This window comes from Macrobrachium rosenbergii, chromosome 56, assembly GCF_040412425.1.
Source record: "Macrobrachium rosenbergii isolate ZJJX-2024 chromosome 56, ASM4041242v1, whole genome shotgun sequence".
Lineage (NCBI taxonomy): Eukaryota > Metazoa > Arthropoda > Malacostraca > Decapoda > Palaemonidae > Macrobrachium > Macrobrachium rosenbergii.
Window position 1 is genome coordinate 12,334,306 of NC_089796.1, and position 72,089 is coordinate 12,406,394.

Genomic DNA, 72,089 nt, shown 5'->3' on the forward strand with positions numbered 1-72,089 from the left:
CATCTACGGCCTAATTACAGTTTTACTAACTGAAAATTACAGTCTATCTCAGCCCGATTTTAAGCTGTTATACATCGAACCCAGAAAGAAAATGAGTTCCTAAACACCCAGTCCTTGTTGCTGCAAAGTTATCAATTGTTGTCAACAAAACAGGCACTGAGAACATTGGCCATTGAGGCTAAGGTCGAACTCCCACAGAAGCACCTGTGGTACCCCTGACTGGGAATAAACCTCGTCCAGTCCCAGCCAAGAGGGAACAAACATTTTTTTTTTTTTAAACTGAATAAAGAAGCAAATTATAGTTACATTCATAAAGAACCTCAGAATGCACTGGGACCTGTTGGTCATTCAGCCACTCAAGTCAAAGAAAACGGCGACATGATGTTGCCTGTTGCAAAAGGTTTAACATTTTGAAAATTCCATTGCAACCATGAAACCATTGTTAGAGACTTCAGAAAGTCACACTGGAAGAATAAGATACTTATTATGTTCCAAGTAAAAGGAATGAAAGTGTGTTCACCAGGGGCCGAAGGGATCTTAACGAGACCTGATGTCAGTGCAATGGGGATGACAATGCACCTTGTGAGGGTGCACTCCTGGTTTCATGAATGGGGTGTTTAACTGATAAAGGCCTGGTTTTCCAAAACAAACAAGGACTTTAGATGAAAAATCTGAGATTTCCAAGGTCCAAGTACAATACCAGATAAGAAGGCTGTTATATCATCCAGTTCCACAGTCCATTAAATGAAATTTACTTAAGGCTGAGAGACCCCTCTCAGTCAAAGGTACATTGTACAGGTCAGATGGTCCAGTTCCTGGTTGGACTGGTGGACTACAGCAAACTTGCAGGGGGGAGACTGAATTCTGGCCGGTAAGAAGAACAAGAAACCACTTGGATGGAACCATTACCTATAAAATGGTTCGATTCCACATGGCTGTAGGTCCCATTGCTAGGAACAATTAGTGTCTAGGAAACGTAAATAGGCATTTAAATGTCCAAGGGTAGTAGGAGATATGTTAATCGATTCTAGTGGTCCGGAACTTAAACTTAGGTGCAGACTTAACTTACATATTAAAATCAATGGCAACAGCAAGTTAGTCTTGATTTTACAATAGGGAATGAAAAAGAAATTGTTATTGGTTATTAAAATGCAGCCATTTTCAATAAAAAAAGAAACAGTTACACTTTTAAAGGCATTTTATTCTACATTCTACCCAATTTACAAAAAAAAAAAAAGTGTAGAGAGAGAGAGTGCTTAACATGTGTATTCTTGATACACGCACTAAAATTGGTAAACAGCAAGCTCAACTGATGTAAAATAATGGAAATAAAAAAAATCTTAGTTTGGTTGTCAGAATGCATCCAAAATAATAAAAAAAAAATAACTTTTAAAAGCATTTCAGTACTGACTACTCTACATTTTTGTCTGCAGATGAATGAGAGCTGATATCAGACTTGTACGAGTTTTCTGGCATGTAGCGGTAAACAGTGAATTGGTTTGGCAGATAAAACAATGGAAGTAAAGGTACTTATTGAAGACCAGGTGTTAAAATATAACAGTCATTGAAAATACAATAACATTTTTAAAAAAAAAACGTCATCAGGAAAAACCAACTATTGAGCTGCTGTCCTGGAATGTTTTTAATCGAGGTTTAGAAGGTTCCATTTAGGTAGTGTTGAAGAAAACAACTGGCAGCTTTTGCCAGAGAAATGGTCGCTGACAAATCTATCATCTTTCACTTCAATTGAAAGCACTGAGTATCAGTCCCACTGCATATAGATAATTAAAGTGCTGATAATGTGGAATGTCTGAACATCCTAAATATGTATCTCTCCCTGTGGTTGACCACTTCCTAATTTGCATTTCCTTGATGGAACCAGGCAATGCACCTACTAATTCACTTAACACCTGTTCTAAAGAGGTAACTATATATATTCACTTTGCAAGAATGATAAAGGAGTCATTTTAAAAAACGTCTGAATAAATTTAAATTCATCGAGAAAAGCCAACACATTATGCTAGATGGGAGAGGTTTAAAACTTTATTTTCCTTGCAAATGGTAGCTACATCTTAATTTAAAACTGCGGGCCTAGACTGTTACTGAATAAAAAAATGGAGTATTATAAAACCAACAAACACTTAAGACCTGCACAGAAAAATTCATATATTTATGACTTAGCAAGTAAATGACATATTGATATCAAAGGGATAAAATATGAATGATAGTCATAGTCTTTAGTAAAAGTAAATACATAAGACTCTGATTCTTTAAATTACTTAACTATTTTTAACAAGCTTAATCCTTGACAGTTCCATTGTAAGAAATGAAAAATTTGATGATTTTAGTTTTGAATCAGTTAACCTGGAGCATTTTTAAGTGCAGTTTGGTGCCTTGCTCCAGCTTTTTTACCAAAATGGAGACAAGTGATTATTTAGATGGCTGGTGGGTCCATTTCAAAGGCGATGATGGTCCTGGTCTCTGCATTCAGGAATGGTGCATTAAGAAGTTGAATAACTGGTCCAACCACGGGCCTTGGCTACGGAGTCTTTGTTGGGGAAATCCTCAGGGTCAGAGCACCAGACTATGAACTGGACTATCTGCAAGAGAGGTGGAATCTTGTTATCATACGACATCTTTTAAAAAATCAGAGGTACCATACGAAGGCATAATGAAAAATGGTGTTAGGTTGAAGGTAGGAACACTCAAAGGAAGTAAAGATCATCATCGAAGAAAAAGAAAACCAAAGAGAAGTCGGAGCAATCATGGAATATCGAGACGCATATATAAATCTGGCCTCCGATGGAGATCTCGATAAGGGAGACATTCTCCTCCAGTCATTCTCAACAAAGAAAAAGGAGGAAGCAGGGTCGAATACGAGCCGACTTCCATAAAGAGGAACCAGTGAGAGAGATATAGGGGTTCTTGTCTTCAAAAGAGCAACAACCAGAAGTGGGAACTTTCCCATCGTGCAGAGGGTCATTTTACCCAAGTCCTGGAAGCGCCAACCTTTTTGGACCTTTCCTTCAACTCCACGTTTTGTCCATCCTTTTTCTCCAAAACCACATTCCTGCAGAAGGCAACGCTCCTTGATTTCTTTTCCATCCAAGTTTCACTTGCGGGAGGGCCATACAACAATGCAGACCAAAAAACATGATTCCACCGCCTTTATTTACCTGAAGTTTTCAACGGTGTTTTTGAGTTTGACTAATTTTTATTATTGTGAATGCAAACCTATATTTTATCCTGATCTTTGTTGCATTTTGCCATTATGTAACCCATTGCATCCCACAATTAAAACTATGGTTTGTTTAACGGATTTCAGCATTAATTCGACAAAATGTTTTTGGGGAAGAAGAAATCTTTGGAGAAAACGTGTCATAACTTCAGAATTATACATTTATTGACAGACCTCTTGTTTACGTTTAAAAATTGACTGGTGTAAGGTAAGTGCAAACGATTGAAGTTTATTCTAGTGATGAGTCTGCAACAAGTGGTTTGAATCAAGAGCATATCTGATATAAGTTTAATTGATAAAACATCAGTGCTCTTCCAACAACAGTCTGAGTTGTAAAAATATTATTTCACTATATTATTTGAAAAGACTTTTATTATGAGTAACACACAACCCTGTCTGACAAACACCAGAGAAGATTAATGAAACATCCAACGCAGAGAGAGGATCAATTATTTACAGCTGGCAGATTCCAGAGAGCTTTAAAAATCTATAACTGGTACAGGCTCCACAAGTCATGCCTATGAATCTGGAACATACCACAAAGTTTGTGAAACACTCAGAAATCACTGGCCCAGCCTGTGAAAATAGACCAGAAACTGTTGAGTTTTCCATTCCAAAAATCATTATGCCAGAAATTACCCTGCTAAGCCTCCAAAGGAGCAAACTGCTGAGTCATCAGTTGATCTTTATTTACATCACCAAAAAGAAACACTTTGTGAAGCCATGGGAATATTTCTTTCTTCAGTTCAAAAACTGGAAAACTATATGCCTGTTTAACATTTAATGTTTAATACTTTCTTTTGCCACACTAAATGTGGTAGGCCAGTTTTCCAAAATTTTATTCTCTATAGGCCCACATTACAATTCTATTTAAAATAAACATGGCTGATTTTTTCAAACCCCTTACAATGTATATAATCTTGCTTTTATAAAACAGATACTCTGTTCAATGTTTTTCAACACATGTGCATCACTGGGCTTGCCTTGCTAAGCCGTCCAACGGCCTAGTTAAAAAGACTGGCAGGCAGGGCATATTCGTGATGTTTCAGAAGTTAAAATAGCCATACCCTCCTCCTTGAGCGCAGTCCAGACAAAAATAATATGCTTTTAGTTTGATTTCTGACTAAATATGGCGCGTCAGCCAACAAATTGCTAACTCATACTTTGCAAGGTCATCGTGTCTAAATTGAGTTCTTCTAGTTTTATCCTCCAAGTAAGTGACGTTTCAAATATGAATTCCGAAAAACGAATAATCTTTGTAACATTTAGTTTTGTTGGCCTGCTGTTGTATGTTATTATACAAGACATGCACTTTCGTGAAATCTTGCATGCTTTTGAATGCTGATGACCTTTGCGGTATGTTCCGTAAGAATGCACTCGTAATACAGGTTCAGCTGGTATTTGTCACTTCCAACTTACGTTAAGGTTCAGAAGTTTGCGATATGGAGGCAATTTTCACAAAATCAGAACCTGAAGTTGTAATTGTTTCAATCATTATTTTAGTGTGGAGAAAATAGTAATTAGGCTGAAACTTGCAGTTGAGAGAATAACTGCAACATCTGAAAAGGATGAATATTGTCATCAATGGCTGTGTGATTGTGTTATAACACTTTGACTTCAATATCGTTAATGAATATCCATAATACTGAGGTGGAACTGTCGTAATTCTAGATCAGTGATTCTTAAACTGGGGAGCGCGCCCCTAGGGGGGCGCCAGAAGCTTCCAAGGGGGCGCAAACAGAGTTGCCAGATGGTGCCAGTTAATTTTGTAATTTGTGATGTTACTTACAAAATTGCCAAAAACGTTATCACCGCTTCCATATATTTTCTAATCATCATCTCAAAACATGCCAAAAATTCAAAATATAAGTCAATTTTAATTTCAAATCTTGTTTATGAATGGTCTTTTATTGTTATGATAAGTATAATAACATACAAATAGACAACATATTGTTTGTAGATTATAGTTGGCAAAAATTTCAGGGGTTGGGGGGCTTGGGGTCTATGCATAATGCAGAGGGGGGTGCAAGGCAAAAAAGTTTAAGAACCACTGTTCTAGATGTGCTGAGCACATGACTCAACAGCTTGCTTGACGTCACCATCAAAGAAAACGTGCGTCGTTGTGCGCTAATTGCCATGTTATTCGACACTGCAAGTTTATTGCACATGCGAATTAATGCATGATAAAACGCGAATTGTGCTTCCGTTTAACATGTGATGTATGTGAAATAATATGTTTAAAAGTTCCGAGTGAGACTAGATATCCACAAGTTGCAGAAGAGGAAAACAATTTATTTTAGACCGCGACGATTATTGCTTATCAAGCATAATGCCAAAAGTAGAGTAGTCGAATACCTCTTCTGTTTATTTCTTCACAGTCATTCATCAGTTTTGCATCTCTCAGTGCATGGGCAGTGAACGGGTTGTAACATTGGTAGGTCAATGTCCAGAACAACTCCGCGGTGAGATATAAGAAAATAGGTCACACTATAATTTTCACAATATAAAATAATAAAACTTTGTCTCTGAACACTTTTGAGGAGACTCACCATATCCGAGATATTAATGATTATCTAATCAGCATCCTCGAAATCTTACTGGAGTTAGTTCGAAAATGAGTTTTTACTGTAATGTTTCGGAAAGTGTAATGTTTCTCAGAAAAACTAGTTCCCCATCGAATGATTTTTCGATTTTTGACTTATAAGGTTAGACAATACCTGTCCCCAACCCCTCCATAGCTAATATGGCAAAATTGTGGTGTTTCCTCCTCATAAGAAGTGGTCTAAAACGCTTTAAATATGAAAAATATTACATTTTACTTTTAATTTTGGTACTTTATGCATGCGGAGTTCTTCTGGACATTCACCCATTGGTATTTATTAAGTTAAAGAAAAATTTGAGTTGGCATCCAGACGAGCGTTTTGAGTTGTTTTGATTTGAGTGCGTTGAGTGACCGTGGGTGTGGTTAAGCCCACAAAGGTAAACATTGAAGTCGGTGCTGTTGACAAGTGTCGAACCTCATTTTCGCATACCAGGATATTTTCGGCGATAAACTGACGTTTATTAATGTTCGAAGCTTATGCATACAGTTTTCTTGTTCTTGCTCGTGGATTATAATGTATTTAGATCTACCATATATATAATTAAGGTAGCTTAAGCTACAGGCTGAATCAAGGTGAGTGTCTTCTTCCACTGGCGTAGCCCCTAACTAAGGATAGCTCATGGCAAGTTTCGGTATTTGGTTAATATTCTTTAATTTCAGCCAATTTAGTGATTAACGTACCATTAAGTGGCTTTTCAGGCTGTTAACGGTAGCTCAGGCTAATCCTATCCTTGATGCAACAGTAACTTAAACTAGGCTACGGCGGGCTATTAGGCTACGCTGTAAGGTTAAGCATTGCATTGTATAAAGGCACACACACAAACAAAAACATTAGGAAAAGGCAGTAAATATAACGGTCACCAACCAGTGGGAACCAGTGGGAACCAGGCCTCAGTGGTGGTCGTCAGTTTTACCTTATTTTACTCAGCTGTTATTTGGTATATATATTGGAGTGTTTATGCCATGATCTTATGTCTCCTTAACCATTCGCTCCATCGGGGCTAGTACTGAACTTGTCTCTCATGGGAATGGTGCTGGTGATATAGAAAAGTTTAGTGAACGAAAACTGTCAGAAACTTTTAAAGCACACATTAAGGCATAGGAAAATGATATGGTAGAACTATGTAGTAGCTCCGCAGCGGCGATTTCCTTCTAACTTAACTATTTGTATAGTTTTTTGGTTGCTAATTATGAATTTACCTGGCGCTCAAGTGTAATTAACCTGTAATTAACCCCGAAAGTCCATCCAACAAGGGGTTTCCATACACGATCTTCACAAGACAGAGCACGGGTACGTCTGTTTCTAACGGTTCATATCCCGTCCGGCAAGTGCAATAACATGTTAACGTATGGGTACCCAGCCCCTCCCCCGGGCCAGTACTAAACACGGCGAAGGGACATTACATTTGGCCGACAACTAACAGATGCACCACCAGTATCAGAAACCCTAAAAGTGTAGAAAAAACCAGTTGAAAAGGTAAAAACAGGCGTGGAGCTAATATATAGAATTACCAATGATATTTTCAAGTCCAAAGTGTGATAATGGTGTAAAGTAAACTTTACCATCTTATTGACGGTCATTTGCATAAGTTCATTGGGTTACAGCTTTTTTTTTGGCATGAGTAAGTTTTACATTTCTACAGGATTAAAAAGCTTACTGTACTCAGGGCTGCGGCTTGCTACCAAGTACCTGCCCATTGAGTAGCCTATGCTTCCCTTGGTTGCCTTAACAGTGAGACCAAGAGGCTCTAGTTTGTGGCACATATTTTTATCCTTTTATTTCTGTGCATTAATTGCAGTCAACTTGAGAATTTGATGGTAAACAAAGGTCCATAAACAAAAACCCACTGATCCCTATTAGCCTGTGTAATGTATTGAATAGGCTAAATCGAGTTTTTTTTCTCCATTGAATGTCTGGCAGTTATCTGTCAACTGTTTGCAACTGCAGCAGATTTTTATTTTTTTTTAAAGTTGCACTTGTCATTCAACAGTCTCATTGTGAGTTAAAAAATAAAAAACTTGGAGTTCATATCCCTCCACTTTTCCCTTTTAACAAGGGAAGTAGGGCAAGGTAGAGCTATTCCTGAACCCACCAGTTTGCCAGAATGGTTACCTTCCGACTTGTAGACCCTGATTAGGAGTTACATGGTTCCCTGATCTACCTTACGTGAGTAAGGCTCCCTGCCGTCACTCAGGCGTGGGATCCTATGCTCTGTCATCATTATGATAGACTGAGTAGGAGATTACAAGAGTCATTGCATTCCTTGTTGGCAGTTGTCAGGACCATGGTATTTTCAAGTGGGTTGCTCAACTTCATGTCAGTCAACAGAGATGACATCCCACTCAAGGAGTGAATTTCTTTTGTGAATAACAATGGTTTGCATTTTCATTGGGACAAAAGTCAAATTTTCAACTTGATTTGTGTCTTTCCTAAGCGTAAAGCCTGAGCCTTTATTTTGCAGTTCCCACCTCAACCACACTACTTGTCCCTGAGGTTGAGGGAAAAAAACCACTTGGTGATTGGAGTTGAGTGAGGGGCATTCTCCTTACTCAGCCCCCAACCCCCACTAACCATGAGTTGGTTTTGTTTCCAAGTTTCAAAAACTAGATTCCAGCTTGTGCTGATGATTTCTACTACGTAAATGCTCCAGTGTGTATACCTAGGAAGAATGCAAATTACATTTTAAATTTTTTATTTATTTGTGATGAAAGATGTAAAAATTAAGAGATCATGCATTGTTTTGTGTTGAATTTTCCAAGAATATTAGCTTTATATTTAAACTCTCTTTCTAAAATATTCGTATTTTCATTGTCTCTTTATAAGTACTGTTGTAAATTTATTACTGTTTTGAAATATAAAATGTTTCTTGTTTTTTATATAAGTAACTTATGAAGTAATTACATTGGTATAGGTTCTATCAACCAGCAGCTAAAAATTTTGAAATTCGCAGGTTGTACTATTTTGTTTGGCTAGGTCACTAACTAACCCTGCCCACTTTCGGGGTAAGAGAGGAACAACTAGCAAAAGTATTCAGTTTGTTTCTGCCGGCTAATGGCTGTACACCAGTTTTAGCAGCGGCTCTGATTTTGGAATTCATCTTTCCCATCAATTTCTCATTGTACTTGGTGAAGTATTCTTGCTTTGATAGCCTTTTGGCATTATTAGATAGAGTTAGACTCTGTTTTTTTACCTTTATTCTGATTCTCTTTATAACGACTTTCCTTATTTACTGATTGTGACTTTAGTTGACTTGTTTTTTCCAAATGTCAGACTCACGTTTGACTAGCTTTAGGTATTGCAGCAAAGGGTGCAATACGGTACGCGTTTGACTAAGGAATCATACGATTCACATTCTGTCTGCACGGATTGTAGGGGACAAATTTTTCAGAAGACTTACAACATAGTGAACGTGTAGACTGGGACATTAAGACGTGGAAGACTTTAAGATCTCATTTAAACGAACTGGCTAGAGATAAAAAGAAAAAAAGCAACAGCCAGATGGATTAGTAAATCTTTAGCTAGTCAGGGATCTCCTGTTGATCATGATACAGTATTGATAATGCTGAATTTGAGATTGATGTTCCTGTTAATTCTGTTGATCCCTTACCCAGTTCTCCTGCTATAATGGCATTTTGTTTTCCTGCTATAATGGCATTTTGTGGATGAATCATGCCCTTTGAAAAGGTGTGCGGGTGATGCGTCTCATTCTCCTCCGGTACCGTGTAAGAAATTCAAGGAACCTGTTTGCAGTTCTCTCCCGTCTTGCAGTCATCGGGACAGTCCGGAATGTTTTCCTTCTGTTCCTCCCTTGGTAGAGAGTCAGAGAGCGGTTTCCAAGTATCCTGCTTCTCGTAAGTGCTCTTCATCTAAGATCTAAGGCTTCTTCTTCAGAGCATCCTCTTGCACCCTAGACTCCTCTGGCTCCAGAGTGCCCTGCAGTGTTGGAAGCTCCCTTAACTGCCAAATGTCCGGTTTCTTCCGAGCACCTGAAATCATCTTGGTGCTCATTGGCTCCTTCTCATGCTGCTGTGTCAGAGCGCCCGTCCTCTCTAGAGCATCACAGAGCGTCTGAGCGCCCATCTTGCCCGTCCACTCTGATTCATGGATTGCCAACTAAGATGAAGCGCCCAGTGGCGCCCGAGCTTCCTTTGGCGCCCAACCTCCCGTTGGCGCGACAGCGTCACCATGCTTCTGCTGCCGACACTTTGACTCCTTCGGCTGTTATTGTTCCCTGAGCAGTTGGGCATTCTTCTGTGTCTCAAACTTCCGTGCCTCAGGCTTTACCCTCTTCTAGCAAGCAAGCGCTCTCCTTGGTGGACCCAATTCAGAGCAAGCTCAATGTTATTTTGAGCCTGTTGAAGAAGGCTTTGTCAACTTACGGGCTTGGCTTTGTCTCCTGTATCCTCAGACAAGGGAAGAAGAAGTTATTGCTCAAGATGCTCATCCATCAGCTTATGCATTGCTGCTAAGATATCTTCTTGCTACCTTCCCCAATTGCTTTATCGCCTCGCCAACATTTCTTGGGGAATCACAGTCTTCTGAGTCTTTGAGACTACCCAAGTTAGTGCTTTTTTCTTCTGCCAAGAAAGCCTTCAGTGATATTGAGGGATGGTTAATGGAGAAGAGGGAACAGGGTAGAGCCATTTTCAGCTTCCCTCCTTCTAGATTGTCTAAGAGGAGACAGCTCTCATATGCCACAGGGGAAGCTCCTTCTTTTCCTTCTCTGGGAGTTTCTGCCTCCTCCCAGGGGGACTTCTCCAGGTTGATCGATTCCTCTCGTAGATCTACCTTTGCTTCAGCCAAGATCATGTTGAGTTCAACGGAGCTCTAAAAACTTGTTTAAGGTATTCGAAGTGTTTTCTCGATTGGACAGTGGGCTCTCTTGCCTGTAAGATTAAGGACTGCCCTACTTTTCCTGAAGATAACGCCTCTGACTTGCTGGGGGTCCTCTCGTGTATCGATAAAGGAATCGGGGACAGTTCCCAGGAATTAGCTTCCCTTTACACAAAGGGAGTTCTTAAAGAAGAGAGAACTGTGTTGTTCCTACACCTCTAGGGGAGTGACTTCCTCCCAGAAGATGGCCCTTCTGTTTTCCCTGCTGGATCATCATCACCTGTTCCTGCAGGCTGCTGTTCTGGAGAGTTCTTCGTCTTCAGAAGAAGAATACACAAGATCTTCTTGCCCAGTCCTCTAGGCAACCTAAGGAGGTGCCCGCTGATACCTCCAGGACAGTCTTCCAGCTGCAGACTCGACCCTTTTGTGGCAGCAGACAAAGATCCCTCTCTAGATCCCATTCGCCCAGCAGATTTGTCTCCAGAGCTATGAAGAGATCTTCATCCCATTCTGCCTCTCGTAAGTGAGAATTTCGTCCTCTGAACTTTTGTAGGAACCAGGCTCCTCTTCTGGGGGAAATGGGAGAGAGGGTGGGCAGAGCCCTGGATTGTCAATATGCTGAGGGAAGGCTACTTTATCTCCTTCAGAGAAAAGCCACCTTTAAGCAGCTCTTCAATAATATTGTCAGCATACTCCAAGGTTTGAACAAGTCTTTGGCCCTCTCAGAAGTAGTGTTGTCCCTTCTCAAGAAGGGGGCGATAGAATTAATAGAGAATATGGGCTCCCTGGGGTTCTACAATAGCCTTTTTGTGGTGTCCAAAGCTTCAGGGGGCTGGAGGCTTTTCCTGGATGTCAGCGCATTGAATGTCTACGTTCAGAAGACAAAGTTCAAGATGGAGACAAATCGAACCGACATGTCACCCATTCGCCAGGGAGACTGGGTGACATCTATAGACATGCAGGATGCATACTTTCACATCCCAGTACATCGGGAATCAAAGAAGTTGCTAAGGTTCATGTATAGAACAAAGTGTTCCAGTTTCGGGTTATCGACAGCAGCTCAAGTGTTTACCAGAGTGCTCGCTCCCTTAGCGAAATGGCTCCTTCTGATGGGAATCAAGATCTCCCTTTACTTGGATGATTGGCTACTTTTGGACCAAATCAAAAGGGAAATGTTTGGAGGACCTGCAAAAGACTCTTCTCCTAGCCCAGGAGTTGGGATTGATGATCAAGTTCAGAAGTCTCAGTTGATTCCATCACAACGGATGCTTTATTTAGGGATAATAATAATAATAGACTGAGTTTTCAGGTTTTCCCTCACTGAAGAGAATACAGTCTTGCCTCAAGATAGTGCACAGATTTCTTCTTCTGGACCAATGCTCCGCCAACGAATGGATGAGTCCTCTCGGGACGTTATTGTCCATAGAACAATTCGTACTCCTGGGCAGACTTCATACGAGACTGCTCCAATTCTTCTTAAGAATCAGTTGGAACAGGAAAAAATACCCAGACTTTCATGTTCCGAGTAATTCCAGAGATAAAAGAGGATCTGCACTGGTGGAGCTTAGAAGGAAGGTTGTCACAAGGGAAATCTCTCCTGCAGTTGAACCCCAACCTAGACTTCTTCTCAGATGCGTCGAACCTACGCTGGGGAGCTCTATTGGGAGACAAGGAAATTTCAGGGACCTGGCCTCCAGAACAAAGAAATTGGCACATAAATGTCAAGGAGTTGAAGGCAGTTCATCTGGGTTTACAGTTTTTCAAAGAAGTATACAACAAGACAATCGCAGTGCACTCCGACAGTGACTGCCTTGGCGTATATCAAAAACCAAGGGGGGACACACTCTTTCTCCCTTTACGAGACGGCAAGGGATCTTCTGCTTTGGGCAGAGCAATTTCAAGTCAAGCTTCTTACTCACTTCATTCAGGGGAAGCTCAACATTCTGGCGGATGAGCTAAGTCGCCGAAGACAGGTGTTACCCACGGAATGGACTCTGGATCCTCATGTTTGCTCGGATCTTTGGAAGTTGTGAGGGACTTTGGTCATAGACCTATTCACAACTTCCAGAAACCATCGTCTCCCTCTGCTTTGCTTGCCAGTTTCGGATCCTTTAGCATGGGCAACCGATGCCATGCTTCAGGACTGGTCAAACAATCACCTATATGCGTTTCCCCCCTTCAGCATGATAAGACAGGTGATCAACAAATTCCAGACTCACCAAATTCTGTCAATAATTGTAGTGGCCCCCTTTTGGCCAACGGAGTGGTTCCCGGGTCTTCTCGACCTCACAGACTTTCTGAAGCTACTACCACAAAAACCTCTTATGCTAAAATAACCCCACTTCTGACATTTTCATCAGGAATTGTTTACTCAGGCCCTGACAGGATACAGACTGTCAGGAAACTTCTTAGAAAGAAGGGGTTTTCAAGATCAGCTCCACAAGTTATTGCCAAATGCAGGTGACAGTCCTGTGATAGAGTATATCAGGCTAAGTAGACAATTTTTAGAGAATGGTGCAGGAAGCGCAGAGTGTCTTCTTCTCAGACATCTATAGCCGAAATAGCAAACTTTCTACCATATCTTAAGACCAACAGGAACCTGTCATCCTCGACGATCAAGGGTTTTAGGGAAGCGGACCTTTCGTCTAATCAGGATTTATCTGATCTAATTAGATCGTTGATACTACGAGACAGAAAGAGGTAGCAGTAGTGCCGTGGAACCTGAACGTGACCCTTAAATGGTTGTCCGGTCCCTGATTTGAGCCTATGCATTCAATTTCCCTGAGAGATCTAACTAGAAAGACCCTATTTCTAGTCACTTTAGCAACTGCAAAACAAATCAGTGAGGTCCATGCAATAGATAAAAGAGTGGGTTTTTTCCCAAGAGAATGCTGTCTATTCCTTCTCTTTGGGGTTTCTAGCCAAGAAGAGTCCAGTTCCAATCCATGGCCTCGTTCCTTTGCAATTAAAAGCTTGTCTGAGATTGTAGGCCCAAATGAGGAAGAGAGAATATTATGTCGTGTGAGAGCTCTAAAGTTTTATCTTCACAGACCAAAGAAGATTCATGGTCCTTCAAACGCCTTATGGTGTTCTGTTAAGAATCCTCCTTGGCCATTTTCAAAGAATTCCCTGGCATTCTTCCTTAGAGACCTCACCTCAGAAGCCAATTCTTCTGTTGAAGATGAGATTTTTCCATTGTGTAAAGGGAGAACTCATGAAATTATGGCTGTGGCCACTTCGTTGTTGTTCAAGCGTAATTGGTCTCTCCTCGATATTGCAAGCAACTTTTTGGAAATGTAAATCAGTCTTTGCAACTCATTATTTGAAGGAAATTGAAACAGTTTACGATAATTGCAGTAATTTGGGTCCATTTTCGGTGGCTGGGGTGGTGTTGGGAGAAGAAGCATAGGAAGCAATCCTTCCTTTCTTTCTCCACCTTGATTTGAGGTTGTTGAGTTTTTTAAGGGAGCCTGGGGGTACATTGTACCAGAGTACCCTCCAATCCTTTCATAGTTTGGCAGTGGTTTTTAACTTTTTGTGGTATTAGGTGACATTTATTTCATTGTCGTTTTTTCTGTACTGCACCCTGGGCACGGGCAACATTATTACCTTTGTCAGCAATTGGGATCATCCTTGCTACAAGGTACCCACTAATATAGTAGGCGAGCCTCGGCTATACCGCCGCGCCGCTGTACGATAAGGAGAGTGCCATTAGAGGCAGTACCTAAGGCAACTTTTAATGCTAGCAATCCTTTCTATTCTCAAATTAATTACCATTATTAATGTTTTGGGGTAGATTTATTCATGCATCACACCACCTGTCAATGTGGGAATCAGCAATATAATTGCTTGGTAAGTTACTTATATAAAAATGACATTTTTATGATAAAGTTTTATATATACTTACCAAGTAATTACATGATTGGAGCCCTCCCTCCTTCCCTTCTCATGAACATTATGGCACAAACAAATTGAACACTTATGCTAGTTCTTCTTCTCTTACCCCGAAAGTTGGGGGGTTAGTCACCTAGCCAAACACGTTAAGAGAGATCATGTTGTTGATGTGTTGAATTTTCCAAGAATATTATCTTTATATTTAAACTCTCTTTCTAAAATATTCATATTTTCATTGTTTCTCTGTAAGTACCATTGTAGATTTATTACTGTTTTGAAGTATAAAATATTTCCTGTATTTTTCTTCTGACAGGAATTGGTCATAGGCAGAACTGCTGGGTGCTCTGTATACTTATTTGATCTGGAGATTGACTAGCTACACTGAAAGAGCTGTATATAAAGTCAAACAGTCATGATGTTGCTACTGAGAGGTTCAGCATGGTGAGTAATATCAAATATTTTTTTTTTGTAAGTATGAGATTGTAATTAGATTTATTCATATTCATTTTTTAAGTGTACTCTTTAGGGATGTAATGGCATTTCTGATATAGATTGAACATTCACAATGCATCCATCATGACAGTTCAACAGTGGAGGTTGAAGTGCCTGTTAATCAAATACCCTTATCAGGGTTAAGCCTGAATAAAAAAGCAAATAGAGAAAAAGGATAGGCTTTAACCCTTTGCAGAATGTAGAAAATGGAAAACTTTTGTGCTGGAACCTTTGATTACCTGTTGTGTGTTTGATTGTGTATTGTTTTCCTAGCTAAATTTTTGGGTTCAGATATGCAGCAAATGTCAAGAAATTGCCAGTGCTGTAATTTTCAATAACACAACCTCCTGCACTTAAGTAATATTACCTGTGCAAGTGATTTTATAATGGTAACTAGTGCAGCATTTTGCAAGAGGCAAATGAAGAAAGGGGCATCCTTGTTGATCAGAATATGTGTGCTTCCTTGTTTTATTTACCTATTTTAGCTGTAAGATGCCTAAATTGCATTTAAGTACCCCTTTGATGGCTCTAATGCTTTACAATTAAGTGGCATTACCTTCACTGAATATAACTTGTCTCAGAAATTCAGTATTCAGAAATACAACTTGGAATGATTACACCATTTGCTTTCATTTCTTCATACATAAAACAACTTCATTTCACTTTGGCCTTAACTTCTTGTTTTAATAACCAAAATGTTTGTACCGGCCTTATACACAAATTTTATTCATAACGTAGCTGTGGTAACTAATATAGTTGTGGCCGTTAGTAATACTTGTTGAATGTAATACAGGTACTTACATTATGGAATAAATAATACCGATATTTATTGTTAAATGGTGATTCTCCATTGTAACAGTGTACTCTTTGATCACGCTCTCAGGCAGAGAATACTATCCGTAAGATAGTGGAAGGTCTGCTTAGAGCTGACTCCGAGAAGAAAGCTGTGTCTGAACATGACTCGGGGCTCTTGTTTGCCCATATGTATGTGAAGAAGGAATTGCATCGAAGGATGGAGCTGCTTGATAGTAAAAGACTTAAGAAGGTAAGAGAATACATGAGACTGCTTTTGAAGTTTGATGATGTTTAGTGCTGGAAGATACGAGTATAATATGGTATATATAAGGCATGGTTACTATTGTAAGAACGTGAATGTAAGTTTCCAGTAAAAGTTCAGTACTGTATGATTATGATTATTTCTGTCAGTCTGTATAGGAATTTGTCAGTATTTTTTGCAAAACAAAAAACTTTTTATTCCATATGCCCTAACATTCTGGTAGAGGTTTAACTGGGCTGTTTTAAAGAATTTGTAGGCAACTGATGCATAAAGTGATCAGTTGCCAACACATTAGGTAAAAACTCACACTATGCTAACTGATTTGATGATTGTGTAATTCCACCCCAACCCATCTTTGCATTTTTTTTTGAGTGTCTACATTATATGGCTGCTTTATCACCCTGTGATTTTCTTATATTACTCTTTGTACAACTCACCTTTGGAACTACAGAAATGCCTTTGATTCATCCTTTCAATATCAAGCTGAAGAAAGTACAATACTTTATAGTAACTCATCTTCATTGGTCTCTGTTTCTGGTCAATACTTTGAGAGGTGACCACTTGTGACTGTATGTGAACTTACTGCAGACCTTAAGAATATAGTACCTGTTGCATTGAATCACAGTGATGGCCAGAATCAAAGTGGTAGAGTAAGGAAGTTATTTGTGTACAATACTGTACTTTCATTTTATTTCTCAGAAAGTGTTGTATTACTGTACTAAATATTTATACTCTTTACCATTTCTTTGTTTTTCATTTTGCATTGGTAATACAATTTCCAGGTGGTCATGCTGCAAGTGAGAAGTTTCAATTCATACTAAGAATATGTCAACCTTTTCTGAGAATTAGGGCATTTATGAAACAAGTTTTATAGTTCAGTATATGAAAGGTTTAGAGTTTTGGATTTTATAATGACTTAAGTGTTCCTGTTGCATTACAGAAAAGAACTAGTGCAAAAAAGGAAGGGAATAAAGATGACCCACTCATGGAATCTGAGGAAAAAGGGCAGAGTCCTCTCAGCCCTCATGCCAGAGACAATAGCAAGGAAATTTCTGCACCTGTAATTCCCGGTAAGATTTGTAAGTAGAAGTTTTATCTTCAAAATACCTTAAACTAATGCCAGTAACCATGGTATTAAAACACAAGGTAATGGTTTACCTGCTTATCGACAAAGTAGTAGATATTTATAATATATTAGGGATTTTGTGCATTTTTTTCAGTAAGGGACTGGATATTTGAAAATCCATTTTGATTAGAAATAACATTACCAAGATTTGTAGAATACCATATGTTACCAAGCTTTGACAATTAAAACCTGAGAAACTTAAAATCTGGCAAAAAAAAAGTATGAATATCCTGCAAATTACAGCATAATAGATGAATTTATGCATGAAACATACAATTGAACACATAATAATGCCAGAAAAACTCAAGTGAGGCAGAAGGTAAAATTGTTGAACTAATGGGAAAAGGGAAGAGTAAATGTGCATCAATATAAGTGAACAAAAATTAGAAACATTTAAATAGTGTAGAAGGATTTTGTATACTTCATATATAAAGTGTTACCTTGGGCATAGCGTTGGGCAGTAATATGGTATGTAAAAAACTTGCCAGAAATATTAAAAATTTTTTGTAAAGTGAAGTTTAGATTATAGTCTCAGTTCCATTTATGACAGGCTCACCATTAAGAAGATAAAGTCTTTTTCTTTTGATCTTAGTGCAGTTGTAGTCTTTATTTAGCTGTTGCATGTGTTATGCAATTGATTAGGTTCACTTGCCAAATTTGGAACACTGTACGAGAGGGAAATTTTCCTCTTCTGGAACCATTTTTTAGATGCAAGAGAGCCTGCATCTATTGGCTGGGAGCAGAATGATTCATCTGGGAGAGTCTGGCTGACTGACTGGTTGGCACCAGGTCCTGGGAGTTCTGATTGAAGAGCATGCCAGGGGCGTGCCTTGCCGTTCTCCTGACAGTGGTAGGGAGAAGAAGGGTTCCAGGGTCATGTTCAGCAAAGGTTTCCATTGTAGATTGGAGAGGGGCTCTTTATGTCAGAGGCAGTGATGTGTCAGTGTCATCATCCAGGAATTTTGTGCTCCTTACGATCTGCTGGTGTTAGGAGGCACTGCTGGTAGACCACCCCTTCATGTAAGTGGATGGCAATCCTCTTGGAGAGGTTAGTCATAATCATACCAATGAAGGAATGGCAGCATCCATTCTCAGGGCACAGTATTTGGTAAACTGCTCCTCTCCTTTTCCTGGTACTAGGCAGTGTTCCAATCCTTATAGATCATAAGGTTGACTTTTCTGTGTGTATCAGTAGGTTTTGTTTGGGAGCTGATGATGCTGTTCAGGGCTGCCTCATCCTTTTTATACTTGGTGGTCATGTTCTTGGGGGAAGGTACTACATCTCCCAGTCCCAGTACATTTCATATATATTTGCCCATAAACATACTCAGGGTGTCTTGCTGGTTTTTCTACTTATCTAGTATGATGTTATGTGAGCTGTAATTGCAGTTTTGCAAAATATAGTATAAAAAACTATAAGAACTTGTACAACTTACTAAAATTAGTGTATTTTTAAGTGTCTTGGAAAAGAGGTCTCGCGCAAAGTTGGAAATATTCACCTAACATATCTTGTGGCAGGTACAGAAAATTTTTGAGAATTTTTTTTTATACCATGAGCATATGCATATCTTCCTCTTTCCTTAGAGGTTTTTTTTTTCAATTGGCCAACCTTAAAGGTCATAGGCTTTTGTTAATGTATATATAGGCTAGTCTGTAAGGGAAGAAACTATATCCGAACCCTGTTATTATTTGTTATGAAGAAATAACATTTTTTTATACTATTACTTCTCTAAATGTAATTGTATTTAGCATGTTTGAGTGGCTATATTTTAGAATAATAAAAAAATATACAGTAACCCCCCTCAATCTTTTGTCCTAATGCATCCACGGGGGTTGCAAATACATCCAAAGTGCAGGAAAACTAATATTAATTAGGCTAAGCCTTGGCTATAGTACCTTAAGGCTACCTGAAAATCCTACCATATCCCTGGCAAGTTTATGAAAATATACTGTCAACTTAAGAGATTGTGTAGAATCCAAAGAAATAAGAATTGTCTTATTGTCTTTACATGGTAAGTCTCCATAGAGGGATAGTGCCATCAGTGCACCACACATGGTGAACTTTAGGCATTACTTAAGGTTCTTTGCAGCATCCCTTCTGCCCCTAGCTGCAACCCATTTCATTCCCTTTATTGTACCTCCGTTCATATCCTCTTCCACTTTACTTTCCACCCTCTCCTAACAATTGTTTAATAGTGCAACTGCAAGGTTTTCCTCCTGTTACACCTTTAAAACCTTCTTTACTCTCAACTTCCATTTCAGAGCTGAATGACCTTTTAGGTCCCAGTGCTTGGCCTTTGGCTTAAATTTCATATTTTATTATATTGTATGGTAAGTGTATTTTAAACATAAAAGAACCAAAAAATATGACACTGGCAAGCAAAATGTATCTTTCAAAAACTTCGTCTCAGTAGCCTAGCTTACTGAAATGTTGTATTCATGGTCAAATAACTACAGTCATCAGACACAAGACAACAGTAATATTGTATGAAACATATGAAACTGTATAATGAGTGGTGTGTATATTTACAGTATATAGCATGAAACTGAAAACACAATGACCAAATTACCAGAAATGATGAACAGTAGTGCTTGTTGCATCATACTAAACATTCATTAGGCATCACACCAAACATTCACTAGACTCCCCTGTTATTCACATTTTTTATTGCTCCAGTTTTTATGCACAGTACATGGTATACAGTATAGAGTTATGTCAATACTGTAAAATTGAAATGATTGTAATGTGCAGCATGCATCTGTTTTTCTCATACTCGTACATCTTTCAGTAGGGTACACTAGGAAAGTAATTTGAACTCTTACTAAATTGGACATCTTGGTGTTCTTACTTGAAGGCAGTATTCCATGTGGCTTGTCAAGGAATTCCTCTCATTGAGGTGTGGCTCAAAGATGTTTATGCAATATTAGATAATTATTTTAATTATATTTTTGCCACTGGTTCATGTAGAAGTTCCATAATTACACTGCATTAAAGATATTAGGTGAAATATACAATATGTTTATATAAAATATATAAATATTTAATAAGTTGATATTATTGACAATATGTAGGAAATTTGTTTTTATGATGAATTATTAAACATCAATAACTTAGTAAGCTAGTTAATATAAGGTTATCAGATAAACGAAGGAGGACCTAGAGTTTCTGTTACTGCATACATGGGCACTAAAGCACAGCTCTGTGCATGGATCTTGGTTGCTGAATCCACTATCTGAACTGTCCTTGTAAGCAAAAATATTAACAACAACAAAGTTTTGAGGTTGGATGTGCTTGAGATGGAATGGCAAAATATGCAGAGAAGGCTCAGTGAACTCTTTGTTTATAATAACAATTAGATATTGGACGCTTAAGAAACTATCTGAAAGAAAGCGATGTTCCCAGAACAACTGCAATTCAACAATTAAAGCCCAAAACCAAAATATATACAAAGAAAAGAATGGGGCTTATCTCTGACATGCTATTAGTAAACTGTCTTTGCTCTACACATTCATTTAGTGAAATTTGATACATATCACAGTTGCACAGAGACAAGTGCCACAAAGTGCACAGTGTATTTAGGAAAGTGCAAATGGTTGAGGGGTTACTGTGTAAGTAAAACTTTCAGCAGATAATATATGAAGAAGTAATACTTTTTAGTCTTTACTTTCATTTTATTTTCCTTTCTTGCTGTCCAAACTGTCAAACCATTACATCTTAGTGCTTTCTACCAGTTCCACCTTTAGATCCATGTACACTACTGCTTTTATTTTCTGGATCTCTTTAGCTTGCTGTCCAACCACTCCAACTCCCTCTTTTCACTGTCTTAAGTGCTGAATGGCCAAAGTTCCCCAATTGCTGACTTGACAGCCTAAATTTCATTAAATCAAATCAATACAAGATATAGAAAGTAAAATAAGTTTAGTACTATGAGAACAGGGTAATATATACTGTACATATATTTAAGACCAAGTACTTTATTTTAAAGTTTTCTTCAACTGAGAAATGTGGTTTCTGTATTGTTTCTTGTACATTCCTTGTGTGTTCTTGAGTTTTATAATTACATTTATGAAGTACATTATTGCATTGAGTACACATTTCAAGTATACATGTTTACTAAAAGATATACATAGTATTATGAAACAGTTTGTTCTCTTTCTGTCACTTTACTGCCTATTTGTTTTCTAGTGTGCCTTATTTCAGATGTAAAACAAGTCATTATTTTTCTGATGCACCAAATTATTTATATAGACCCTTAGAGCTAACCTAAAGGATTTTCTTGTCCAAAGCCATTGTATTCAATGTAGAATAGTAGAGATTAAATTTATAAGTCCTGTATCTCTCTTTCTTATAGGTACAGTTAAAGAGGAATTGCCAGAGGATGAAGAAGTTGAAATAAATGGTTCTTCATCACCAGGAAGGAAGCGTACTGCTGAACAAGTAGATATTGAAATCAAAGAGGAGGAAATTGATGATTTTGAATTCTTCCCATGTGAGGTTTCATCCAAAGATCATGACGAGGAAGATGACGATACTGATGATGAGGATGAGGATGAGGATGAGGAGGATGAGGATTATGAACTTAAAGATGATGAGGCTCTGGTGATTGATGAGGATTATGCACCGTATGTTTACCTCCTTTGATTTTAAATGTTTTAAAATTAATTTTTCCATTACAATAGACTTGAATTTGAATATATTGTATACTGGCCTTTATTTACAAACCCATTTGTATAAGCTAAATAAGTGTAACATATTCTATTAAAAAATCTGTTGAATATACATGGTCAAAATTGTACTATTTGAAAATAGTACAGTCTTTCATAGTAAATGTTCATTTATGCAGGTAGTTAATGTAATGAGGGTTTTCAAGTTATTTGTATGTTATTCTATTCCTACACTTTTACCTTCAGGTGTTAAGTTTTTATTTCCTTAATTCCTTAACCCCTTCACCACCGGGACATACACATGTACGTCTTTTGCTGTCCAGTAATAAAAGACCGCGACGTACTCTTGTACGTCTTTCATCCCTCCTCAAAAAGCAAAGTGGTTTTCTCAAGCTTGGACGGGTTTCAGACATATTGTGTATGAGGGAGGTGCTGATGCTCCACCTGCTATTCATTCTAGCCAATGAGTGTTCGATGGATGTCGTGACGTCATTTTCATATGGGGAGATTAGGAGGGGTATTGTCCAACAGATGCCAGTGTGCCTCAGGCTATTATCTGAGAAGGATTATCACAATTTTGTGCATAAACCATGTGGATTTGAATTCTAAACGTTTTTTTCTTTTGATTGCAGTTTTTTTTTTTTTTTTTTCCAGCATCATGTCTGATGATAGTATTTCAGAGTCAGGGTCTGAGTACCTGCCAGATCTATCAGATGATGATCATAGTGATAGTCGTGATAGTTTCTTAGAGGATCACAGTGACAACAAGTGTTTGGAAGACATTGAACTTATTGGCGATGAAGGTTGGCAGTTCATAAGTAATCATTTTGTGATGTGTGCCCAGATCCACCACCTGATTTCATGGAGGTGTATTATGGCAAGGACATGAGTTTTTCTGTACCTGACCCAGCTGCTGCTAACCTATTCATATCGGAGATCATCGTAGTTCATCCAATGAGGAATTTGCTTGACAAGGGATGTCATGTAGTTACGGATAATTGGTATACCAGTTATCGCCTTGGTAATTACTTACTTACCAGGGACACGTCACTTACTGGAGTTGTACAAGCTGGCAGGGGACCCCCTAAGAAACTTATAGATGAAAAACTCTCCAAACACGAGTCAACTTTTGCAAGGAAGGGCAACACACTCGTCAAGTATATGGACAAAAAGAGGTCAGTGTACTGACAAGTCTGTATACAGCTGGCATGGTAGAATGCAAAACATACTTCAGGGGATAAAACTGTTTTTATAACAAGCCATTCCACATTGAAAAAATATAATAGTCTGATGGGCAGCATTGAGATGGCAGACCAGCTGCTCGAACCATATGCCTTGGAAAGAAATCCCTTGCCTGGTTCAAAAACTTGGTATACATTTTATCTTTGGGATATTGCTGAACTCCTACTTGGCCTACAAGAACCAAAATGTTATAAGAAGGACTTCTTGGCATACATCCTCAAGTCAATGAGGGTTTGGTATTTCACCATAGTACCGCTGGCAGGGTGCTCCTCAGGCAGAAGAGGAGGGAGAAGTCACAGAACCCACGAAGATGCCTAACATGGACGTCATACATTCCTAGGTTCAATTTCGACCCAAGAAACAGAAGAAATGTTTCCATCTGCACCTGGGACTTCAAGAAGGAAGGATACCATTTACCACTGCCCTGGGTGCCTAGGGAGCCTGGACTATGCCTCAAGGAACACTTTATAGCTTAGCACTCTCATGCACATAAAAACGAGGTTCCGAGGCCAAGGGCTGGCTTGAGGGGTACATAATCAACACTTCCAACCCAAGCACAGCAGAGGACATATTTTCGGTGTTACATACATACTGTTTTATGAAAACTACTTTCATTTTTTTTTACACTAACATGTAAAAATATTAATATTATTTTGTTGACTACTGCTAGTAGTAGTAGTAGTGGTATTGCTGTTGCTTTTATTATTATTATTATTATTATTATTATTATTATTATTATTATTATTATTATTATTGTTACCATATTATCATTATTATTATTATTACTGTATTATTTTATTATTTTATTATTATTATTATTATTATTATATTATTATTATTATTACTATTATTATTATTATTACCAATGCCATAAAACATTCATTGATGTAAACGTTGGCCGTGATGAAACCTAGTACTAATTGTTTCGTACAAGAAAACTAGTTTTCCTATTGCTACTATTATTATTTTACTAATACTTTACTACTTTTCTGCTACTTTATTTCTATTACTTTACTATTTCTAGTACTTATAACTGCCTATTTGTACAATTACTTTTCCACCAAATATTCCTCTTTTTTCTGATATCCCTTATTTATTTATTTTTTTTTGCCAGTGGTAAAAAATATTCATTGATATATACACAATGTTTTCCACATAAGAATATAAAGGAAAATATAAATAACATAAAATTTAGGGAGCAAGTGATGAATAATATACTCATGTCGACGGGTCTCATAGTATGCAAGCGTTAGGGGCAATGCAGCAGGCCGGTGGCGAAGGGGTTAATGAAGTTTCATAAACAGTCAGGTGTACATGAAAGGAAAAGTCAGCCTCAAGGTCAGGCAGTAGAGAGAGAAGATGAGTTAATAGAAATGCCTCTTAAGAGGTATTGTAGTGATGGAGAGGAAACAGGAAATTAAAATACAGATCCACCAAACCATATATACTGAAGAAGAGTTAAAAACCATAAAAGTGAATATCATTATGCTAATTGAGGAAGCATTAACAAAGCAAAACTCTTTTTAATTATTTCAAAGGTGCACAGTGTATCATATCAGCTCTACAACTTTCCCATACATGGAATATGAAATGGCAGATATTTTAAGGCTGATAAGATCAAACTAGCAGCCAACAGGAATGTAATCAAAAGACTGCAGGCAGTTGGCTTAATTGTTTATCAAATTTTTGACATAAGGAGTGGTGAGAATAACATACTGAACCGTACTGCCTTTCCAAAGGTTCTTTATAATGAATTGTTGTAGTATTTACTTAACCTCTTCACACTCATGAAGTAATTGTGTTTATGCATGTGCATTAAATTGATTGCTGACATTTTCTCTGATAAGCATGTTGACATGCTACCATTGTTCAGTGAACCACGGGCTGGTGCAAATACTGTACAGTATGCCTTTCCTTCACCTGTTAGTGTTTTTGATTACTCTTTTGATGGATAATTCATGCTCTTGAATGAATGAAAAGGCTGATAAGTATTTTCATGATAAGCTAATGAAAACGAAAGTATTTGGGCTGAAGTGGAGAAGCGTTTCAAAAGGGGAATTAATGTTTTTATTTCACTTCTAATGGTGATGTGTCTTGATAAAAACCCAGTATTCATTCATATTGGTGTCATGAAGTGCTTTTTGAAGGAAACACAATATTGTCAAAAGAAGTAATGAGCTGAAATCGTTTCCTTTCATGCTGAAATTCCTTCATTTTTCATTAGCTTCACAAGTCAACTCAAGTGACCCAGGATCAAGGATTGAGCCATAGGCTATTTGGATGTGCTTATGTCTCATTCAAAGTCTCCATATCGTTCAGCTAACATTTGGTTGTGGATGAGGCTTTGATTTTACAGTAAGGGCAACTTGGTTTTTGCCAGTTTATAAAGACTAGGAAAAATCTTGGTTTTATGCCCTTCTGATAACCTATGGGATGGATACTCATGAAATTGTAAAATTTATTATGGTAAGAGTAATTTCAAGATCAGTGACCCTGCTGCTGCAGACCTTTCTGTTCTGGCAGCTATAGTCATCAGTTTGATGGAAGATAGACCAAGGACACCATGTTACTACTGGTAATGGGTATACCAGTCTGTGCCTTTGTGAATACCTTCTGACTCGAAAAGCTGCTTACTGGAGTTGTGTGTAGTGGGAAGGGACCTCCCAAAATGGTCTTGGTCAGTGTTTGCTAGTTATAAAATACCAGGATAAAAAAGGAAGTTACACTGCTTACCACGAAATATAAAGCTAACATGGTTGAAAAAACAAAAAGATATTATGGAAATAAGATGTTTTCCCAAATGCCCCTCTGTGCTTATTGGTATAATGACAAAATGGGCAGTATTGATCTTGCAGATCAGTTGCTAGAGCCTTGTGCCTTTGGAAAAAAAAGAGTCTTGCCTAGTTCAAGATATTAGGAACATTTTTTATTCAGAGTTCTTGTGATTGCTTTTATTTTTGCCAAGAATGAGTGCAGCTACGGGGGTGATTTCCTCTCCCATATGAAATGTAAATGTAAAGAATGGCTATCCAAGAACAGTACTGATGCTAAAGCACTGATCACTAAGGACCAATCACATTAGCTGAAGAGGCCAGTAGAAGTTTGGGGGAGAGAAGTTATCCACGGATGGGTTCACCATGGAAAATCTGGTAAACAGAAATTCAGCAGAATGTGCACAAGGAAGGTTACTGTGTATTACTGCCGAGGTGAACCTGGCCTTTGTACAATTGATCATTATCAGGAGTGGTATATGACCTTGCCAGGTGATCCACAGCCTGAACCAAGCACAAGAAAGCCACCAAAATCCTTTGTAAATGTAAGTATCTGTATTTCATGCTTAAGGTTTTGATCATGGATATAACTAATAATGTAAAATGTTCAGACTTCCTTACACACATACACTTTATAATTTTTACATGTTATTAGAATAGTTTACATATTTTTGTATAAATTTTTATTGTTTTGTGTACATATGTACTCAAACTCAATTTGGAATTATTTCATTGGCTGAAGGACCAAGTTATGGAATAATGGATGGCACTGGGCTTAGATGCAAAGGTTTGGGGGTCTGAAGATGTTGTCGAGGGTACTCTGACAAAAAAGAAAACCAATTCTGCTTTGCCACCAGCTGCTGAATTTTTGAGCTTCAGCCTACTTCAAGGGCATGGCAAGTGTGGTAGTTCTCTATCAGCTTGATGAAGTCATCCGAGATCATCCTCACCTTGTAGTCTTGGGGTCACGGTGCATAAAATCATCATAGTGGTTTTCTCCTCCATCTCACCAGCAGCAAAGAGCTTTGCATGCCCAATTACTGGGTTGCAACAATGGCTGTCAGAAACATTTGCAGACAAACATTTGGAAAGCTTTCGGTCAGGTAAATTGTTTTCTTCTTCATCAGCCAAGGTGTTAGTGGATGAGGAGTAATAGAAGACCAGTTTCATCAGCATTATAGATTTAACTCAATGAGGCCTTCTTTTTTTTTTTTGCCAAGTCTTTCAACGTATGCCAAAATTCCTCTATTCCCACCTCAGAAGCATCGAAGGCTTTGCCATGAGTCTTGTTGGAAAGCCCATGTCAAACTTTGAACCAAAACAGTCAACCCTCAGATGCCTTAAAGTTCGCGACCCCGTGAAGATCCATAAACTTAATAACACAAGCCTTTAACTTGGCACCATGCACATGCACCTCGGCCAACCTCCGTTGACAAAACCAGATCAAGGTCAGCTTGTCAGTCTCCTTATGGCAGAGCTTGGCCATGACCGTGGTTTCCAGATTTTTCTGAAGTGTCATCACCTTCCTAACCCTCTTAGGAGGTGATGGGGACATGCAGATGGTATGCAACACCACACACAAATAACAACAGTGCCTGCAACACTGCAGCAACACCCACAAAAGTCACAAAATCTGCAGAATGCATTGTGATGCAGGGTACCACACAGCAGTCATTTAATATGTGACCACTGAGAAATGATGCACAACTGGACAAAGCAATGGAGCACACCTGAAGCACATGAGTGCTCTCCCAGCCAGGAAAGCATTACCATAACGTTTTCCTGCCTGCGCAGTATTGCAGACTAAACGGTTTCTTATTCATTGTATATATATCCATGTTTATTTTGTGGTGAGCTGCAGATGCATGCAGGTAGTGCAGAAGCAAGTAATTGAGGTAATACTGTATATCATGCATTGTAACTACAATAACAGACCAGCGAAAGCTGGGATATTGGTTTGGTAAGCCTTCTCACAGGCTTGGTGTGAAGGGGTTAATTTGAAGAGGCAGAATCAGTATACAGTAGTTATATTATTGTAGTATTGTAAAGAATGGGCAAGATTATCTGGGTTTACACCTCTTTATCAGTGGCTCATATTTTGAATTATATTTATGACTAGTTGGTGAACTAAGATCAATTCATGTTTGAAATTTGAAAGGCATGTTTGAAAGTTCTTCTTTTACAAGATACGGTAGTGCATACACAAACATCATATTCATACAGGTACTTAGTTACTAATTTAGTATTACTTGGACCATTAGGGTAACAGATCACAGATCACAAAGTGTTCTGGCTAGAATACACTTAACTGCCAAATAAGTGGCAATGAAATAGATAAAAAAAATTTATATATCCTATGCATTGTCCAAGATCCCATCACCCACCCCTTCACTCTTATTGAAACTATCTACATATGTACAGCTGTTTGTACAGAGGCAAATGCATTTTTATTAATTTTATAGAAAAAGGAGGCATTGAATTTTTGGTACAAATTTAAGAATTTTTTATTTTTCTTGTTTTAAGTTAGCTAATCTCACTGTTTACCCTTTTATGTATCAAGAAGTTGTATGTTTGCACCTAGCATTTATACTGCAGACATATTTTGAAATGAATCTTGCTTCTTTGTTATGATGGCTATAAATTCCATGCCAGCAGGAGGATAACAGAATATGAACACACAATTTAACCCTTAAATGGCGACTGGACGTTATTGTACGCCGACTAAAATTGTCTGTTAGGTGCGAGTGGATGTACCGCATCCGACTGCAAAAATTTCAACTTTCAGTCAACTTTGACTCTACTAAAATGGTCGAAAAACGCACAAACTAAAACTCTTACATTCTAGTAATATTCAACCATTTACCTTCATGTTGCAGTCAACAAATTGGAAGTCTCAGCACAATATTTCGATTTATGGTGAATTTTTTGAAAAAAACTTTTTCCTTACGTCCACGCGTAACTCTGCGAAAATTTCAGAAATTCTTTCGTCATTTTATCGTAATTTTTGCACCGTTTTATATTAGCCTTTACATAAAGTTTTATATATGAAAATGTGTGCAATTTCATGTAAAATACAACAAAAAACAACCCATGGTTGTAGCTTTATCAGTTTGGAAATATTTTCATATAAATCACGATATGTAAAATTTCAACCTTCGGTCACCTGTGACTCGGGACCAAAATGGTTAAAACGCAATTGTAAGCCTAAACTCTTACATTTCTAATAATATTCAATCATTTACCTCCATTTTGCAACAATTGCAACAAATTGGAAGTCTCTACACAATATTTCGATTTATGGTGAATTTTGAAAAAACTTTTTCCTTACGTCCACGCCAGAGATTTGTTCGTCACGTTGTCATAATGTTTGCACCGTTTTATATTAGTTGTTACATAAGGTTTTATATGTGAAAATATGCGCAATTTCATGTAGAATACAACAGAAAATAACTCATGGTTGTAGCTTTTATCAGTTTTGAAATATTTTCATATAAATCACGATAAGTGCCAAAATTTCAACCTTCAGTCGACTTTGCTCAACTGAAAATGGTTAAAAACGCACTGTAATTTAAACTCGTACATTCTAATAATATTCAATCATTTATCTTCATTTTGCAACAAATTGGAAGTTCGGCAATATTTCTATTTATGGTGAATTTTTTGAAAAACTTTTTTCATCTCCGCACCAGAAATTCTTTTAAATCACGCTAATCGTAATGTTTGCACCATTTTATAACTGTTACATAAGGTTTTATATGTGAAAATGCGCAATTTCATGTAGAATACAACAGAAAATTCATGGTTGTAGGTTTATCAGTTTTGAAATATTTTCATATAAATCACGATAAATTGCCAAAATTTCAACTCTTTGGTCCAACTTTAATTTCGGCCGTAATGGTCGAAAAACGCAATTATAAGCTAAAACGCTTACATTCTAGTAATATCTCAATCATGTACCTTCATTTGCAACAAACTGGAAGCCTAGCACAATATTTCGATTTATGCAGAATTTTTGAAAAAAACTTTTCCTTTCTGCTGAGCCGTAACTTCTGAACTTCAGAAATGCTTTTCGTATAACTTTGTCGTAATGTTTTGCAATTGCTTACATTAGTCGTTACATAAACTTTTATATATGAAATGTGTGCAATTTCATATAGAATACAACAGAAAAACTCATGGTTGTAGCTTTTATTAATTTTGAAATATTTTCATATAAATCATTTATAAGTGCCAAAAATTTCAACCTTCGGTCTACTTGACTCAACTGAAATGGTTAAAAACGCAATTGTAAGCTAAAACTCTTACATTCTAGTAATATTCAATCATTTACCTTCATTTTGCAGTAAATTGGAAGTCTCTAGCACAATATTTCTATTTATGGTGAATTTTTAAAAAAAACTTTTTCCTTACGTCCACACAGTAACTTGGCTGAACATCTCTGAAATTCTTTCGTCACGCTGTTGTAATGTTTACTGTTTTATATTAGTCGTTACATAAACTTTTATATATGAAAATCTGCGCAATTTCATGTAGAATACAACAAAAAATAACTCATGGTTGTAGCTTTCTTATCAGTTTTGAAATATTTTCATATAAATCATATAAATAGAAAAAATTGACTTTTCGGTCAACTTTTAACTCGACCGGAAAATGGTCGAAAACTGCAATTGTAAGCTAAAACACTTACAGTCTAGTAATAATCAATCAATTACCTTCATTTTTCAACAAACGGGAAGTCTCTAGCACAATATTTCTATTTATGGTGAATTTTTTGAAAAAACTTTTTTATGTCCGCACGTTACTTAATTCATGCATCATTTTGTGGTAATATTTTTCTCTGTGTTGCTTTGATCGTTTTATAATTTGTTATATACCAAAAAATCATCGCAATTTAGTTTACAATACAAAGAAAAAAATAACTCATTAGCTTTAACCGATTTGCTCACAGCGCGATTTGTATACAATTATATATGAAATTTTTTTGCGCTGTCATATATTTCAATATTTATATATGATAATGATATTTTTTTCATTTCTGATGGTTGCATACTAAACTTCAGGCAATGACAAAAAAGGGTAAAAATGAACTCTAATCTTGAAAACTGCGCTGCTGATTTTTTTTTGAAAACTTTTTTCCGCTTCGCGCTACTCCCAACGCCACCGCATACGACAGACACTTTTGTAAATAGAGGCTTGGCGTTAGAGGGTTAACTGGATCGTTTAATTATACTATCTATTGATTCCTCCCATTCAGAGTGAACTTTGGTTTGTGCATCTGTTGCTCTCAGTTTTGTTTTTGTCATCAGTCAGAGGACTGGTGAACAGAATACTGTTTATTTCACTTTTAAGTTGTTGAACTATTTTGGTTTGATATTGAAAGGCTTTGTTGGCAGTTCAGGATGTTGGCTAAAGAAGGCATTGATAAATCCTTTAGAGTATAAGGTAAGTGGTGTAGCACCCAAGTTTACTCATTGGTTTATAATGGTCTGGTTATGAATTTTTCATTAAGGTAAGAGCAAAGATTGTTCATTCAAAGAACAATGTAGGGAGTGTGTTAGTTGGCCAGCTAGTGCCATGAAAAGTGTACTTGAAATATAAGAAGAGGTGAGAAGCTGACAGACTCATACACTAAAATCTTTTTTCCTGAATATGCCCTGTTGAAATGAGGTGTCTTTATGCTGTCCAGCACATATGAAAAAATTTTTATTTTATGGACTTTTCCTCTGATTCATTTATTTTAGCTGAAAATAGTTCAGTTGGAAAAGAGATCTGGGTTTTAGTTTAACCAGTCCATTTATGAGAGGTAATGAACAGAAGGCAACACAACTTTTGAATTGCCCACAGTCTGCCATACAGGTGTAATTGTACTAGTTTCACTATCTCTAAAAATGCCTTTACAGTTGGTTATTTAAGGGTTTGTGTAGTTATGAAATTTCCTTATTTATTGTAAATGAGATATAAGTTCAATTTTACTGTATGGTTCTTGAAATTTCGTTTAATTTTTCTAATGAAATGAGACAGTATTCAATCTTTGAAGTACTGTACAGTATTCAATACTTGGAAAGTGAGAAAGTAGTATTTTGGTACTGTAGAATATTAGTAATCAACAGAATGAACTTGAATCATATACATTTTAAAATTTGTAGGTGTTGAGAATAATTTTTAAAATATAATTTTTTTTAACAGAACATCCTCCTCAGAAGAATCTATTATGCCTCAGCTCTTACAAAACTTGTTAGCATCACCTAGTTCTGCTTTAACTGTAGATGAAAGTAAATCAAGAGAATATTTGGCATCTCAGTTATTGATGAACATTGCACAAAGTACTACACTCTCACAAGTGTCCAGACTAGCTGCTAATCAGGCCAGTCCCCTTGATCTGCGGTTAACTTCAAAATCTGAGGACAAGGCTTTTATTCCCAGTGCTCCTAAGATTGAGCTTTTGAAATTACAACAGAATGCAAAAGCAAGTGGTCTTTGTTAGATCATGCAAAAAGCAAGTGCTCTTTTGTTAGTTGCCCATGCAAGTCCCTTTACAACAGAATACAAAGTCAGGTGCTCTTGAATTAGACAGTCCCGCAAGTCTCCTTATCAGAGTCACCACCATTAAAAAGAACCTTGCAAAGTTCAGTGATGACAGATGAGGAACTTGTTTCACTTACTGTTAGAGAACTGAATAGGAGAATTCCGTCTTCAAGCTCTGCAGAATGACCTGAAGAGAAAGAGACTTAACCTTAAAGAACTGTACATATGCACAAAAATGTCAGCATTAAAACGCACCCAGTATCAGCTACACCAAGTCAATTATCAAACACTCCGTAAAGAAAACAGTGACACTAGAGTAGAAGATGTGATCTTTAAGTCAGCAGATCATCTTATATAAGTCAGAAAATACATTGCTTAAAGACGATATCTTAAATTTAAAGATACAGCTAAGAACTACCTTGAATGAATTAGAGAGGGTTAAGCAGCAAAGTAATGGGTGCCACAAGTGTAGAAGTGCATGTCCTGATGCAGTATTAGAAAAAGTTAAACCTGAGCCAGCAAGTGAAATTTCTACAGAGCTTTCATCAGGAAATACCACTGAAGATTGAATCCTTGATACAGGTAAGATAGTTCGTTTTACAATAACGTCTCACTTACAAATACCCCGTGTTCGTGGTCTTCACAAATTCTAGACTTCATCCCATATTCAGAACAGATTTTATGCTAGCCAGTAGTACAGTATGTGCATCCTAGAGCTTCAAGTGAGCAGTCTTCTGTTTAGCACATGAGGACTGTTTCAGCTTTTCCAACTGTGTTTCACTTGGTCCAACCAGTACCTCCAGCCTACTCAGCTTGGCCCTTGTCCCAGTATTGGAAACACTCAGCTAGCAGAAGAACTTCTTTCTTGCTCTGTTGAGGATCTGATGGGACCAGACAGCCCCTTACCTCCGGAAGATCATTAAGTCGAGTTGTTGTGGCATTTTCAAGAGAATATTATGCTCGTACATAAGCGTAATAATCTTCAGGAGGCTGGTCTGATTGCTTGGCCTTTGTCCTAAATTCTATATTCAGTTCAATTCATTTTAATTCAATTCTGAGCTCCAAACCTGGCCCAGATCTTGTCAGCAGAGCTCACCCTTGGGTGCCCTCCAGAAGCAATACTTTTTCTAAGATCCCAACATTTTACTAATTATCTTTGTTGTGGCCATTAGTTATTATTATTATGCAGTAATTAATATTATTATTGTTAAGAAAAGATAATGTTACTGTTTTGTCAGTGTTGTGTACTATTATTTGACAGATAGCCATGCCATTTACATGAAGATCTGTGAATAATTTGTAGGTACTTGAATTTAGTTATAATAATTCTTGTATATCATTTAAACATACTGGCATGTTACATACCATCCATACTGGTTCAGAACAAAATAAACATCACTTACCATAATATAAGCCTTTAACTCTGGATGTTGGTCAGTCAAAACTGTGAAAATTGAAGATAATTTTTTCTCCTTCATTGGTTGCCAGAATATCTACCCATTACATTTATAGTAAAATGTTTATACGTTGCCAGATGTTCTAATAAGAACTTTTTTTTATTTTGCAGTATACTTTGAAAAACAAGAACACAAAAAAATTCATGGAGAAGAATGGAAGAACGAAATAAGGAGTGAAAACTCATTTTTGTAATCTGTGGTAATGTTACTACCATTTCAGCGGTAAGGATCATGTTGACCTGTAAAACCATTTCTGGTATTGTAATCTCCCCTTCCCACTTTTCTATTAGAGAATTTGTTGATATCTTGACTTTTCTCAGGATATGTATTGTAATAATCGAGTATTTTGTTTGTTTGTCTTACAAGAATTAGTAGAGAAAGCTTGTGCCTTTATGAAGAGTACAGAATATTTTGATATCAGAGCATAACAGAGAGCTTATTTATTTTTGTGGAAGTATCCAATACTTAGAATGAATAACTAAAGTAAATTATACAGCATTAGTCAAGACTTGCTCCAAGGCATGTTTAAAATTATATAGTTTTGTATTCTTTTATGCACATTTTACTGACTCCATGTATCAAAAACTTATAGAAACTGTTTTAAGTATCTAATAATGATTATGTATTTCTATGTATCCCAGTGCCTGCTGACAAATCACAGGTGTTTAAAATGCCACATACCATAAATAGTCATCAAAATTTGTCATCTTGATCATTCAATATAGAATGTTTGTTATCTTGTTTCCCCCATGCATCCTCTGTCAGAAATTTGGCAAATGATTACCAGTCTGACTTTATCCTGTTTCCCCCACACATCCTCTGTCAGAAATTTGGCAAGTGATTACCAGTCTGACTTTCAAGCAAAATTATGGGTATTAGCCTCTTTTTATTTTATGCTGTATTGGATAAGTTATAATAAGATATGACACAAGGAATTATGCAGTGTATATAACATGGAAACAAATAGTTATTAGCTGTAAGTTCCTGGCCTCCAAGAATTAACACCAAAGAATAGAAACCAATATTAAATTGCAAATACAAGCTCAAACACATACATGGCTAATTGGATAGAAAAAAAAAAACTTGGAATAAAACCCAGGCAAACTCTGTTTAAACTCTCACGTTCTCACCAGAGAGCTAAGTGTGAAACTGAGTAAAGAGAATTACAAACTTAGTATGGTATTCAGTAGATCATGTAGAGCATAACCCAAGAGAAAACCTGGGATCAGGGAGGTCTAGATTAGACAAGGTTTGGAAATTAACTGCGGAAGTGGGCACCTCCCATAAATAAAGTGTATTATAATTACCTCCTTTTGATAGTGCATGTTCTTGCAGAATAAATTACCAGAGTTATTGAGTAAAAAACTGTAACAATGAATGAATGAAGGACTAGGACATTAGGATAACCCAGGGATTTTGCAGAACATACAGCATGTGGCAATACTGTTAAGTGTAGTAGGTTGAATTCTTAATGCCCCTGACAAAACCACTCCCCACATCTCTTTTCTTGTCTTTTAGTAGTCTTTTTTGCTTTTGTTATATATCACTCAAAAGTGTTTTGATAATAAACCTCCAAACTTGTATTGAAACAAGGCTGAAAACCAATGGGACATTGTATTACATGAAAGATTGATACATTAATCTTAAATAGGATCTAACATATTCAATGAGAACAAACCTTTCATGCCCAGCTGAACGAGTTCGAATGTGAGGAGTGTGGTCTGGTTGAACAATTTGAGTATTATTAATAATCTTGTGTAATGAATTGTTACTCCTTGCTCTGCCATAAAGCTGTGTGTGTGTGTGTGTATGTGTTGGGGGTGGGTGGGTGGGTTGGATGAAGAGATCTTGAAAAATTGTAAGTTGTCTGCTGTGCAGGATGCCAAGCACGTGGGGGTTGAAATGCTGTAGTTTTACTAGATGACAGGGCTCAGCTTTTGAAGTCTTCACAGGCATGGGCTAAAGGAAGTAAGTTTGTGTGCTTGACAAAAAACATTAGTTGGGTGGTTTACAAAGATCACCTAATGTTTAACATAGCTGTCTGCAACCTGTTATTAATGAATTATGTCTCGAATAGAAAATTTCAAGAAATTATATATTTTCCTTCATAACTGTATATCAATTTAGACGTTTTGCATCACTGTTGATTGATGTAAAGCAAAATGCAGTGACATTAATATACCTCTGTAGGTGTTGGTGTACTTCAGTAAGTATGAATTATTAAGTGTATTGGTGGTGATTTTTCTGTATAATTTTTTAATCTGTGTCTGATGTATTTACAATATTGTCATTGACATTTGTTGTTTGATACCTCAGAATCTACCTGCTAAACCAAATTAGAAAATATTACTAAGTGTGTGCTTGATGCTAGAGAGTTTATAGCAAACTATTTTCTTGATTTCTTCAATATTTTCCAACAAACAAAGAAAAAATAGCCTTGGAATGTTTTATCAGTTTCCTGATAGATGAAGGCAATCATTGTAAATATGGAAAGTATTTACTTCAGTTTGTAAATATATGTACAATGCTGTTTTGTAATTGTTCTGAGTTACATTCATAGCAGTGATTGGATGAAGTATAGGAAATGAAAAATAGATTACTTGGCTACTGAGCTGTACTAAGATGGTGCTATGTATTATTAAGACTTGACCTCATAAGTGTAGACTTGTAAGTTGGATAGTGTATTTAAACATGAGGTATTTTAAATATTACATGCTTTATGTTAAATTTTAAAACTTGTAATGCTAGAGTATACTGTGTAATATATTGTACCTCGAGTCATTTACAGATAGATATACTTACAAGGAAATTTTTGTAGTCATTTAAAAAATTATTGTAAATTTAGAATGACCATACAAAGCTGCCTTATATGAGAATACCACTAAAATTTATGTCTGTTCGCCCTAATGTTTTTCCTTGTCGCTGTGTAGGCGATGTCAAAAGTGAAAACTGTAGAATAGATGGTTTTAATTGGATAAAATGGTTTTGTTTATACCTGTTACTAAAAAATTTTATAAAAGAGTTTTAGTGGACCCAGTTATTGGTATTATTATTATTTTAATGTCTTTGAAACCAATGGGTCAACAGTAGACATGCAGGGCTCGCTCAAGGAATTTATTCATATATGAAAGGTAAAAATTGGAGCAAGTTGGACAGCCTATTGGGAAAAGACCCCAATTATGGGGACCCCTTAGAACTTCAACAATCCTGCTATCACCTTGGGTACCAACTTATGCAAGCACCCAGATAAGATGTCACTCAGTACTAACTTTAAAAATATGCAGGATAATGTTTTACCTCTAAAGATAGTATATTCACAGCATTAAGCACTGCCTCGCGCCCAAGAGAATGCATGAAATGGCAAACCTGTGCCATATCCTTGGCTGAAGATGCATTATGGTAACAGCATGAAACTGAGGACCCACTTTCACTAGTTCAGCATTGCCAAGCTCTCAATAAAAATGCTGACAGGAGTCCATCTTCAAGGAGCTTGTAGGTCTTGTCAGGGGAAACTTATCATTCAGTGGACACTTCATCGTCCTTTCAGAGGGCAAGTATCTAGATACTGGAACAAGTCAAGAAGGGCAGTCGGTGTGGAATATCTCACATCCAGTTAAGGATCCCGACAATTGAAGTACCACCTGGTAGAGCAATTAGATCAGCATTATCATTACGAAAGTCCGTAATGATCTCCGTGAAGTTTAGCAGGGGACGGGAGGAGCCAGGACCTTCCAGAAACATGGAGACAGTCAAGAACACAGACAGATGCTACATTACTGTATAAGCAAGCACCATAGGAACTGCAGTTTATGGGGAGGCTAGGAGTTAACTGGAGCAAGTACAGGCCTGGCTAATGAGCCTGTAGTCACAGAGACGACAGCTTCATTCAAGCATTGCACCAGACATGGCAGAGAATTTAAGTTGTTGAATTCTAGAATCCCCAAATGCAAGAAAATTAGCAAGCTTGAAGGAAAGACCACCCAGAGAGCAAACCTGGCAGAGCAGGCAGATAGGTAGCACAAAAGCTGAAGTAACAGGAGCAGCAGACAAAAAGACTGACAGATCTCTCCCAAGGTAATTGGAAGGCCCTTCGGTGAAGGAGACAAGCATGGAGGGTAGATGGTGAGGGTCATCATTAGTATAGCTCTACAGTGAAGATGAAAATGGGGAGGTGGCAGTGACATAGCGATCTAAACCTGATGTCAGAAGACTATGTTGACCAAAGGAAAACTACTGGTTCCTAACCCAATGATTGCAGACTTCACAAGTTATGGTGGCTTTACCAGCTTGATGCCTACCAGAAGTGCATTGGAGTAAGGGATCTTTTACTAAGTTGACTAAATATGCTGCAGGACTCTCAATTCCTGCCAGCACAGATATGTTGGGGCATGATGATAATGGGAATGGAAATGCCAAGTAAGGACACAGTATTGCACACAACTAAGAACCCACAAAATGCTGAGAAAACAAGATAACCAAAGACAACTGTTATGAGATCAAGGCAGGCAGAAAAGGAATGGTATTAATCATTGAATACCCATGTAGGGAAAATAAGAAGAAAGTGTGTATGTTAACATTCCCAGAGTACATGAAGCAAGATCCCAGTGGTGAAAATAAAAATCTGGCAAAGAGACTGCCAGTTGCAGCAGAACTGCTGAGGAATCCTGGAGAGAAGGCAGCACATTGAGGTGCACAGGAGAACTGTAGTCATAAACAGTTTAGGGATATTGTTAGTCATAAGGAATGTCGTGAAAATGAAATGGCGAAGTGGAAATACTAATGAAGGAGGAAACTAATATATCCCCTGTATGGGGTTAGTGCCAACAGTGCACCACTTAAGGTTCTTTGTAGTGCCTCTACGGCCCCTAGCTGCAACCCCTATCATTTCTTTTGCTGTACCTGCATTCATATTCTCTTTCATCCATCTTACTTTCCACCTTCTCATGATAATTGTTTCATAGTGCAACTGCAAGGTTTTCCTTCACATTTAAAACCCTTTTGCTCTCAATTTCCCTTTCAGTGTTGAATGACCTCTAAGGTTCCAGCACTTGGCCTTTGGCCTAAAGTGTTATATTCCCACAAGTATAAATACAGTATAGTGTATGTAAAAACGAAAAGATTTCAGCAATAGATCAGCCTCCCTAGCACTGCACAAGATAAGATCAGCTAATACACCAAACAGGCGTAGGATGCAGTCTGTGTGGTGCAGAGAATGAAGACTCAGCCCATTACCAGAAATAGTGGCAATGTTGGTGGAAAGTGGGAGGAAAGGTCGGGTTGTGCCAACCATATGAATAAGAAAAGATAAAAAATGTTTTACTTATAAGAAGTGTGTGGAGAAGAGGAGAGAGAGAGAGAGAGGGAGGAACTTTCCATATGTGGGACAAAATGAAAAAACTCCCAGTTGACAGCAGAGAAGCAGAGGTGCTGTTGAAAAAGAATACTACCCAACAAGATTTTTAAGTTTATAGGCCAAGCAAAAAGTCTACCCTATAGTTGAAGAACTAAGGCGCATGTCTTTAATATATTCATAGTCGCTTCAATATATTCATAGTCTTTATGGGAATAATGTGAAAAATATACATGCACGATGTACTTATATAAATGTGAAAAATATTATCTATACGTATTAAAAAATTTTGATAAAATGAATGGAATTAGAGAGGGATGGAATGCATCAACAATTTTTCATTTTTGTCACATATAATGGGTACCTAGAAGAAACTCCAAAGGGGTTTATTAACTACGTATTCAAAATAGCACCCTTCTTTTATGCTGACAATGTTTTAGTTATAGTGGTGATGCTACTATTACCCTTCATAAATGCCATGGAAGTAATGATGTATAACAAAAGTAATTGACAACCAAGTAAAGTATACGGGAAAGCCTCACAAAGTACTGTATTGCATTTATAACTGCATTATCAGCACAAAGAGGTATGTTACATAATGTAGTTGAATCATACCCTGAAAAAAAATGGAAATTACATTCCTACTAAAATAACAATGGATCACTTCAGAAATTACAATATGTCCTAATATGTATATTATATATATATATATATATATATATATATAATATATATATAATATATATACATATATATACATATATATATATATATATATATATATATGTTATATATATATATATATATATATATATATATATATATATAAAATAAACATAGTAAGAATGGCAGAGAACCAAGTGACTGGAAAGGTAACATTAAGTATTTATGACAATTACGCGAAGACAAAGCGTTTACCATGTAATGAAGAAAGTCAAGGTCTGCAACATTCCTTGCAGTAGAGGCCATCATACAGGAAAGGAGTCATTTCAAAATTCATTCACTAACCTTGCCAGAAACTCAAGAAGCTAACCTTTGCCAGTACCCTCATCTTTCCACAATTGAAAAACAAAGAAACCAAACTTGTAAAATATCTAGTAATATGTAATTGTAATAACCACAATGCCCTCTTATCTTCTCGTAATAAAGTTCAGGAACTGCAGGAAAGCAAACGGGAAATTTGTCCAGGTGAGTACAAATAATTAGGTCGTGAGCCGTTACAACCACATATCTTGACATTTTGCGATCATTTGTTCCGTTGCCTAAAACATAAAGTCTAGTATATATATATATATATATATATATATATATATATATATATATATATATATATATATATATATATATATATATATATATATATATATATATATATATATATATATATATATATATATTAGCAAAGCTGAATTGATATGAAAGTGTTCAATGTCATTTCAGTTCACCTGGAGAGTGCACATGTAGTTAAAGTAATAACACTGAATTTCTTAGAACTATTCCTTATTAAGTAAAATATTCTTGTCGCATTGGAATATATAATAGGTTAAAGATTGCTTTGAAAATTTAATTGAGTCCAGAAAGTTGGTTACAATACAAGAAAAACTAAACAGAACAAAAAGGCTAAAATTCTTTATCATGAACAAGTATAAACACAGTGTTTTGTTATGAATAATTATCTATATATCTCCTGGCAAATGCAATGAGTTTTTCTTGAAATATGACAGTACTGTCGACTGATAACCCTAAAATTCTATATAAAGATATCCATGTGTATATATTTCTTGTAGCATACAAGACAGAATCATACATTAAATATGCAATGTCTCCGACAGTCATGTTGAATTGATAATATATGATTAAAACGTTTTACTTTGGCTCCGCAATATTCAAAAGTAGTATAGGATGATTTCAAGTTACACTAACCACGAAAGGAAAATGGTTAATCATATTGAACTTAAAACTTTTATGCTGAAAATAAGTTAAATTTATAACTTTCAAAATTGGTACAAATCGTGAAAAGCTACCATAAATTGTACCATCAGACGAAAGAGATATATAAAATTAGAGTAAATAAAAGTTTAAAATACCAGAAATTTTTAATTAAGCTTATCAAAGCCTTTAATAATCGTATATTTAAATCTTGGTATTCAAGCTTGTTTCAACACAAACCAACAGAGAAATATCAGGTTAGTTGACTAGGCTGGCACAACTGTAAACTTTAAATGACCAACTGAAACTTTGGTGTCAGATATACACTTTTAAAAAAATGATAATTAAATTAACTCATGACAGCAGTAGAATGCATACATCTGTGGCGACTACAGAGTTTTCAGTAAGAGTACGATTAGGTGCCAATCCTAGACCATTGTCGCCTACACATAGTCATTGTTTAAGATTTCCTTTTTTTTAATATGTCGATGTGCCAATACAAAGAGTGCAGAACTTTGATCCGCGCCTTTTACTTTTTGTGAAGACTTTTGATATATCATAGCATGTCATTTGCCGAGGAAGCATTTCCGTTACTGGCTGTATTTGTTGTTGTCGGCAAAATGGTCTGTGATTAATACAAAATCTTAAAAAATCTACTCGGTTGGGGACCCACCATACGCTTCAATTTTATTGCACTTGCCGAAATTTGAAACTGAAATCTTGTGAAGATCGCGTACAGCAACCCCAGCTTGGGTGGACTTCAGAGTGGCACATCCTTCTACCAAAACTGAAGGCCTGCAAACCGTTAATTACAACCAAAAACTGTAGAAAAGTCGTTAGAAGGAAATCGCCAAACGGAGTCTACTTCTTAGACTTCTACCAGACAAACATGTCTGTGGATGCTGCTGCAAAAAGTAAGACAAACGTAATGGAATAGGCCTTATGACCGGGTGTTACTGTATCCTTGTGGATGGGCCAAGGAATGGCGAAGACCGGTAGCCTGTAGTGCACAAGAAACGATCTTGTCTGGACTGTAAAACTTTTGCAAGTCAAAGTTGAAAAATATATCATAGATCAGTGGCAGACTTAAGAAATGCAAAATCTGGAGAATAATGAAGATGAAAGGGTTTCACTGGTGGCTATTGTCCTATTGGGAGTAACCCACAGTGATCTAGAATAGGCCACAAGCGTAGTGAAACGGGGAAAGAAACATGGCCAACGATGTCCTGAAGAACATTTGGGAATCAACACAAGGCGAATATAAGAAAGCATGGGAGATGGGAAAAACATCATACCGTAGTGGTATAAACTATGTTATGTATCTCCATTCCAGAAGAAGAAAATAGCTAATCAGCATACCTAAATAGAGGTTACCCAGATAGTACTTTGCAAAGAAACTTGTTAGTAGTTTCCTAGGCCAGCTCTAATTGTATTCTTTGGCAAGGTTTTACTGTAGGCCTTAGCATAGGCTAATCGTATTCTGGAGCTGGAAGTATAATGAATTTTGGTTATAATATGTTTTATAAGCTCCTGATTGTCTGTTCAGTAGCCAATTACTGGTGTTTAGATACAGAACACTCCTTGCAGCTAGTACCCTACAATTAGCTTATGGGGCTCTACGGTAAGGAACTGAGTTTTTTGAATTGGGGGTCGGGGTGGAAACATAAAATGGGTGAAGTATGGGATTGTACTCTAACTTAGGATTCTTTAAACTGGATTAAAAATAAGGGTAGAACTATAGGGTAGCTCCGCGTCGCCGATTGCACTATAACTTGACTTTTTCTACAGTTTTTTGGTTGCTAATTATGAATTTACCTTTCATTATTGGCGCTCGAGTCTAATTAACCTGTAATTAACCCCCGAGGTCCATCCAATAAGGGGTTTCCACACAGGATCTTCACAAGATAGAGCACGGATACGTCGTGTTTCGAATGGTTCATATCCCGTCTGGCAGGCGCAATAACTTGTTAACATATGGTTACCCCCCCCCCCCTCCCGGGCCAGTACTAAACACGGCAAAGGGACATTCCATTTGGCCGACAACGAACAGGTGCACCGCCAGTATCAGAACCCCTAAGAGTGTAGAAAAAACTAGTTGAAAAGGTAAAAACAGGCACGGAGCTAATATGTAGAATTATCAAAATAAGGTTGCCTACAAATGTAAATGGAAAGAAAATAAACTTGCCTACCAAACTACACCTAACCTAATTGAGGATGCTTAATACATGCATGGCCAAGATTGGTCTCTGCACACTTGGTCATAACCAAGGTCACCAGACATGTATTTACCTATTGCGTGTGTCACTTTGTAAACAGTATATGGTTTCATTTTATACTCCATATTGATTTTCAAATTCACACATTTATAACTCTGAGAATAAGAAAGTTTTCAATGCTTTCTTGAAAGAAATGTTTTCAGTCTCCTGAATTCAACTTGAAGTTTATTGTACAGTCTTATAGCTGCAAATATAATGGCTCAAAAATCTACTTTTGCATTACATCTGGAGTCAGATTACTTGAAACCATCTGTAGCTAAGCTTGTATTCACTCTTATCATGGCTGTATTATACACAAAATTACAAGCTGCTGAGGAGCAAGAGCTTGCCAGCACAAGGCTGGCTTAATCAAAAATGAACGACGAACTTCATGTGCAGTTATCTCTTTCAAGATATTTGGAAACCCAGTCATGATAGCTTGATGAATTGTTACACATTTAAAACATTATTCTAGCTTAGATAGGGAGCCAGTGCGACACAACAGTATACAGGTAATCCTGTTCTGAGATGCAATACCCTCTGTTAATCTTGTTGCTATGTTTACTTTATTTGTAGTTTTCTGAGTTGCTAATGTAGGTTGTGATAGTGTGTAACAGTGCACTCAGTGACATAATCATAAGATATTTACAGAACAGTTGGGGTAGTTTTAACAATAACAGCATTTTAAGTCATCCTTGCAGCATTATTGATTTGAGTACTAAAGAAAAATTACAGCCCATTAGTACAACTAAGCCATGTACTTTGTCATCTATCAGAACCCGATTACTATTTTCATTTAGCCAAATGTCACCAAGGTTTCAAAAGTTATTTTTCATTTCTATATATATAAATTGTTTTATTTTTACTTAATTTATAAAATATTATTGATTCATTAACACTGGTAAGATCATTTAGTTTCTCATTTGTATCTCCAGTGTCATTTATTGAAAAATACATTTGGGTGTCTTCCACAAATAGATTGAATGTAATACACTTCCTTGGGGTACACCCCTTCTTGGTGTAATAAAATGAACATGAGGTAACTGTCTGTACACCATATTTTTTTCTCACTGGTATTCTTTCTTATACTTGAAGGCTTCTTCAGTAGTTTCAGTGAACTGATAATTATTAGAGGAAGTTTATGTACAGTTGTATCAGAAGCAGTGCTGAGATCCAGTCAGACTGAAATGCTGTGCTGCATTGGCTTTCATCCATCATTTTTATTGGTCATTTAAATAGGTCATATAGGAATGGAATATCGAGTTTAGGCCAAAGGCCAAGCACGGACCTATGAGGTCATTCAGTGCTGGAAAGGAAATTGAGAATAGGTAGAAAACTTCGCAATTGCACTAAGAAGTACTGTACTTGTTAGGAGAGGGTGGATAGCTAGATGGAAGAAAGATATAAATGGAGGTACAGTAAAAGGAATGAAAGGAGTTGCAGCTAGGGCCCGAAGGGACATAAGGAAACGTTAATGTGCCGACGGGGTGCATGACAATTACTACCCCCTAGTAGTAGTAGTAGTTGTGGTAGTAGTAACAACTGTCAGCGACGTTCATGGGTACTAGCCAATCCATCATCATACCTAATAATGTGAGAGGGTACAAAAGAGAGAGAGCCGGTAGACATTGACTGCTAGTTTATTAAGGGAGCAGGTCGCTTATAAAGCGCCGTGCGGACGTCAGTACAAAGACATACAAGGACTTACAGGTGACCGAGGTCAGTTGTTCTCAATGTGAAACAGGACAGGTAGATACAGATAACGTGACAAATAAAATTAACAGATTAGACACAACAATGCTCTGATACATGTACAATACAAAAGGGCACAAATGAGTAAGTAATAAATGCATACGCCTCACTTCTGAAGGAATTCCCCGAGGTATTCATGCCCGAACTGCGTCAGGTGCCGGGGGCCCCTGACTCACGCGAAGTTCCGGAGCCTTCCCCCTCAGCATCTTCAGGAGGCCAAGGATGCTTTCGCCAAGATGGAGCATATGGGCATATGTAGAAAGGCCTCCTGCCCGTGGGCCTCCCCCCTCCACATGGTGCAGAACCAGATCACTACCATCTCACAAACATGCAAGACCTCATGACCTCTTTCCACGGGGCCAAAAATATTTTCTAAATTGGATCTTTAAAATCCTACCCAGGTACCAGTAGCTCCAGAGGATATCCCCAAAACCCGCCATTATCCACTTCCCTTGGGTCCTAAGACTTACCTCCTCCACCTTCGCCTGAGGAACGAAGGGTGATTTTCCAGAGACTGATGGACAGCATCCTGGGTGACCTGACCTTCTGTGGTTGTTACGTAGATGACATTTAATTTTCCAGATCCCACAAAGAACATCTCGCATACATCCGGGAAGGTCCTGGAGCACCTGCAGAATGGCCTAGTATCAGGGTTCGACAAATGCACCTCGGGCGTCGAAGAGTCGACTTCCTGGGCCACGAGGTATCCACGGAGGCATCCGCCCACTCGCATCGGTCGGGCCGTTGCCAGGTTCCCCACCCCTACCTCCGCGAGGGCCGCACAAGAATTCCTCGGGATGGTCAACTACAGGAGTTCATTCCCAGGGTCGACACACCATGGCCCCTGACGGAGATCCTGAAGGGCCATCCGAAGACCTTAGTGTAGGGGCCCCAGCAACGGGCCTTTCTCCCTGACGGGCCGCCCTTGCCAAGGAAACTGCTTTGGCCTGGGACCCAACGCCCCCTCCAGTTGACGACGGACGCAAAAGAGAGAGCAGGTGGGCACTGACTGCTAGTTTATTAAGGAAGCAGGTCGCTTATAAAGCGGCGTGCGGACGTCAGCACAACGACATACAAGGACATACAGATGACCCGAGGTCAGTTGTTCTCCATATGAAACAGGACAGGTAAATACAGATAACGTGACAAATAAAATTAACAGATTAGACACAGTAATGCTCTGACATGTACAATACAAAGAAATGATTAAGTAATAAATGCACATTTACATAAATAAACATGGCTAGGTACCCTGGACCCTAAGGTCAGGAGAGTGCACCGTGGAAACAGGAGGTTCACTAAAGAAAACCCGGTGAGTGGGGACTTTACAGTTATGCTTCTACACACCAGTTTAACACTACAGACATATCTATGACTAAAATGAAGTAAATGGTAAAACAGTTACTTGGGAAACATAATTGTAAGACCGTAAACATAACATTAAAGCCTCGGAGAAACATGACCATTGTACAAAGTATGAAATCATCATACATATGAGAATTGTTATAAATTCAACCAGGATTACCAAACTTTTGGCTTGCTTAATATTTGATTAGTATTTCTTATAAGTAACAACTCTTACTGTTTCATGTAAAATATTGTCATATACAAAGCAAATACGAACATAAACAACCAGATCGAGAAACAACTGGTTGCTGATGTTAGTTATGGTAACTATCAAACATTTATTAAGAGTTAATTGTATATTCTATTCGATTCTCTGTTCGGTTGTTGAAATAGTTGAAAATTTGCTAATTCTCAGTAGTGTGTGCCATAAGTAAAAAAAAAAAAGTTTTATTCATCTTTCACAAAATGTAGAAGTATGTGTTTAGAAAGCATACTGCTAAATTTAAGCAGCAGGTTATAGCTTTGTTTTGAGAAATGAATAATGTGCAGGCTGTAAAACATTTTGATATTGGCAAAATCACACCTTTACTATACTTATGAGTAAAGGTAAGCAGTATTTTTAGTAAGCCCATCTTTGTTATTTTACTTTAAAAAAAGAAAAGGTACTTCCAAATTGTTTCAGTTTGCAACTAATGGCAATGGTGGATATTGCAATGTTCATATTTTGTAATACAATAATGGTATACAGTAACAATAAATGCAGCATAATTGGATACAGTAAGCAAAACAATAGTTACATGATACTAAAACTATCAGTAGTTTAAATACAATTGCATTAGATATCTGCAACAGCTGGACTGGGGCCAGCAGTTCTCACACATTTTGGCTACCTACCATGTAAAACCAAAACTTGGGGTGACTTCGCTCAGCCGTTGGTGAGCCAGTGAACCTCATGAATGACACCCTGCCCTCAAAACACACACACACACTTCAGAGTGTCAGAAAATGGATTATAAACCTGTACATTCTTTTCCCTAATATGCTTGCTGAAATGGGGTTGCGTCTTACATGTCGTCCCAGTACATTACATTTTGTAGATTACTAATCAGTTGTTCAAGGATAATTTATTTTGACAGTTTGAACATAAGTGATAGATTTGAAACTGGTTCTCTTAACTTAAATTTTGATAACCAAGTGCACCTTTCAAAACTGGTTTAATAATGTAGGTAGATTTATCACCGAGTCGACATTGTTGGGACCAGTAAGGATGCCAGATTAGTGATTTTGCTTGATTATAAAGTAGTTAAGATTGAATACTCTTGATTGCCACTTAAATGGAAATATTATTGATGTGTATCTAGCTTGTCATTGCAAGTTCCATTTTTGCTAGTAATACTGTACTATGCAATTGAAACTGCCAGTTGTTTTCTTACATCAGCTGATGACCCTTCTCCCCCAAACTTGATTAAAAATATCTACATATGTACATCTAGTTGTATTATTCTAAGTGGTTTTTTTTTTTTTTTTTTTTTTTTTAAAGTTATTGTATTTTTGTTAATTATTGTCGGTGCATTTTAACAACCTTTAACTAAGGATTCTCTATTTCCCTTGTTTTATGTCTGCTGGTCTCACTGTTTACATACCTAGCATTATGTATCTACTCTCTCTCTCTCTCTCTCTCTCTCTCTCTCTCTCTCTCTCTCTCTCTCTCTCTCTCTCTCTCTCTCTCTCTCTCTCATCAGTACTGTATGTTAGGTAGAAGTCAGAAGAAAATGCTTTTAAAATAGATCTTGTAGTTTTTTTTTATCGATTTTTGATGCATTCTGACAACCAAAACTTAAGTTTTATTTTTTATTTCCATTGTTTTACATCAACTGAGCTTTGTTTACCAAAAGGTGTATGTATCACAATGCATGTAGCTCTCTCTCCTCTCTCTCTCTCTCTCTCTCTCTCTCTCTCTCTCTCTCTCTCTCTCTCTCTCAACTCTCTCAACTTTTGGGAAATTAGGTAGAATAAAATGCCATTAAAAGTGTAACTGTATATTTTTTTTTATTTGAAAATGGCTGCATTTTAATAACCAATAATTAAGAGTTCTTTTTTCATTTCCGTTATGTAACGTCAAGTGAATTTGTTGTTTGCCATTAATTTATATATGGAGAATACGTTGTCTGCACCTATATTTTCCAGTTCCTGATCCCTGGACAGTCTTAGAGGATGTCTCCTAGTACCCGTTGGACATTCTGAATGCCTATGCCTTTCTTAGACTCTGTTCCACCAAGTGATAAACCATGTGTTAAGTGCTCAGATACCTGGGTAGCTGTGCATGGTTGCCATGCCAGGTGGTTTCCTGTTCTGCTGACTAATATCAGTCTCCCAGAAAGTAACTGTAGCCCACTCTCCCAACCAAGGAAGTGAATCATCATTTGTAACTGTTTACTCAGGGTCTCTCAACGGTCATAGTTTCCATTCAGTGGACTGTGGAACTGCGAGTAACTGCCTTCTTATCTGGTAATTGGAGGGTTGGAATCTCTCTTGTACTCTCAAGTCCTTGGGTTTGTTTTGGAAACCAAGGGCTCTTCAGTTCAACAACCCCATAGGGGAGTAAGGCTGTCAGTGCACCTCACGTGGTGCACTGTAATAGACATTACTGTACTTGGGTCCTTGCAGTGTTCCTTTGGCTCCTAACTGCAACCTCTTTCATTTCTTTTACTCTACCACAGTTCATATTCTCATTCTTCCATCTTACTTTCTGCATTCTCTAACAATTGTTTCATGGTGCAACTGTGAGGTTTTCCTCCTGTTACACCTTTCAAACCTTCTTGCTGCCACTTCCTTTCAGCGCTGAATGACTTCATAGGTCCCAGTGCTTGGTCTTTGGCCCAAATTCTATATTCTATTCTATTCAGTTCTAAATGATACAAGTGTTTGTTCCCTTGCTGGGACTGGACGAGAGGTTTTTATGCCCAGTGTGAGTCATAGGTGCTATCTGGGGAGTAGGACACAGTCCTTTAGGCCAATGTGTCAGTGCCTGTTGTTAGTACAGTACTGGCAGACACAAGGACTGGGTGTCTATGAACTCCCTTTTCTTTCTGGCTTTCTGATGTATCTAATGAACTTACAATCGTTCAATAATCAGACTGTAATTAAGCAGTAGACGTGACTGTAATTAGGCAGTAGATGTGACTTGCTTCCATTCCTCTCAAAGAAGGGAACTGAAGATCTCCCAAATGTATCTCCTTAGAGTGAGGCACTGTTAAACTGGTTTGGGACCCTGCCTGCTGACCATCACCTATGTGAGGATAGTCAGGTGAGTATGAAATTCAGCTGTACCCTGCTCACATACATGACTAGGAAGTAGACTTTTTAAGGTGGCACATTTGCAAACATCCATGATTTCGAAACAGTTCCTCTCCCCTTAGGATAATTCTCTATGTAAGAGACAATGGCTTGTATCCTTGTAAGAATGAAGTTTTCAAGAGATACCATGTATTGTACTGTAATTTTTATTTTTTGAAGCTATACAAGTCTGAGTCTTTTATCTTGTTCTCACTGCTACCACCTCCACAATTTCCCTACTGCTAAAGAGAAAATGAGACCATACATACTGTGCACATGGGCAGTTACACACAACCCTGCACAGGGAGACCACTGTTTTTGAGACCTTGTTGCCAAGCTTCATTGGGTCCTAGATGCACAAAGATATTCCATGTAAAAGATGAGGGTTTATATGTCTAGGAAAAATGCAGTGTCATGTAAAAATTCCTATTTTAATGCATCCCCTAAAGTTTGGTGTATATTTTCATGCTTTTTCATGTTTGCCAAATCAGTCAGTCATTCTTGGAATTGAGATGGGCAAAATTATGTATGGTCATATAGTGAAAGTGTTCATGTTATGCACAGTTTTTACATATTTGGCTCTATTTTATGTAATGTTTTTCTTTTTCTTTGTAGGATTATGGTTTCAAAGAAGCTGGAAAAAACATCTCAAGATGAGTAATTCATCATTTCAAGTATGCCCCTCAGAATGGTCAAGAATTGTCAGTGACTTTCTGAAGTCCCTTCCAAGAAGAATATTGACAGTCGAATAGACGTGTTTATTGGTTTAACATTACAGTATTACAAAGATGATAAATATCCCAGAAAGCTTTAAAATTACATTTATTAGTGGGCTGTATTCAGAAGTGACATGCTTTTGTGCTTTGTGGATTTTTCTTTAACATACCAAAAAATGTTGCTATTTTCAAGAACTCATTTAAGTTTGTATGTTCAGAATCCGGAAAAGTCTGAAGCGTGATTAATGTTGTTAAGCATGTACGTTCCATACTAGAAATTGATTAATTTTGAGACATGAGGCCAATGTAAACTTTTGCAGTTCAGTTTTTGTATGTTCTTTCATTTTAATTTTATATCGATTGGATGGTATATAGAATCAGTTGGAGAACAATCCCAAGATTTAAAACTCTCTCTCTCTCTCTCTCTCTCATTACTAGGTATTAATTCCTATACCTCAGGGTTGTAAAAGATAAAAGATGCTAGATCTAAATCAGTGGTGCTATAAGAATACCTAGGAATTTCTCTATGGATTTGTCCAAGCAAATCAGGGATTGATGGGCCCTTCCCCTCTAGGCATTACTACTGTAACCAAGAAATCTGTTTTGGACTTTTTATGCTAAGTCCTATCTGGTATATTTTTTCATGTTTAGCCTTTATTTTTTTTTTAGCCTTTGCTCTCAACTTCCCATCTACTTTTCTTATTAATTTCTCTTTCCCTCTCTTTACATGCCTTAGTCTTCTCAGCCGTTTGAGGTATCAGTATAATAATGGAGCTACGTGTCTACCTGAACGTTCTTTTATTATGATTATAATAATGGAGCTACATGTCTACCAAATGAATTATTATGTCATGACTCTAGTATCCATGAAATCTGCCACAGTAGGCCCAGGAAAGATCATTTCCTCTTGTTATTACTGCTTGACATGCACAGTAACTGGATGCACTCTGTGCACTCATGGGTTGAATGTCTGACAATTTTATTTAATGCCTGTAATAGGCAGTCAACATATAAAAACATTTCCAGTGTATATATCTTAGATAAGGTATTAATGATTCAAAGCTTAGCTTACAAGTACAATTTTCTAGCTGTAGAGATCTTCTTCCGAGCTTTTTTTTTTTTTTTTTTCTCATAATTTGTGTGGAGCAACTTTTGATCATCTGTGATCGTATGTTGTGATCATGTTTTCCCCTCAATATCTGTGTTTATTTTGGTTTAGAAACCAATGTCAATTGTTGAAAATTGACTTTAATCTAAAAACAGCAGGGTTTTTGGTGCATAGTGGTGACCTGTCTAAATGGTATAGAGATACCATCATTTAAGCACAATTGGTTTGTTTCCTCTCCTTTTGATCACAGATGGCATAGAAACCCTTATTGAAGATTTGGTTACATGGGTAGATGGTTTTAGGGGAACTATGGTAATAGCTAACACCATTGCTTTAGATTTTTTTTTATTGGGGCTGTAATATTGCAGATAGCTCATCTATTTAAGCCTAATTTTTAGTATCCCAGATTACTCTATATTTGTATTACTGTTTAATTGATGTACAAATTTTACTTTAAAATTTTCTTTAGCGTTAATCTATTAAGTGTTCTGGATACTAACATATACAGTATAGTATGATTGATGTTTTATTGTGTAGGAATGACTTGATCTAGCCATCAATAGCTGTGTGATACATTTAATATTTGTTTATGAAGTATTGTGTTTTGGCCTTAAATGCTTTGTAAATGTTGTGGTAAGGTATGACACAACGGTGTTAAAAGTTGGTCATGTAAGTATTCGAGGCTAGTTGGATATTTGGAAAGTGGTACATTACTAGTGGTTTTAAGATGTAGGCTGGTACTTTTAGCATAATTTGTATAGTGCCTATACACAATTTTATGTGTTTACAGGGTCATTTTGTACAAATATTTGATATTGGGAGTATTTTGTCCTTTATGTATTTGGTTTAGAATTATCAGGCTAATGTATTTCATTGTACTGTATACATTAGATTAATAAGATGTTTAGGGTAGATTTTACCAGTCAAGGGAAACTAGAGGTGACCAAATACAATGGTTTGTGGGATTTGATGGAAAAGTGCACAAAAGAGGATAAGGATAGAAATGTGTAAGCAGAAGTACTTGAAATCTAATAAATTATCTCATACACCCTAGACTGCAATTTCATCATAATTCTTGTTGTTGTACAAAGCAACTGTATTATCAGTACTAAACTAAATTAGTCAAGTCTGTGGATCAGCATCCCATTCGAACATTTTGAAAATTAAATATGAAGCCTGTGAGGTGACTGGTTTTAAATATTTATACACGAGGTCATCAGTAATGTCAGTCTTCAGGTCTAAGATTTTTTCATGGGTGCAGTAGATAGTTAACACATCTCTGATCATTTCCATAGATTAGTTTTTTCTGAGCTCTTAGGGAAAAACGACTCGATTCATTCCATGTTAACTATGAAGAAAGGTGTAACAGGAAAATGAACAATAGGCATTTAGAATAAACTGTTACTGTGTAATGATGTGTCATGAACTGCATTTTCAGCGGGCTTTAATTAGTGGCAGTTTTTACTAATACTGTATACTACTGAATCTTAGAACAAGATTTGTAAATTCAGTATAATGTAGCCACCTAGCAAAGAATAAATGTCAAAAGTTGTTTTAGATATCTCTGTTGAAATGACAAGCTGAATTTAGTTTTAATAATTATCATTGGAGTATTTTTAAAGTGTAATGATGTCTTGCTTACAATGACAGTTTTACCTATAACAGTAATTGCAGTTTGACTAACTACAGCTTGAGCAATTTTAATACTGTACTAAACTATCACTAATTAATTTTAATATGGGTGTTTTGCTGTGTGGTTACATTTAAAGAAATTTCAATCTTTATTTAACAGTCTGTATATGTATAGTGAAATTCATGAGGCAATCAATGATAATGAAGAAACGACAAGCAAATGATTACCTCAAGAGCACTGGAAAGGTATGGGTTAGGGTGTGCTGGAAACCCATTAAATTTCAGTACTCTGGAGGAGAGGTTTTGTTGCATCCATAAGTTTGGTAGTGGAACTGGCAAAACCTTAGTTACTGTTCAGTTTGTTTCATACTGAAGAGCTTTATTATTTTGGTTATGAACATAATTTAGTATTGCATTGAAAAAAAAAGGTTTAAACTTGTAATTGGAAGTCTTTTCAGAAATTTCAAGAGCAATGAAATAATTTTTATTCAATGATTCAAGTGGAAAATAAAAAAATCAAATGAATGGACACACTTTTTATTCATCCCAAACAAAACAGCTTTATGAGCAGGGGAAAGTTAATTTGAAATCTACAAAATAAAAATACATAGTAATATCCTCTGAGCCAGCACTGCAATGGCCTAGGGAGGGAGGGCTGTGTGTTCCTTGCAGAGGGCAAATAAGAGGCTGTGGTCTCCATTAGAGAGAGGGCTAAGAACATTTACAGCTGCTTAGACAAGTGTTAGAGAGATGAAAAAACCATTCTCGACCTCTATGGACTTTTCCACATAAGTCATTAATTGTTCTGTCGTCGTTGACAGCCCAGTTTCATTTCCAGCAGATGGTATTCAAGTGAAGGATGATCTAGAGTGGCAAGGATGATACACAGCTCAATGATGTTGCTACCTTATATTGAAAAATGTTAAGTTCTGTCCACTTACTATGGCTGAAATTTGCACTAGGGCAAGCATTTCCTCTTAACATATTGATTTGGTATAATTTACCCATCAAAATAGCATAAATTTCTTGGAAGTACAGTAAAACTAGTTTGGGTAAAGCATAAAAAACTACAAATTTTACCCACTACTTCTGGAGGACTATAACATCATTTTCTTGACATTTAAACCGGTCACGAATTTATGGAAGAAAATGAGCACTAGAAATCCACAGTAGATAAAATTTGTGTTGCCCAAATGTTTTGTTATGATCACCATTTTCTATGGACTTGACACCCACTCACACAGTTCTGTACCATCTCCAGTATGAGAAAATGGGTCAGCACTTGACAGAAAACGGATACCAATAACTAAATCATTTAAGAACATCTTCAATGCTTCCCATGAAAATTACTTTATAGCTGACAGTACTTGAGCTTGGCATGCCTTTCATACATTTTATTACTGAATTATTAAATGAGGATTTTTCTTTATCAAATAACGAATTAAACGAATGTGCTGCAGTGATTATTTTGCTACTTTTAAGGTAATTAGGTTAAAACTTCAGCTGTAACTGGTTCATGTTGCTGAAAAAGGTATATAACTTCTTTAACTGTCATTAATCAATGGTTTTACGAAGATAAATACAGTACACAGTTTTACTGTTTATATCGATAGTAATAAAGTATTTAACTCAATCCAGTGTATTAGGACAAGTTGAAAAATTTTTTAATCTTACCAAATGTCTTCGTTGAACACATCAAAGGAACATGATAAAACTAGGTGTAGCTTTAATGTTTTTTAATACCAAACTACAAGTTAAACTTCAATCCCAGATACACGTACAATACGCTTAGTTAACATCAGTTCCATGCTGCCCTGACAAAAGCAGACAAGACAACCAAAACGCCCAATCCGTCTCTCGATTCCACACCATTCAATGTACAAGATTGAGTCAGGTAAATGGGAGGAGATGTGCAGCGAATATTCTGACTATTCCGTGTTTCCTCCCCCATCCAAAATAGCCAAATCGGACCGAAGTCACCTTCTATCTGCACATGGACCACCAGACAGGTTAGATTTTGCTGTGTGACAGATTCTCCAATATCTTCTATAGTAAGTGAATTAGGATTTGGATGTGGTGTTTGTTTTAGCAACTTTAACATCAAATATTCTCTATAAGGTTCTATGAATTTTCCTTAAAAATCTGGCTCTGTTAAGTCTACGAAATGTAAACTTGTTTTCACGAGGAAAATCTTTTAATAGTGAAGCAGTATGAGGCAGGTCACACGTAAAGCTGTGCGAAAGCCATCGGTATTAGGTGGAATGTTACTCATCAAGGAGCTGTGTTCAAGACCACAAACGGAAGTCCCTAAAGGAAATTTTCAAAGGGTATTTGCAACCAGTTTATTGCTACTAGTGACAAAACTATCTTCTGACAAATTGTTGAATTGTATATGCTTGTTAAATGTGATTCAAGGATTACTGTACTATATACTGTATACCTTCTTGCAATTCCAGTGAGCTACTGAAATTTCTTACATAACTCCCACACACCACAAATTCTACAAAGAACCTGAGTTGGTCATTTCTTGTTATCCTTTTTGTTTTTCACAAAACCAATAGGATATTTTCTGGTTAACAAAGTAGGCTACTAAAAAATTTCATTCATTTAGTCTTCCACTTCCCTATCACCATTACCATAATCATAAAATTTATCCAGACAACAAATACCATGAACAAGGACTTTAGTTATGAACCCCAAGAGGGAATGTAAAATATACCAATGCTGACCAAGCTGGAAATTGACAAATTCTGGATACAGACTAGCCTCTCCCCTCAAAGCCCGTAAGCTGCTTCCGTAACCGCTCCCCCCACCCCGCCTTTTTGGTGGAGGTAAAATCAGGATAGGTAATGATAGCTAGAAATTCCCTACAAGAACAATAATTCCTTCTGCACCTAGGAATATCTCATTACACTAAAAGTTTATGACCTAATTTTTGCAAATTCCAACCTGAGATTTGAAAAGACCAGCTTAACCACTGGATAAGAACAAACATACGGAAGGGACTCAGGCTAACTGCAATTTCAAATTAGGAGAAAATAAAATTCTAAAGCTAGAGCCTCGATGGCTCGGTCGATAGAGCAGCAGCCTCAGACTTCACAGAGGTCTGTGGCGTGGGTTCAAATCCGCAGCCGACCAGTCAGAGAGGCGGACACTTTGCTATCTGTGTAGACACCCCGGGATTATGTATGTAATCAACAGATAGGTTTGCTGAAAGCAAATGGGTGTTACAGACTAATACACACATAAACAAAGCCACTCTAACATCTTCTAAAAGCATACAGACACCTCACACGTCTCGAACTGTCGACCTAACCGCTCAGTTCTCCTCGCTGCTGGGAGAAAGGGAGCTGGGGATTTGGTACGATACATGTACACATTCGCTACCAGGGTCTAAGCGATGGCAGGCAGGGCAGCCGATTGAGGCTACAGCCTACCCCAACACCAAATCAAAGTCTTTCAAAAGAAGGCATCGTGCTTACCCCATATAAAAATGGGAAAAAGCACATTAAAACGAAGAAGAAAATTCTACAGCGTATTACACTAGCACTAAGCCTTACTGTCCAGCAAAGAACTAACACTTATTGTATCAAGAAAAATATTCAGTACTAAAATTAAGTGGACCAAGAAATTACTCTTTAAAAGATTAATAAGGCCACAAATTTACCACTTGTACATTCCCACATGATACAATAATAGCCACTGCAATCAGCTTTGTTGGCCATAATTAATATTATACCAAGAACTTGGTATAAGATCTAACACTTGACAATAAAATCTTGAAATACTGCAGCAATATACTGTACCACAAAGCATAACTATACATACAAGCATGGAGGAATTACCTTAATTGAACCAAGATTCAATAAGGCTACTGAAAAGGTGATTTGAGCACTAAGTAGTTACAGAGCTCTTTAAAACATGTGTACAGTAAATATATGTACAGAAGTTAAATACCGTACCTATTCATAAACAATTGTAACAAATAGTTCTTAATAAACTAAATTAGCAAATAAATGCCAACAAGTCTGTCAGAATGAGGCCAATAGTTAGTCTTCCAAAACAAACTTGGAGATCATGGTAAATAGTGACAAGTTTTTGCCATGCAATAAAACTGAGGCAATCCCATCTTGGATATAAACATTCCTGATTGGACAGTACAGTACATAAAGTAAATCAAAAGCTACCATTCAACAACTATTTGTTCCTTTGCCACAAGAGTCCTGATTCTGTAAAAAGTTGAAGTGTCAATCCACACACATCTGTTGTTATCTAACTGATGGCAGGCAATTGTTATTAACAAAAAATCTACAGATACCTGTATGGAGACCATCGACAAAGGGTAAAAGGCTCTGTACTGTACTCGTCAATCTATAATGGTCTCATCCCATATGTGACAAGAACTGTACACACAGATCTGTCAGGCTTACATATTCCATAAATCCCTTAAATCTTCAATATCAAAAGTTACTAAAGAAAGGGATAACAAATACAGCACACCATTTTCACTGTGGGTTAACCAAAAGGTCTGATTGCATAAAAAAAAAAAAAAAAAACTACTTCCTCAGAATCAGTTTTACCATCAGCACCTAAGAACTGTCTAATTGTATATGGTGTTACAGCTTAATGTTTCAGGATACTGATATCAATAAACAGTCAACAATAAAATAGAAAATGACCCTCAAAAATTCTGCAGCAGTACTGAGACTTGGACTGAGTTTCCAAATTTGGTCATTTCACCTAGAAAGGGAGGTTGAATGATGTAGTAAAAGGTTGTTGAATGATGTAGTAAAAGGTTATCTGGAACTTGAGACCTTAACTGTACTGTGCTGGGATAGCTGTGCTTGTCAAAGTCAATTCTGGTTGTAAACAGTCAAGAAAATTGACAACAATGGCCAAACTAACACCCATAAGCAGAATGGCAATCTTTCAACTCTGTTTAAACCTGGCCAACTTGAATGGTATTTGGCTTAAACACTCTACTATAGACAATGATAGGCAAACTTCATTTAGAAAAATAGCTTCACCCATACCAACATAAACTTTGAAGTACTAAGAAGAAAAATGGCTTCACCCATACCAACATAAACTTTGAAGTACTAAGAAGACTACATCCAAATGTGAAACAGCCCCCTTGAAATTAGTCGTACTATCACCACAAAAAATTTACTAAATGTTCATGGTGTACCAGTTTTAAACATTTCAGGGTACTGTACACCAATAAACAGTCAACAATAAAATAGAAAACAACCCTCAAGAAATTCTGTGGCAGTATGGAGACTTGGACCAAGTTTCCTGGTTGTGTCAGTCCACCTCCGATAGTAACACAATGCCCTCTTGGAAAGGCAGGTTGAATGCTATAGTAAAATGGTACCTGGAACAAGAAACCTGAATTGTACTGTGCTGGGGTAGCTGTGTTTGTAATCACTCCAGAAAATAGACAGCAAAGGCCAAACTAATATCCATAAGAAGAATGGCAATCTTTCAGCTCAATTTAAGCCTGACACACTTGAACAGTACTTGGATTAAAACTCTACTAAAAACAATGATAGGAAAACTTCATTTAGAAAAATAGCTTCACAAGTACCAACATAAACTCTTAAGTACAATATAAAGAACACATCCAAAATGAAAAAACAGCCCCCTTGAAATTAGGTTTACCATCACCTTCTAAAAATGAATTAACTGTTCATGGTGTACCAGTTTTAAGCATTTCAGGGTGCCGTGCATCAATAAGCAGTCAACAATAAAATAAAAAATGACCCTCAAGAAATTCTGCAGCAGTACTGAGACTTCGACTGAGTTTCCAAATTACAGTGGAGACAGTCAATTTCTGGTTGCAAATAGTCAACAAAACTGACAGCAATGGCCAGTCTAACATCCTAAGGAGAATAGCAATCATTCAACTCTCTTTAAGCTTGACCAGTACCAACAAACTTAAATATATAAGCCTTCAAAGATATAAGTAAAATGATACTAGCTACACAATTAAATCAGGTCATAATAGTATAAATGGCTTAATTTTTAATGCCTGAATTTTTTAAGGTTATTAATTTTAGATTACGCACCTAAACTATACTTCACAAGCCCATGCAAACAAACTGGTTGCACCAGTCAAGACTGATCAGAGGGCTAGTAAGACTGAAATGAATATCTTTTAAGAAATACAATATGACAAGTTAAGACAAATGACTAACAGTTTTCCCACTCTTCTAAAGACTTATTTGATTTTATTATGAGGTTTAGGCCGAGAGGCCAGTTGCTTTTCCAGAGTATACAGTATAACCAGGTGTGTCATGTGGTTGATGTTCAGTACACTATGTGTACTTTTGCTTAGTATATATAACATTCTTTAAGTCTGACCACACTGACTTGCAATTACTGGATGGGAATGGTTAATTATTTTTGCCTTAACATATGATATCTAAGAGCTGGATTAATTTCCAAAATTGAATGCAATTACCATCACATAAATTTCCAGGTTCACAGCTAGGAAGTAAATGTAAGACCATTTTCCTACAAGATCCTATACTGTATAGCATACAGAGTCTACAAACAAAACACTTTAGTTGCATTTGATAACAGACTAAGGACCCATTGAATCCAATGTCCAAGGACAACTTCATCTTACTAATCTTTAAATATTCACTGGTACACCATCAAATGGACAATGAGATTACCTGTCTTACCCCTATATTAATCATGGACTATTGAGATGGGAAAATTTCTCACACAAGCAGGAATCTAAAAATGCACATAGTGGTGTTTTAAGCATTCTTTATGTCAAGCACACAAATGATGAAGAAACTGAAGATGGAGGAGGGTGTTTAAGCCACAAGCTGGTACCCCCTTTTGACAGAACCAGCAAGGATCATAAGATGTAACTAAGTATTGTTGTGCAAAACTGAAGTATAACATTTAAAATGCAGTGAACTAACCATTTCATCTGTAAGACATTTGGCAAGAATATCAGAAACATATTTTCAAATATCAGAATTGTTAAATAAAAATTCCAAGAATTTCTTCATGCACTGATTGATATTTGAGTTGCAGTATGAATTTAAACATAATGAGTTGTTAATCAATTATAGAACATTCCTGTCTGCTATAAAGCACTTTGGTTTAAACTTCCAAAAAAGTATGCAATCTTTGCAAGAAATTTCATGTTAAAATATACCAAGCCATTAACATATAAGGAAAAGTTTCCTGATTAACATAAACAACCAAAGTAAATGAACAGAACTATTAACATTTCATAATATTGTATAAGCATATGCATTGAGATTGTGTATCAAGTTAAATTTTCACTCATGATTGCCCTTCACTCAAATCCCATCTGCTGAAAATAAACCAGTACCTCAGCAATGGCAGAACAAATAAGAGCATCTGTGGAAAACACATGAAGACTGAAAACACTTTTTTCCATCTCTGTAATTGTTGTCTAAGAAACACCAATAGTAAATGTTCTAATTCCTCGGCTCTAATGGAGACTACAACCACTTCCTTGCTTTCTGTCGAGAACACACAGGTCTCCCTTCATGACCACTGCAATGCTGGCCCTTAGGTTTTTAATTTAATCTTTGCAATTTAAACTAACTACTACACAATGTACATTCTGCATACTGAAAGAAGTTCTGTATTTTAGTCAAAATTGGTCATGAATTAGATACGCACAAAATTTAATTTTTTAAACTCAATTATACATAAAACTTAAAGAGATAAAAGGATAAGTACCATAATAGCCTTAACAAAATATGATCCTGTTTAGCCCCTGCTTATTTACAAAATATGCTTCCATTTAGCTCCTGCTTATCTTATCTATATATTTTACCCTCATCTCATGCCCAATGACCTGCACAAACAAATGCATACTAGTGAAAACTTTAGAAACAGAATGTGAAATTCAATCAAACAATGTGCAAATTAGAACAATATGAAACAGTGGAGAGAGAGAGAGAGAGAGAGAGAGAGAGAGAGAGAGAGAGAGAGAGAGAGAGAGAGAGAGAGAGAGAGAGAGAGAGAGAGATTCAGTAAAAGTGGAAGAATAAATTATACAAATGTACGAAATAAAGTAAAATAAAACTACTATAGTAGTACACTATGGCATAAGCTTGCTAACATGAAATTCAAGAACATCTCAGATCATTCTAATGAATGCAGAACTGGTGACTAAATTGTACCTTTCATCTACCACTGAACATCTTTGCTAACAATGGCAGAGCAAACACACACAATAAGCAACAGAAAACACTACTGTCTAGATATTAAAAGTTTTCTGTTTTTGTTACTACGGATGTCTATTAATTGTTTGATTACTGAACATCAGAATTTCATGCTAAGAAATTACCATCCACTGTCAGTTATCTGAAACTCACTTTTCCAATTCTTCTTTGGAAAAAATTATACAGTATTTTCATTGGGAATATCATCACTTGTATCGAAACTGAGAAAATGAACATCTGACACTCAAAAATGTCTTGGGGCTGAATGAGAACTGATAAACAAGACTAATACATACAAAAGTTCTTGGATTTACAAATTTTTTCCATCAAAAATTATGAATTTTTCCACTAGTGGATTTCATAAAAAAGGAAGTTTACCAAGAACATGTCTTATCCATACCTAAAAGCAATAAGTTACAGTGACATTTGAAATTTACATCAAATGCAAATGCATTATGAAATTTTAATTATGACTACAGTAATATGGCACTCCATCTGCTGATGTCAAAAGACTCCTTTCAACAAAGGACAAAAAATAAAGGGATTTTTCTGCATATTCCAGACACCACTCCTAAGCCTAGTATAAAAAAAAAGTCATATCATGAATCATTTAAATATTGGTGGAATTAGCATTTACACTAGAACTGGCAAGACTAACAGTTACAGTCAACTTTTACATAAAAATGATACAGTAAATTTTTTAATTGATAATCAGTAAATTTACATGTAGAACGTATGATTTAAGGGTTATCTGTAATAAATATTCAACTAGTATGCAATTTATAAGTAATATACAGCACTGTATTGAATTTGGTGTCTCTTCCAAACTTCCTTCTTCCTAAATAAATTTACACTAGTAATACATACTCCCTTATACTAATTTAAGAAGCACAAGTTCTATTTACTTCCTACAAGGCTTACATACTCAATAAGAAAAGACTTATCTAAATTTATACATGATATTGTCCTAAACTTGACTTAAAAATAACACAAATACAGTACTAGGAATGACTGATGAGTTATCAAGTGAAAAACTTTACAATGCTTCATGAGGAGTCACTGCCTTAACATTTAATGATACAATATCAATGTATATTACTATAATATTTTGGAATTAGAAAAAATTTCAAATGGTTAAAGAAAAAATCTTCCATTTCTCTACAAAATAAATATGTAACCTACATCCTCCCATTCAAAATTACGTTAATTCTAATACAGAAAAATATGAGCATTGACATTATCATCACTACTGCACTTTGAAGTACAAATGTAACCTCTGCTTAAGCTAAAAATGTATGATTCCTGTTTGATAACTGAACATCAGAACTTTATGTACAGAATATACTATCCATTTAGTAGTATGACAATCATCTTTTCTTTTCTCTGGGCAAAATTATCCTCTCATCAGATAGGCATAACCTCTGTCCAAACTGTAAATCAGTATCAGCAGTGCCTCAAATTATACAGAGCAATGGATCAGCCATGTTCTATAAACAATCTCATAAAATAAAACAATATTTTAGAAACTTCAATACTGTACATCAAAATTCATGTCCTAGGACATATACAGTACATGTATGAAATATATCAACAAAATGCTCTCCAAAAATATGCTTTGTAAACTTAATAACTGCGCCAGTGTCCCTTGTGCTAATTAGTGATTGTCAATCGCCTACAATTTTATAAACTTTAAACCTTGAGGAATGTATTACTGATGGGTATCTACAATTGTCGTCCTACCATTCCAATAAAAAACTAAGCATAGCAATTCTGACTAACCACAAGGGGAAAATACAGTTACTGTATTTAGTTTCCCAGAACTTAAATTAGTCTTATATATGCACAGACCTCAGTGCTAAGGCATAAATTAGTCAAAATATTTTCCAAAAGAAAGTCTCAAAAGGTGTACAGAAGTATTTAATTTGGCTTTAATTAACCTGTTCCAACTAATAACTCATGCATCAAATCTTGTGCACTACAGAACTCCAAAATTATAATTGAGAGAGAGAGAGAGAGAGAGAGAGAGAGAGAGAGAGAGAGAGAGAGAGAGAGAGAGAGAGAGAGAGAGAGAGAGAGAGAGAGAGAATTACTTTAAGACATGTTTGTGAAACATGTAAATCCCATTCAGTACTCTTGAAATTAAAGCTAGGTACTCGGGTAAAATAGCGAATATGTTTATAATTCCTTATGCCCCAAATAGTTAACTGAATATACTTTGTGTATACCAAACAATTAACAACTCCATTGTAACAATTAAATCCAACCATATTTGGATTTAATTGTTATGGTTTTGTTCTTTCTGATGTAGGACCGATGCATCATAAAACCAAGAAAATCATCCTTTACATCTCAACAACACAATCTTTTCCTCACTACACCCCTGATATACCTTGCAGGCAACCTTGGTTTCAAAGGTATTGTCACTGTAAAACAGATTCAATTGAGCAAAACGTTTCATCACCAATATCTTAAGAATGCCTCAGAATCAGGTAGTACAGTAGTGGTAAATGTGGAGGAATTTCTAGCCATGCATCAGTCTCAGGAGAAACCATGCCATATTAATCTTTTTTTTGTTACCCACCCAAAATTACCCATGAACAGTACTAAATACTCATTCGTATAATTTTTCAAGATCCACTTACTTAAATTACTTCAATGGGTTCATTTAGCTGTTACCTTATCCCAAACATACACTGTTGGATCATGATTCTGAGATCAAAGAAGCCCAGTACAGAACTATATACAAGGGCTTCATTTGTATTTGCCAACAAATTGGGGGACAGGGAAGGTCTGTTGCATATCAAAACATGTGGGTTAGGTGTACTACCTTGCTTCGGGCCACGTATTGTTAGACCACATGATCTGACACTGCTTCAAGGTGCTCCTCATGGGAAGCCTTTCCCTCTTGCAGAAAACCTTAGCTTCCAAAATTTTAAAATTTTATGTTGCCACCAAGCATGTAACAAACATTAAATGCATCCTTTGTCCTTTATAATGATTTGATAGTAGAATGCCAAGAATCACACCTCTGAACACTGTAAGATTCAGTTAACTACCCGAGACCTAAGAAAGAGTATGCCACTAGCTTGCCTGAGCCACCTTGGGTATGTAATGGCTTATTATGTAAAATTTCTTCTACTTTTTAATGTTTCTTGTAAACTTGAAAATTCAGGCTTCACTTTGGGATTTACACTTTTAAATGCTTCTACTTACTTTGATGTATTTATATACAGTAATAGGAGGCCACGTTGTTTTTCCCTTAAATTTTCTAATCACTATTATGCGAAAATGCTTGTAACTTGCAGTTCAAGGCAAAGGACGCCAACAAATTTTACCAGCGTTTTTGTAACTGACTTCATGGAAATACATTGGATGTAAATCTGAGAATTGGCAATTACTGAAAAGTTTAACTTTAGCAAAATGACAACCACATTGTTGAAAAGCACTTTGTCTTCACATAACCCTTTTTGTTATACCATTTTAATTAATAGCAAACTTACCACCCAACTAACTTAATACAACAGGAACAATTCATTTATGGTAATAACCAATTTTTAAAAAATATTATACATAAGAGTACATGAATCTGAATTTGATCCATGTTTTACAGTTGTTCTGAGTCTCTCAGTTTAACTAAACCACCGAGTCATAATTAACTACTGTGGGGATGACCTAATCCTAAAAGCAGCAATATCTTGGGAAACTTACTGTCTAAAAGTTTCCTTAATTATGCAAATTATTCAACTGCTGTATACTGAAATATTGGGACTTCAGTCCACTCTAAACTCTTGTGTCTTGCAAGACCAGTCTCAATTTTTATTTCACTCTGGTGAAGACTTGAGGAAAGAGGAAATGAAGAGAAGTAATTGGAATGATGAACACACTGCACACATAATAGTTCACAAACTGTGATTCTTACTTATAACTGCACAGCAGCTAAAGAAGCAAAAGAAAACCAGAACAATTATGTTACTTCAACAAAAAGTTATGTACTTATTACCATGACTTTGCTAAAATGACCCCATATTGGCAACAGCAGCTAGAATTTAATCATACTAGTACTAAGCTCCCAAAATGTAAAGAACACCATTACTTGAATATTTTCTATGCCAAAACTATGCTGTCAATTCTACAGCAACCTTTTTCTTAGCTGTCAATCATTAATTATTTCTTTAATTATACTATAAAACATTGATCATCATTTTTCACTTTCAATTTCTTGAAGATGCTAAGCATCACATACATTTCAATCATACATTGAGATGCTTTAGGGTCATATTACGTTGTTACTAATGAACTAATACTGTATACACCATATAGTCAAAATGACATTATGTTACTACTTTACATTACACAGTAATATTTCAATACCAGAGCAATGCTTTGCACTCAAAACAAAAAGGATTTATTCAAAATCTTTAGTCGATAAAGTAAAACCCTGCAGACACACAAACAAAAAGAATTCATGAGGTACAGATAACCTCAACTATATGCTATTAGTAAGTTACTTACTCCAGGAACTTCAAACTTCATATTTGAACTGAAGACCTTAAAAAACTTTGTAAGTTACATACTCCAGCATTTTAAAAGTTGTTAATACAGTACAGTACTTGAATCGGAGACCCAAACATTTAACTGGAAAATACTTATATTTATGCCTCTCTGAAATAAAAATTCTTATAATGAGCTCAACGTTAGTCAAGGTTGCTGGTACAAAAGAAATCTTTATCATAAAATAACCAACCAACTGTATATGGTTACCATAATTTTAATTATAACTATCAAGGGTTTGTCCTTTATGACCAAACTGGAGAAGTTCTGAAAAGAATCACATAAACTTTACTCACAATGTTAATTTTATCCCTAAGCTGTCTTTCAAAGTCCCCTTAGATGTCTTTCAAAGTAAGTTCCAGTTTAGAGCCAAGGTTTTTACGACTGCACTGGCTAATGGTTCATTCCCACTACAGTACTATAAAATGCTAATCAGTTTGCTATCTATCCTGCCAAAATAATTGAACTCCAATTCCCTGACTTTTTATTCAGAATGAAAATAGATAGTGACCACTTAAAAGTCACTGGTTATTTGAATTAGATTGTGAATCCATTTTGTGGAGCCATATCATCTTGATAAGTTTTATGTTACAACCTCCTTTATCAAATTTCCAGCATATTTTAAATAATCATGTGTATTAACAGTACCATAACCCAAGTCTAGTTAAATCTGGAAATCCTACCACAGTTCAGCACAAGTTACTCTGGCTCCTTTTCAATTGCCTCGACTTTCTGCGCTTATCCTAGCAACGAACTTACAATTTTGTGTAATCATACCCAAGACAGAGAAATGATAAAAAACTTACCATCAATATAAACTCTTGATTATAGGCATATGGCTTGTAAAAAATTTTGTGTGGGAAAAACTTATTGGTGGTATCTCAACGATTTGAGTCCAAATTTCAACTTTCTATCCTATACCTTGTCTAAACACCATGGTTTACTACTTAAAAGTTACTTTCACATAAAGGACTTGGTATAAATCGCACCTTCTTATTTAATTTCTCTGGCACCTTGTAACCTCTGAAATTGAGTTTTCAACCCTCAAACCTAAGTATTTTTTAAACTAATGAGTGACTAACATCCATACCTATTTCTTCAACCACTGTATTAGACTCCAATACTGACATTTTTCTATCACCAGACATAACCATTTGGTATCTTATTTGTTAAAAACTTTCCAAAAACACACATGCAACACCAATACGACTCACCTGCATCATTTTTGTGAGGCTGGTAATGAAAGGAATATTCTATTCAATAGCATATAAGCAAGCCATGAAATGTGACCCAAGCTATTCTTGGCTAAGGATGGCTTTGTGACGAGTAAATGATGTAATGCTCTCACTGGTTAATGAATAGCCTCCAAGTTTGGATGAGCTGCAGGCTTGTATCAAAATCCAAATGTTCATTCTTCCATGCCAAGAGCTACAAAACTTCGCTATAGTCTGCTTGGCTAGGAGACAAACTGAGCTGAAGTTCTTGTCCACTGCTTATGACAACAGTCATATTCCACTTTGTGTTTCACCTGACTGAAGATAATGCACCACAAGCAAATCATGTTCCTGGAAAAACCAATTACTTATCAGGAAATCTCTTTAATGTATATCCATTTTTTATGTAAAGAAATTTCTTATAGGATCATCAAGTAAGAAAACTCATAAAAAGTGAACTTAAAACCATTTCAGTTAATAATGAACAACTTTTGCTATGTAAACCTTCTACAGAGATTTTATGTGATACTAGTTGCATATAACTAGGTACAACTTGATGCAGTAAATTTCACAAGTGCATGTATGACAAGGCAGGCATGTCAGTTTATATTCTTTCAATAAAACGTGTTGAGCGCAGCCAAGAGATAAATAAATTATCCATATTTATGAAATAAGAATAATTACCAAAAGCCAAGTTTGGTAATACAGTACATACATTTCCACCCTATGCACTGCTTTTAAAATGTATTGGACCCTGGGTGCCCAAAGAATGAAGGGATGGGATGGAGTGAATTGTTAACTAAGTTAAAAATATTACTCCATCCATCCCCTTCATTCTTTGGGCACTTTGACAATATTAATATTATTTAACAATATTAATATTTTAACTAAGTTAAAATATTAATATTGTCAAACTAGAGGAATTAAAAGCATATAAAGTCTCAGCATTTCCCATTTTAGAGCCTTTTCGGTTGTCAGTCAGAATTAGAGAACAATAAAATTATGATAATGTTTAACTCACCTACAAACCAACCATGGTCCACATTTCACCAGCTAGAAACTTTTCATGTTCCACTGACTGTGCCTTGCAACTATCCATGTTCCAGCTGCTGAGACTAAACACACTCCATAGACAAGTAACTACTGAACATAAACTTAATAGTGATCCACTACGTTACTGCCCTGCTGTCCCATTCACAGTGTCACCCATCATTGAAATCACTGACTGTCTGGGCAATTCCTTTAGTTACTTTACAGCACTGTACTAGGTTATGATCTACACTCCACTGGCTTATCATCACAAACATTTGTACATCAGCTTTACCCTTCATGGGGCTGTATGTCAAATGAATTACTGTATCTCCATTTTCCTCTGTCTACTGCTCCTGCCTCAACTCCCACGAGGTCTATGTCTTCATCTATCCATTTTCTACAATTTCCTGGGCGTTTCCAAAGGTATTCACCCTACTTTTTCCACAGCCACTGTTTTCTAACCAAGTGTTCCTCATCCCCTATTATCACATGCCATCAAACCATCTCAATCTTTAAGATCTGTCTTTTCTCCTGTCTTGTGATGGCACATCTATTCTTCATTTCCTCATTCATAATACATCCTTCCCATCACATCCCAGCAGTGGAACTTGACATACTTTGGTCAAATTTTCCTTGTTAGTTCCTAGGTTTTTGTCCTATGTACACATAGAAGTCATTGTTCTCTCTACTACAGAAATGGGACTTTATTTATATATGAATTCACTAGTTATCCCTTCCCAATTTTGTTTTATGATACAGCTACTCTCTTACTACTCTCTAAAGTGGTACTCCAGACCTTATGTCCCAAAAGTAACAGAAATCCTATATCTCTTTTAAGCCTTGCCCATCTATCAAAGCAGGGTTCTCAAGTCTCCTGTCTTCCTCATTTGTTCTAGCCCTGGTTTTGGGCATCAAAAATCTCTTCTGCCTCAGTACATTTTTGATCCTCAGCATCATGTGACAAAATCTAATACCCAGGTAAAGTATAGATTTCATCCCCTAAACCTTTCCCTTCACAACCACATAAGCACTTTCTTGATTTACTTTTTCATTTGCTTCATTTCCAAGTCACCATAAGCTTTGTTTTGCATATGCTGATTTTCAGTCTTCTCTTTTCCATCCCACTCTTCCAACTTGTAAACAATTCCAACTCCTCTTTTGCTGTTAGCATTAGGTCATCTGCGTGAAGCTCCTAGGACACTCCCCCTTTTCTGTGATCATTTGTAGCTTCTTCCTTTACTATGATCCTTTATGGACATCAACATTTATTTCAAAATTCTTTTGATACACCTGCTTGTGAGTTTCTGATATGGTTTGCCATTACATTGCCCATTTAGTTATTTCTCTTAGTATTCTGTCAAATGCCTTTTCAAGATCAAGAGATATCTGGTATAATCCTTTAGTATAGATGTCTAAATTATAAAAGGATGCCTCTGTTGTTGGTCTCTCAGGAATAAAGACAAAAAGACATTTATCAATGTTTCTATCCATTTCTAAAACACCTTTTTCTGGGCAGACTCTCTATCCATTCCTAAAACACCTTTTTCAGGGCAGACTCAATAGTCTTACTCCTCATTAGTTTTACATTGTAGTACTTCCCTCTTCCCAAGTATACCATTACTGGAAGGTTCTTTTCTCAATCTTCTGGTTCTATCTCTTTGTTTATCAGGTTTTCTAAAATTCTAATGAACTCAGAAAATGACTTGCTCCCATGCTGCTTCAAGTCAACTGGTTTTACAGATAGTCCAGAGGCTTTCCAATTTTCTTCCTTCTGAGAGCCCTATTAATCTCTCTGGCCATTATGTTTTCTATTGGTTCTTCTGTCATACCAAATAACTTTCAGTTCATGTTAATTTCCAACATTCTAAAGGTTTGTGAAATTCTGTTTCCATTGTTTCAGTATCTGTTTATTTTCAACTATATTTCCATTTGCAAACTGTAGAAACTTTGTCCGTTTTACATCTGTTTAATCTTACCTCAGTCATCTTGCTCTCCTAAACAGCATCTCTTTTCCTCCCCTACTGTGTTGAGATTCTGAGATTCTATTCCTATTCCAACTTTACTGTGTTGAGATTCTGATTCTATTCATCCTAACTCCTTTTTGTCCTGGCCACCAGCCTTTTAGCCTCTTCCTCTTGTATACCACATCTATAGGTCTTGGTTCCACCATCATGTGTCTCCATCTAAAACCCTTCCCCAGGGAGAAACCAAATTCTGCTCATGCTTCCTTTTCTACGCCTTCTTTCAGCAGTTTCCACCAACCATGTTTTGATGCTGATCTCCATTCCATTGATTATTTACATTAGTACTTGGATACCAGCTGATTATGCCATGCAATGATCTAAGTTCCAATGATAATCCGTTGAATTCCAGACTAAGTATCAAATTTGCTGTGCTCAAGGATTGAAGTTCTATGTCTGCTGGTCTTGTTTATTCTAAGACTTCAAACAGGGGGTTAGGCCTGAAAAAAGAAATGAAGACGATTTGAAATAATTCCAAGCATGCTTTATAAAAGCTCTGTAATTTATAGAATACTAATGCCTCTGAAATCAACTTCTAAAAATCAAGATATTAGGTCAATCCTTATCAATATTCTCATTCATAGCAACTAGCAGTCACACAAAAGCACCACATCAAGGGCCAAAGAACATGAAGCCCATATGTTCATTTTGCTATGTATACATCAATTTGAACATTAACTTTCATTTATGGATAAAAGATTTAGTTGTTTTATTTATGGGTAAAAGACTTTAGCTGTTTTATTTATATTCTGGAACAGGCATTCTCCAATAAAATACTTGCCAAGTAGTTTTTCCTATAATATTACATTTAGCAATGGGAGAGCTTTATATTTCAGACTAACATTCACATGAGGTTTCTGAACTTACACTTAGCATGTGGAGGCAATGACAACTCCCAAATGAAGGACTTTATGGAAACTAAACCTAATTTCTAAAAGGTTGAAACTTCAATATGTCCTATTTAATTACTGGGTTGTGAGCAACAGCTCAAGCTGTTCTGACTTATAAAATGTGATACAGTATTTACTGGGTTTTTGTTACAATAGTTTTTACTCAACAAAACTGTTTCTAGATTTTTGGATTCAACCTCTCTAGTCATTAAAAGGTACAATTTCAAAAATTCATAAAATGGTGAAGCCTATGATTTTCAATATTGGCTACAGGCAAAATATTAAAAAAATTATGTAATCTCTGGTTTTATATACTGGTCACTGGCCCAGACTCCCCAGTGCACAGTCATCAGCAAAGTATGTTCTTTTCCGCTAGTCATCAGCAATGTATGTTCTTCTCTGCTCTCTAAGTCTGTAGACATCTCAGAATTTACTTCTGGTTGTAGGCTAACAGTCACTGCAGCAATACCTCATAACCTAGGATACCATATCACACCTGACTGTAAGATAGGAAAACTTCACTTGAAATTTCAAAAAGTGCTTACAGGGGTAATAATGCCTATCTTATCTGACCAGTGTAAGAAAAAAATCATATAATACAAGGAAGCACAAAGCCAAAAATGTGCATAAGCAATTACAATACTGGCTCCTACTTGTCTCTAATAAAACAAAACATTAAATATTGACAGTAAGCTAGTCATTCACCTGCTACTTCTTTGATTTCTGTGATAAGAGCAGTTTCATGTTTATGTATACACAGTTAACAATTTCTATATTAGCTCCATTCAGTTTTTCCACACTTTAACACCTTTCCTTGCTATAGGGGATATT

General features: G+C 36.6%; 1 protein-coding gene and 1 long non-coding RNA gene across 5 annotated transcripts in view; one reads left to right on the forward strand and one right to left on the reverse strand.

Moving 5' to 3' along the window:
* The first annotated feature begins 6,105 nt into the window (after window positions 1-6,105).
* Window positions 6,106-36,883, forward strand: LOC136836262 (uncharacterized). Of its 4 annotated transcripts, none has more exons than XM_067100274.1 (7): window positions 6,106-6,413; window positions 14,882-15,009; window positions 15,944-16,105; window positions 17,058-17,187; window positions 21,596-21,866; window positions 32,108-33,028; window positions 34,014-36,883. In XM_067100274.1, exons 2-6 carry the CDS (start codon window positions 15,007-15,009, stop codon window positions 32,403-32,405), a joined length of 864 nt encoding a protein of 287 aa, XP_066956375.1. In that variant the 5' UTR covers window positions 6,106-6,413; window positions 14,882-15,006; the 3' UTR covers window positions 32,406-33,028; window positions 34,014-36,883. The 4 variants fall into 4 exon arrangements, with proteins under 4 accessions (XP_066956375.1, XP_066956374.1, XP_066956376.1 ...); XM_067100273.1 differs by having other exon boundaries at window positions 6,106-6,217; window positions 17,058-17,196; XM_067100275.1 differs by having other exon boundaries at window positions 6,106-6,217; window positions 34,014-35,268.
* A 30,347-nt stretch (window positions 36,884-67,230) lies between these two features.
* The window catches only part of LOC136836447 (uncharacterized), a 7,054-nt gene continuing 2,195 nt past the window's right edge, over window positions 67,231-72,089 (reverse strand). The window contains exons 2-3 of the long non-coding RNA XR_010852395.1: window positions 68,337-70,808; window positions 67,231-67,666 (exon numbers count right to left, since the gene is read on the reverse strand). This is a non-coding gene — a long non-coding RNA (uncharacterized lncRNA). The remainder of the gene's footprint in view (window positions 67,667-68,336; window positions 70,809-72,089) is intronic.

Bases quoted from the DNA above. Each gene is read 5' to 3' on its own strand.
- LOC136836262 (XM_067100273.1), top strand. The intron at 16,106-17,057 runs GTAAGAGAATAC...GTTGCATTACAG, and splicing joins ATAGTAAAAGACTTAAGAAG to AAAAGAACTAGTGCAAAAAA. The intron at 17,197-21,595 runs GTAAGTAGAAGT...TCTTTCTTATAG, and splicing joins TGTAATTCCCGGTAAGATTT to GTACAGTTAAAGAGGAATTG.